Consider the following 66,606-nt stretch of genomic DNA (forward strand, 5'->3'; position numbering starts at 1 on the left):
AGCAATAAGGAGGCTCCTGCTACCTCAGGGGCCCGCTACTTTTGAGTTCCCGTTGGTTCTCGCAGAGTTTCCAGGGAGTTCTAGAGAGTTCCCGTGGGGTTCGGGCAATAAAGTAGCTCCTGTTTGAACCTACAAGTGGCTCGTGACCTCCCGGTTATTTTGTGCCCAGCCAGAATGCGGCACATATTCATGTCCCAAGAGGTTACATGTGTAGACCAAATGGATAATGGGAGATTTGGCTAAGCCTCCAAATAACCAACTTTTCCCAAATTCCCGCTCTCATCATTTATCTATCCTCTGGGAAGAGTGAGTAGGGGGCTGATGGTCTATGGACAATTCATTCCTCTGAAGATGTCAGAAGGCAGACATTTGCTCAATGAAGTTCAAAAACAGCCCCCGAGGTGACCGGGTGAAATGATTTTCCCATTTAAAGGGCATCTCAAGAAAGTTGATGGCACCCTCCAAAACAAGTACCAAGGTAAAAGAGATGGGAACTCGCCATGATCTACTCCCAGCACGGCACCCCAGATGCTTCAACAGATTGCTTGGTGTTTCCTGTTGGCCTGTCTTTCATTTTTTTTTAATATATTTTTTAGTTGCTGATGGACCTTTATTTATTTATTTACATGCATCGCTGAGAACCAAACCCAGTGCCTCCCACATGCAAGGCGAGAAGTGCTCTACCACTGAACCCTGGCCCCCAGCCCTTTGCTTCTATTTTTTGGGACAACAGAATCCACAGATTCATTGCATGGTTCATTTTGGTGACAAGAAGCATGGTTCACAGAAACTTGTGTTGCAACAAAGAACTCCAGTTTCTTCTATGAGAATAACTCAACTTCATTCCCTAGAATCAGTACTTTTCGGTTCACATCTCCAGAGGCTGGGATGGAGCCCGAGGACTCTTCTGCCATGGCATGATCTGCATCTCATGGCTTCTGAGGGTCCCTCCTCTCGCCCAGAGGAAGCTGCTCCCATCAAGCATCACCTTCGTCCCAATGCCAGCTCAGACCTTGTATGAATTCCCTTTCTCAGGGTCAGTCGCAGGAAGGGTCATCCACCACCACCACCACCACCACCACTCACCCCACTAGAGAGCGGCTCTTATTTGATGTTGATTGGAGACATTTTCTTTGTTTGGCCTCAAAGATTTGGTGGCATGGTCAACAGTAAGCCTGACATGGTACGTGTTGTATGCTTTGAAAAAAAAAAAATTAAAACTGTAGTCGTAAAAATCTTCTTGGGAAAGATTAGCTGGATAATTAGTTGTTGGGTTTGGGTGGAGAGTTTCAGGGTTTGTTTGGGATGAACAGAGATCTTTTTGAACACTAAACTTCAGAACTGAGTCCTGTTTGGGAAACATAATCTCCCACTGGAAGTACCAAGTCCACAGGTTCATACGTCAGTTTTTAAAAAGTTGAGTTTCAGAAAACACAGTTGTGTCCATCTGGCGTTGACCTTTAGCATCCTATGTGAACTCACTGTTGCAGCCTAGATTTGCTTAGGAAAGAAATCACATCATATAAAGTTAAAACATTAAGTACTTGGGCAAACTGGAATTAGATGGCACCAAGATTTTACAAAAGGCGCTAGAAAAACAAAATTCAGTGAGTAGCCTGTTGGATTCATAGTCCACAAGGAAACTGGTGAGAATAAATTCCGCCGTCTGGCTGGGCACAAAATAACCGAGCCGCCACAAAGCCTTGTAGGTTCAAACAGCAACTCTTTATTCCTGAACTCTCCCGGGCATTCTACACACACTTCCCGGGAATACACTCCCTCCACCAGGCTCTGCGTGCTCAGAACCCCACCCCCAAGAACTCAATAGGAACTCCAAAGTAGTGGGTGCCCGAGGCAGCAGGATCCGCCCTAATCCTGGAGCCGCCCTATTCCCGGAGCCACCCTATTCCCGGAGCAGGGTCACCTTTCAACCATTCCCTCTAGCAAAATGCCAGGCGTCATTCTGACTAAACTGTGGCTCTCAACAAATAAATACATGCCCAACTTGGGGAGTCCTCTCACTGTGAAGCCAGAGTTCCCTGTGGTTAATTCCTAAACAGTCAGAAGAAAGTTCTGAGCAGCTCAGGAAAAAAAAAAATTGTGAGGTCCCCACTCCCTGGATTCCTTTTACCCAATGTCACATTCTTCCTCTCCCAGGGTCACAATTCTCACCAGTGAACAAACACATAGCTACACCTGCTTTAAGGTACTGACCGCTCATCTCTCTCTCTCTCTCTCTCTCTTTTTTTTTTTTTTTTTTGCGGCCACCACTTGTAATAACAAGCATGTGAATTTGCCAACACCAGCCAATTCCCTAACAATGGGTCATCCAATAATTCCATTTTGCCACTGGCTTGTAGAGATGTTGTAAGTTTTGGGCTCAAAATTGCAGCATTTCGCCCAATTGGGATGCAGGTTACAAGGCCCAAGGTATTGACTGTAATTTTCATCAACTCCCTATAAACTGCAAATTCCCATTTTGTTTCCTTCAGAAACAATTAATTGAACAGGTTTTTCCCATCAGTTGTCAGATCAGAATATCTGCTAACCAAACATGGCTTCGATCTACCTCCCTCACGCCTGCCTCATGAAGTTCAACCCCCTCAGCCTGAGCCAACACACACTCTGTTCCTTGTCCCTTCCAAGTACACACTGGCTTCACGGTAAAGGATTCTCTGGTCTTATATTTGAGTTTTTTTCATGGTTCTGGAGATTTAACCCAGGGGCCTTTCAGCACTGAGCTGTCCCCCCTGGCCACACAGATGAAGAATGGGGTCTCTGAGGGACAGGACTTCAGTTCAAAGTCCTGCTGGGCTGTCTTATGTCAGGGACTTAATTTTTTTTTTTTACTTTGGTTAATGACAGGCTAGCAAAAGGGATAACTGTGGGAGTCATGACTGAATAAAGGAACCATTTTACAATATGTAAATGACTGCTCACAGCCAAGAACCAAGAATCAGGTGTCTCGTAAGAAGGCTCTGGTTTGTAAAAGATGGTGGAATGAGGTGGACATCATACCCTAAGTACATGTGTGAAGACGCGAATGGTAGGAATATTCTTTGTGTACATAAGAGATATGAAAACTTGTGCTCTGTATGTGTTCTATGAATTGTAACGCATTCTGCTCTCATGTATAACAAATTAGAATAATTTTTTCTTAAAAAAGCTCAGGTTTGTTAAATAAATAAATAAAGTCCCCCGTGTGGGATTCCTGATTAGCCAATGAGCATGAATTTTGAAGTCATTATCAAAAGCAGAAGATCAAGTGCCTTAAAGAAGTCACGAACAACAGAATGTCATGCGGGCTCCTAGAAATGTCATGCTTCTGCCATTTGGGGGTCCCTAATTTTGGACAGCTAAATGTCCATCTGCAGCCTGAAAATGAACAGATGTGAAATACTTTACTTGTACCCCTGGACACCAAGCTGTCTCAGAGCGGTTAGGAAGCCTCAAACAGCATCCGCCCTGGGCCTTAGGGCTCACACCAAGGTGTCTAAGGAAGGCACAGCCCTTCAAGTTCTCCTACAAACACAGGAGACATACTGTGACAAGTAGCCTAATTGTCAAAAGACTTAACCACGCACTCCTGCCTCTGGGGGGTGGCTGCCACTTGTGAGTTACTTACTATAAGGTTGGGAAACACACTCAGGTCAACAGACAACTTCCTCATCAAGTGCTGGTCCTCATCACCAGAAGGACAGATGTCAGCTGGCCACAGGGAGGGCAGGGAGAGTCCAGGCTATCCAAATGTCAACAGAGAGAAACCAGGTCTGCCTTCCATCAAGCGACCTGTTGCCAGCAGATGGGATAAGAGGCCAGAACCTGCTCAGAGAGCTGGGGGCTTCAGCAAGTTGGATTTGCTTGACACTGGGCCAGACGGGACCGCTTCACTGATAGAAGCCAGTCCAGCAACAACAGCCGGTGGACAGTGGGATACCCCGAAATCATGGATCAGACTTGAATAGCTGAGGCTTTGCTACTAAAAACATCAGCCCAAATTACTTTCTCTGACAACAGTTCTGACTGACCAAAGAAAAGAATATTATTTTTATATGTGGGGCTGAGGATCGAACCCAGTGCCTCAAGCATGCTAGGCAAGTGCTTTGCCACTGAGCCCCAGCCTCAGTCCCAGCCCCAGCCCCAGTCCCAGCCTCAACTCCAGCCCCAGCCCCAGCCCCAGCCTCAGACTCAACTCCAGCCCCAGCCCCAGCCTCAACTCCAGCCTCAGCACCAGCCTCAGCCTCAGCCTCAGCCCCAGCCCCAGCCTCAACTCCAGCCCCAGCCCCAGCCTCAGCCTCAGCCCCAGCCCCAGCCCCAGCCTCAGCCCCAGACTCAACCCCAGCCTCAGCACCAGCCTCAGCCCCAGCCCCAGCCCCAGGCCCAGGCTCAACCCCAGCCTCAGCCCCAGCCCCAGCCCCAGCCTCAACCCCAGCCTCAGTCCCAGCCTCAACTCCAGCCTCAGCACCAGCCTCAGCCTCAGCCCCAGCCTCAACCCCAGCCTCAGCGCCAGCCCCAGCCCCAGCCCCAGGCTCAACCCGAGCCTCAGCCCCAGCCTCAACTCCAGCCTCAGCACCAGCCTCAGCCTCAGCCTCAGCCCCAGCCCCAGCCTCAACTCCAGCCTCAGCACCAGCCTCAGCCTGAGCCTCAGCCTGAGCCTCAGCCCCAGCCCCAGCCTCAACTCCAGCCCCAGCCCCAGCCTCAACTCCAGCCCCAGCCCCAGAATCAACTCCAGCCTCAGCACCAGCCTCAGCCTCAGCCCCAGCCTCAGCCCCAGCCTCAACTCCAGCCTCAGCCCCAGCCCCAGCCCCAGCCCCAGCCTCAACTCCAGCCTCAGCACCAGCCTCAGCCCCAGCCCCAGCCCCAGGCTCAACCCCAGCGTCAGCCCCAGCCTCAACTCCAGCCTCAGCACCAGCCTCAGCCTAAGCCTCAGCCCCAGCCCCAGCCTCAACTCCAGCCTCAGCCCTAGCCTCAACTCCAGTCTCAGCACCAGCCTCAGCCTCAGCCTCAGCCCCAGCCCCAGCCTCAACTCCAGCCCCAGCCCCAGCCTCAGCCTCAGCCCCAGCCCCAGCCCCAGCCTCAGCCCCAGCCTCAACCCCAGCCTCAGCACCAGCCTCAGCCCCAGCCCCAGCCCCAGCCTCAACTCCAGCCTCAGCACCAGCCTCAGCCCCAGTCCCAGCCCCAGCCCCAGGCTCAACCCCAGCTTCAACCACAGCCCCAGGCTCAACCCCAGCCTCAGTCCCAGCCTCAACTCCAGCCTCAGCACCAGCCTCAGCCTCAGCCCCAGCCTCAACCCCAGCCTCAGCCTCAGCGCCAGCCCCAGCCCCAGCCCCAGGCTCAACCCCAGCCTCAGCACCAGCCTCAGCCTCAGCCTCAGCCCCAGCCCCAGCCTCAACTCCAGCCTCAGCACCAGCCTCAGCCTGAGCCTCAGCCTGAGCCTCAGCCCCAGCCCCAGCCTCAACTCCAGCCCCAGCCCCAGCCCCAGCCTCAACTCCAGCCCCAGCCCCAGAATCAACTCCAGCCTCAGCACCAGCCTCAGCCTCAGCCCCAGCCTCAGCCCCAGCCTCAACTTCAGCCTCAGCCCCAGCCCCAGCCCCAGCCCCAGCCTCAACTCCAGCCTCAGCACCAGCCTCAGCCCCAGCCCCAGCCCCAGGCTCAACCCCAGCATCAGCCCCAGCCTCAACTCCAGCCTCAGCACCAGCCTCAGCCTCAGCCCCAGCCCCAGCCTCAACTCCAGCCTCAGCCCTAGCCTCAACTCCAGCCTCAGCACCAGCCTCAGCCTCAGCCTCAGTCCCAGCCTCAGCCCCAGCCTCAGTCCCAGCCCGCCTCATTCTCCTTTTGACCTTTGAAGATTCCCTAGCTTGCTGTTCATAAGATATAAATATTTAACCTAACATTAACATGTTTATACTAGATTATATTAACATTCTCTGATTTAATGAAATGTAAGATACTGAATGGCCTGAAAAAAAGTATTAATTTGTAATGTGGAAATAACTGCATCCATATGAATTTTATAAGGCTCGTTGTATTTTATTCTTTCAATTTTTTAAGAGAGAATTTTTTTAATATTTATTTTTCAGTTTTCAGTGGACACAACGTCTTTATTTTATTTTTATGTGGTGCTGACCAGCGGCCGGCACGTGCCAGGCAAGCACGTTACCACTTGAGCCACATCCAAGGAGAATGTAAAACTACTGTGCCCACGCCTGGGTGGCTTATGACAAAATTATCCTTGGCACTGAGACAGGCAAGCTTTCTCTCTCCAAAGTGGGAGATCAACACTGGGAGTAGAATATAGTAATCCAGGAGCTCAGCCAAGACTCATCAAGCCTGCGTGTCACCAGGGTTGAGAGAGGTGACAGTGCCCCCTTGTGGTGATACCCACACATTCAGTGCCCTGAGACAGTCACACAGCAGGAGCACTATTTACATACCACTTCTAATACATCCACCTTTAAAAAATGTTAATTATTCTTCTTCACTTTTAGTGTACATTCATATTAAAGCACAAATTTGATAGGTATACCCATGCCTTAGACACAATGATTTTTGCTTTTATACTTTTTATTTTATGCATATTTGAGTGTGACAGTCTTCAAACTTTTTTTTACAAAACTGAATTGCCTAATGGCTGGCTGCCTGATCTACTGATTAAGTAAATGTGTTCTGGTTCTTGGAGAGTACGAGGGTGTGAGACATCTTGCTAGGTGCTGAAGACACGTAACCTCAAGGAACTTAAAATTTAATGAGGCATCAAATCAACAAAGGCATATTATGATAGAAGAACGTGGGTAAAAAGGGATGTACCAAAATCCTTATAACCAGAAATAATCACATTTAATACATACGACAATGTATTGCTGAGTGCAACAGCCAGGGCAGTCAGCCATTCACATACCCCCATTTAATTTTTACCCTTTATAGTAGGATAAAAATTATTATTACCATCCCCACTGGACCGACCAGGAAACTGAGGCTCACAGAAGTCATGTGACTTGTCCAAGACCACAGTGCTCTTACAGGGCAGGGTTAGAAATTCAAACCCAGATCTGTCTGCCTGCAGAGCCCACACCACCAACCAACCACAGGGCAAACTTGGGGTTCATCTCAGGAACTTCAATTCTCCCAAGTCTTACCACATTCCCAGGCCACAGACCCCTCCCTTTCATTTTTGACACTCACCTCTCAGATCACTGTCTCCTTTAGGTGTAATGGAGAGACCAGAATCGCGGCCCCGCTCTGTCTCCATATCCTCTGAAATTGAGTTTATATTTCCTTTGAGTTTTATAGTATTATTTCCTTAATTTAGGTCTTTGGCCCATTTGGAGCTCATGTATATGGAATGGAACTGGGCTCCAAGTTAATTATTTGCATGTAGAGATCTGATATTCCAGCACCACGTGTTCGGAAACTATACATTCAAATTAGTTTACGAATGGGTTTATTGGTTCTATTCCATCATCCCACATTTCTGTCCTTCTGCCAGTACCATCCTCTCTTGATTACTGTGGATTTATGGCAAGTTTGGAATACAGAAGAAGCATGAGTCCTGCAAGTTTGCTTTTTTTTTTTTTTCCATTCAAGATTGCTTGGGGGCCCTTGTGATTGATTCCTTGTGAATTTCAGAATCAGACTGTCAATTTCCATAAAGAAACAGGTGGAGATCCTGATAGTGACTGCGCTGGAATTTTAAATCAATATGTAAATGATTGGCGTCTTGACTTCCAAATCCAGGAACATTCGATTTCTCATCTTTTCTCAGATCTTTAATTTTTAAAATATGTCAGTGTAATTTTCATCATGTAATTTTTTCACTTGTTTGGGGAAATTTACTCCTGAACATCTTATTATATTTTCAGATGGACCTCTATGTTGAACCTCTCATGGGCTCAAGAGATTCTCCCAAAATAACCTCCCAAATACCTGAGACACAGCATGTGCTGCAATGAGCAGGTAATCTTTTTGTTGTTTTGAAATTATTGGAAAAAAACAATTCTATTTCAGAAAACACTTGGACATTCTCGCTAGAAATACAGACTAATAGAGACATCATGAAAAACAATATGAGGGCTTGGGTTGTGGCTCAATGGTAGAGTGCTTGCCTAGCATGTGTGAGGCCCTGGGTTCAAATCTCAGCACCACATAGAGATAAATTAATAAATAAAATAAAATAAAGTTTATTGGGCTTGGGCTGGGGTTCAGTGGTAGAGCACTCGCCTAGCATGCATGAGGCACTGGGTTTGATCCTCAGCACCACATAAAACTAAAATAAAGATATTGTGTCCACCTAAACTAAAAAAAGAAAAAATATATTGAAAAAAATAAATAAAGGTATATCAACAATTTTAAAATATTTTTTTTTTAAAAATATGGGGTTTTTCAAGAAATTAAAACTAGAAATACCATATGACTCAGATATTTTTCTGAGCATATACCTGGATTAGCCAGGGTCCTTAAGAAAAACAGAATTGATAGAATGCATAAATGTGTATGTGCTCTTCCCCCTGCCTCCTGACTCCCCTCTAGAAACACACTCAAGACACACCAGAGGTGGTCTATACCAACTTTCTAGGCACACCTCACTGCGCTCAGGCTGACCACCCACAGTGACCATGACCACCATGAAAGGAAATGAAATCCACTTTTAGGGCTATCTGCACTCCCAAGTTCACTGTGGCCCTCTCCACAATCGCCATTTCTTGAAAACAACGTGAATGTCCATTAAAAAAAAAAAACACCCTGCATATAAAACAATGAATACATATTGCATATATAACATATATATGTAAATTATAGATATATATTATTTATATAGTTATTATATAAATATATACATATTTGTATACATACAAATATATAAACATTCATGCATTCAATTCCATCTATCTTCCTTAACATTCCAGGATTTTATTTTTGTTCATGTCTGGGTGATACACCACGATGAATATATAATACGCTTTCTGACAAATATATTAATTATTTACTCGGCTCTACCACTGATTTTTTTCCCCTGTGTATGTATTGCTAAACTCACTGTTACACAACTTAAATTCCTACACCCAAAGAAACAACAAAAAAATATAGGAAACTGTTCTTCAGCCCAATTTTATCAAACTGAAAAGAAGCAATCCAAAACTTGGAAAAAAAAAAGAGAGAGAGATTATGTGTCTTTTACTTTATTAGTCAACGAGATAACAACATGTTGATTCTCTTTGTACCTGTCACACACTCAACTGATCTGGAGTGTCCAGTAGGTCATGTGACATTACCCAGGCTGTCATGGCGTTCTGCCAGGGGACCCCCAGAGGGCCCCTGACATGCACATTCTCTGCAAGCAAGCTGCATTTGAGGAGTTGGTGTGGACTTGGGTGGTCGAATGCAAGTGAGGTGGAAGGGGTGAGGTGTTTGTGGGTGGGCAGATAGGGTGGGAGACTTGCTGACCAAGTCCTGCCCGTGATCACCTTTGAAAAGTACGCCCACTGCACACTTTACATTCTCGTGTGTCTTCTGTGACAAAGGTAAAGCTCTCAAAAAGAAGTATGGGATTTAGGGATGTTATTAGATCTTCTAAAAAGAAGCCATGTGTTCTAGATTTCAATATATATTATTTATAGGTAGTTATTATATAAATATATACATATTTGTACACATACAAATATATAAACATTCATGCATTCAGGTTTCCACAACTTTCTAAAAATTATTCCTAAGTATTCTGCTTTTGATATGATTGTCACTAAGATTGTTTTTAATTTCATTTTGAGTCTTTATTTTCTCATGTACAGAAACCACTGACGGATCTCGAATCTTGTTACTTTTCTGAGCTCACTTGCAGCTTCTAATAGCTTATGAATAAATTCCTACCTTGAAAATATCCACTTCAGAGATACTTCTATCTCATGCCTCATTTGGGAAAAAAAAAAACACATAGAGGAGACAGTAAGAGAGAGAGAAGCAATTTCCAATGCCCCTTTACCTTGACCAAGGCAAAAATATTGGTGAGATCCTCAGCCAACCGTAGTCCCTACGAGTCACAAACCCAGACAACAAGCTGTCACAAACACACGGCCCCAAAGGATGACAGACACACGAGGCAGCAAACCTATCTGCTCTCAATCTAATAGGAGGTAGAACTGAGGAAGTAACCCAATCTCCAAATTGAGGAAGTAACCCAATCTCCAAAAATAAATCAACTCCCAAAACTACAAGAAGCACCATCAGGAAATTGATGTGAGCATGACCCCCCCCCATGTAGATCAGGGTGGTTCAATGCAAATATGTGTTTAGTTCAGAATGTTTGTTAAGGTGTGAATGATGGCAGGTGGTCTAAGGCCAAGGGGGGAAGGTTCTTTAGGGCCTAACACCCAGTTCACATTCCAAAGAGGCTTGGAACTTTAGACTGAAGACACCCTGTGACCAGGGCACTGCAGCTTCTCACAAGGTAGTGGTGTTGGGGCTGGGTGGTGGCTCAGCGGCAGAGCACCTGCCTACCACGTGTGAGGTACTGGGTTTGATTCTCAGCACTGCATGTAAATAAATTTAATTGCAGGAAAAAAAATTCACTTTGCCACTGGGGGGGGGGAATCATACATAGAATTGCTTGAGCCTGTCCTTGCTCACCGAATTTGCCAGAATTTCAGAAAAGGCAGCCCCCCAAGGACAATAAAAGGCATCCTATGCAAGACAGGGGATGGGACCCAAAACAGTGGGGGTAAAGACAGAGCTGCACAAGACACTGCCTCAAATACTGAGAAAATTCAGAGATCAGCAAACCTAAGATGCTCAGTGGACAGAGTCGGACACAGAAGCAGAGCAGGGGACAAAGCCCTGTTCAGGTAGCAGGAATGAGCTCTGCCTTTAACCAGGTTCTGGGAAACTCTCCCAGGTGCAGGTCGACCAGATCACCCCTGTTACTGTGACCTCCATCCTGTGAGCGGACCCTGCTGACCCCATCACCGGGTGTATGGGCTCTGGCATTTACCTGCAATCTCTGGGGTTCAGAAGCACTCCAGGTTTGGATTCTGTGACTTCCTCTTTCCAAGATTGCACCATGTAAATCTCCAGGGCTTTGCCTCTGTGAATCCTACTTTGTCCTCTGCCCAGTGGTGCACACCTGTCATCCCAGCCGCTCGGGACGCTGAGGCAGGAGGATCGTGAGACCAAGCCAGCCTCAGCCATGGTGAGGCCCTAAGCAACTCAGCGAGGCCCTGTCTCTCAATAAAGTACAAAATACAGCTGGGGATGGGGCTCAGGGGTCAAGAGCCCCTGAGTTCAATCCCTGGTACCAAAAAATGGAAAAACTAAAAAATCCTACTACTGTCATTTTGAGTCACTGTGTGTCCCATGTTCGAAGGTCAGATCTGGAGTGGGAGATGTTTTTAGTTCACAATCAAGTGCTTATAGTGCAGAATACTCAAAGTACTGTCCATATATTTGGGGGAGGGTGGGGAACACGTCCCAACAGAGTACAACACAGATGAGAAGTTTCAAAAAAGATTTCACAGAGGAAGACACATTCAAATAACAAATAAATATGTAAATGAATACACATGTGAGTATTGAGCTATAATGTTTAAGGAAGGTAAAATCCAAGCCAGCAGAGACTGCTGTATACTCACCAGGAAGGGGAAAAAAATCTGTGTCTCAGACAGACAGACAGACAGACACACACACACACAAGAAGACTAATGGCCACCAAGATGTGAGTGGTGGGGATAGCTAGGCCTGGGGTGGCTAGCTCAAAGGCAGAGCCACTCCAGGGCATGGCATGGTGCTACCTATCCAGGCTCATTTTATGGACCACGAATTCCTCCCGAGACAGAGTGGGAGAGATGCTATGGGGTCTCTACCTGCAACACCACTGCCGCCTGACAACTGGGAAAGACCCCCCCAGTGCAGCGCAGGGCCCTTCTGTCCACACCAGACCCGAACTGGCCCCAGGACCACCTCAGACAAGGCCAGGAGGCCCCGGTCCATCAGTGCCAAGGACCTGGGTGAGAAGTGAAGGGTCAGGCGAGCTGGGCAGGAGGGGACAAGGAGCGTGGGGAGGGGCTGAGGAGGAAGACATGTGAGGGCCAGGGGGTGAGCAGAGGGACACAGAGGAAGAGAAGGTCACCCAGCAGGCAGGAGACTGAATCTGGGTACCAGCAGGAGCACCCTTCCCACGAGCTTAGGGTGCTCCTAAGTTCCTCAGAACAAAACTCGTTTGTAAACGGAATTTTTTATAGAATTTGTTCTTCAAGCATCCAAAATCTGGGTCATATATGGGTGTTTGTTTGTGTGTGTGTGTGTGAGAGAGAGAGAGATGAATGATTATTGATAAAGTTGTGACCTTCCAATTTCACCTTGGTCCTTTGGATCGCCATGTCTCAATCGTTTACACCAAACAAACCTTATTTCTTAGATATGGGGTCTATCTGTTCTCACTCGAGGGGATCACGAAAGTCTAATCCGGTTATGCCAGAGAATACAGGAGAAGAGGATGCACAAGAGGAACCAGCGTCCTACAGGGGTATGAGAAACAAACCATAGGTGTCCTAGTGTCCCTGTCAAAGTATCTCAGCTAACTACTTCACATGTCTTGCTTTGTTGAGAAATGACAGGTTTCTAGTAACATATGTACTTTGAATGGTGGTTTTTTTTTTGGCGGGGGAGGGCTGGGTTGGTTGGTTTGTTTGTTTCTTTCTTTTTATGTGGTGCTGAGAATCAAACCCAGGTCCTCACATGTACAAGGCAAGCGCTCAGTCACTGAGCCACAAACCCAGCCCTTTGGCTGGGATATTTTTCTGTTTTTACTTGGGCTTTGCCATTGAATCTCTCAGGGTCCCTCTTCGTGGCTGCCATGGGAGATTGCTGAGCTCCCCATCAGTCTGCACCTTGGCATTGGTATAGGTACCCTTTTCTGTCCTATTTATGCCTGTTTGACACATAATCTCAGTTTTGTGAAAGAAACTGCATGTTTCAGGAAACCTATTCACGAAGCTCCTCTATTAGCTTTGAGTCACATAATTGTTGTTTGGCCAGAACCAGCCAGCGTGGAAACTCAGCAGATAGCGTACTGTTGAGCAGAGTGAAACCATGCACCTCAGCTCTATGTGGAGGAAGGTCTGAGTTGTGTGGTCCTCTTCACCTGGATTAACAGTGTGTCCCTTTGTGTTTCAGCATCTTGGGACACCTCTGAATGCACGAAGGTAATTAAAGCTCTACATTGATGCTGAATGGTTCCCTTTGCAGTGAGGAGGTGCACACTCTTTATGTCCTCTCTTCTTTCCAAGCACGTTGAGCCCCCGTCACAGTAAAGGAGCCCGACCCATGTCCAGAACCAGGGAAGGCAGAAGCAGAGACAGTCAGATCAGGAAAGTTTGCACTACAACGTTCCAGGGGATCTCTGTGTGAAAACAACTGAAATGCTAGCAGCCTTCCCACGTGTAAGGTCATTGTCCCAAGGAGGTGGGAGGATGTGCCCCCAATATCTGGCAGTCATCTCAGCACATGATCTCTCCTCCGTCTTCCTGGGAACATCCCTCCATTCTGAACTGCTTCCCCTCCATTTCATACTGGGGCTTTCTCATGGATCTCTGATGCTGTTTCCATTCTCCCTGTTTCCAGCCTTTGGGGAGATCTAGCTACTGTGCAAATGTCACCTGAGCCTCTGCTCAGAATGTGAAAGGCCTGCCTTCTCAAACTTCCTAGAAATCTTTCCTAACAGGAGCTGTTCCTCACTGAGTCCTTATGCCTGTCCCTCCTTCCCTGTGCTCTGCATCAGTCCTCACCATCCCTCTATCCTGAGACAATGCAGACCCATTTTACACCTTCCTCTGTGTGGGCCTGCAGCTTTCATGTTCTCACCGTCTACTGCTTCCTGGCTACTCTCCTCTGTCTGCACCTCCTTCCAGAAAAACCACTGTCTCTGGTACCTTTTCTCTGCCTGCTCGGGTCCTGGTGCTGCTCACTGCCAGACACACAGGTTCCCCATCACCCTTCCAACCCGAGTCTCATGGGTATAGACTCATCTGCATCAGTTTCTCTCATATTTTAGGATGCACAGCTGAAGTCCCTTGATAGGCACTGCCATGATCCTGTTGTTGTGTTTCTTTGTGTGTGTGTGTGTCAGTGTGTGTGCGTGCTGTTTTCATGAACTGATCCACTGTGGTGGTCTTCTCCAAGGACAGCTACTGCCTAGCACTCCCCTCACCCATGGAGAGAAGAGCAGGCTTTTCAGCACCAGTGCAGAGAGCAGCCTTGTGGTCAGACCAGCTCAGGCAGCATTTTTGATCCTGGGTTTCTTCTTAGAAAGACACACCAAGGCCCAACTTAGAATGCAGCTTCCTCTCCTCTCCCTCCTTTGGTCAGAGGCAGATCTGCTCTGGTGTTGGCCTGCAGGTTATGGGCTTTGTTTGTTTGTGGTACACAGCTTTCTGAATCCATAAGCCCTTCTGAGTGTCCAGTGTGAAATTTGAATAACACCCCTCTTCCACTCTCCTTGCTGAGAAGCTCTTGACCCACTTCTTGGGGCTCCATGCAATGGCGCAGCTTAGAATGCAGCTTGCTCTAGACCATGGTTTTCCCACACTCAGCCCTTCCTTCATGTGGAAGTTCAGGTTTGTTTCTGAACAAATCACATTGACCTTGAGCAGATGAATCTTGGAGATGTGCTGTGCATTGAACCTGGTGTCCTGTTGTGTGTTGATGATTTGGATCAGGAACAGTACTCCATGAAGAAGTCATTGTTGGTTGGGTGCAGATGGACAGGCACATCTTATCCACAGCTGCTTGTAAGTCAGAGGCTGAAGAATGGCTGTGTTCAGTCCAGTCAGCAGAGGACCCCGGTTGCCAACTAAAATGGCCAAGGGATAGAACTAAGTGTAGAGTAGTTGACAAGATTGCACAAGTGCCTGGTCCAACCCAAGGTGCAAACACAAGGAAAGGAAAACCGTGGAACATGGAAACCAGGAGTTCCTCACCTGACATTCAACTGACTTGGAAAGCGTATTTGGGAACATTTAGTTGTATTGGTGTTACAGTTACCGCTTTCTACTTAGATCGACATTCACTTACCTAACTCAGTCCTAAGGACTGTGAGTAAATGTATTCACTTGTCAGCAGAGACCCATTCTGATGTGACCTCAGAGAAAGAGCATGAGAGTTCTGATGACACTCAACATAGCCAGCCACAGGTATGTCAACATGCAAATCGTTTATTCCTGGTTTCCTCTTGTTTTCCTTGTTGAAGAATAAAGGAGGCCAGGTGAAAATACTTTTAAAGTAGTCTTTAGGGGTTTAGGCATCATAATTTATGGCTTAACATGTAACAACAATTTGAAAATAGCATTAGAAATCATGTCTACTTAGAGCTAAACTTTATTTAGTGATGGAGGCAAATGTTTCTAAATGCCGCTTGTTCTCCCACATGAGAAAGGTGTTTGAATGGGAAAACATTGAGGTGAAACACACTGAGGAATAAGTACCCAGACCATGAATGGTGTAAATGTGATGGCCGCTGAATGCATACATGCAGAAGAGTGATCATCAGCAAAGGCTCAACATTCTGTAGCAAATCACTTGTCATTCGCTCCAAGTGGAATGATTTTTATTCTGTGATAGCCTTTCCATTTCGATTCTCATGCATGCAGAAAATCGGCCAATATGTTGACTATTTTGATCAAAACACCTTTACTGTGTGTTAAATGTATTTGGATGCAGCATGGGGGAATGATGGAATTTGGAGATACTGTCTTACCATGTTTTCTCACATTGCCAGCATTTCCAAGGTGAATTTTAGGTAGCATACATCTAGATGTATGTCACTTGGCCTGCACATGTGGGTCCTTAGCAGGGATCTGATCCTAGTGTCAGATCCCCAAATGAACATCTAAGTCACATATTTCCAAATGAAAACTTTGTCAGTGCAGCATTTACAATATGTAATCTCACATAATAACAAGCGTATTCCTTAAAACTCTTTTCATGTAAGACTTGAAAACCTTCTTACATTTGATGGGGAATGTGAAGGAGAACGACTAACAATGACTTTGTTCCTCCTCTTCTTTGGGGTATGTATACCTCTGTTAGTGTGATGTCAGGGGATGCCTTTCCTGTGACCTCCGTCCTGCTTTTACCCAATTCAGAGCCATTAAAGAGAAGAGTTCAGGTTTATCTGGATCGTAAATGCAATGTTGCCCTGTGGAAAGGATGACTGTTCAGTCTGGACGCATCTGCATTTTAATTAGACCAAAAATTGGGTAATGCCTAAAAGAGTGGTCATGAAATCTTCATGCAACTCACTGGGGTCATTCATTTTGCAGATATTTTCTGAGGCTCATCGGCAGATGCAGCTTTCTCACTCATCTGGTGAGAAACAACATAGAGCAAAGGAGGAAACAGATGGACATGACCGTGGTAAGAAGGACATAGTCCACACAGTTCTGGGGATGGAATATCAATTTCTAACATGAGCGCTGGTTACTCTAGTCTTGGAGAAATGAACCCAGTAAACAAGTAGAATTGAGAAAGCCAGAAAGATAATTAGTTCATTCTCTCAAGGCCCCAAATCCTGCCCCAGTTATAGTGGGGTGTCCCTCTTAGTTTCTCTAAAGACACGCACAGATCACAGGGGAGTTGGAAGTCATGCAGTGGAGAGGGCAAGGGTGATAAACACTGAGAAGGGCAGAGAGAGAGAGAGAGAGAGAGAGAGAGAGAGAGAGAGAGAGAGAACACAGTGAGTAAATGAAGGAAAAGAAGCCGTGGAGGCAGAGAAATTTCAGTCATGTGCCAGATGGAAAAGACCAGTGTATTTAAAGTGTGGAAAGAACATGGGAGTTTGCAGTTATGCACGTGCCTCAAGGTGTGAATACGTTTTCTCACCACTCACTCCTGTCTTAGTTGTCATTAAAAAGGAACTCACATGTGGAGAACTGATCATGAAGAAGGACAGGTCTTTTTTTAGTTTGGTTTGGTTTTGAAACTGAAATGTTCTTGAAACCATGTGTGATGTTGTATGTTTACATAAAAGAATATCATAGGGGCTGGAGATGTGGCTCAAGTGGTAGTGCGCTCGCCTGGCATGCGTGCGGCCCGGGTTCGATCCTCAGCACCACATACCAACAAAGATGTTGTGTCCGCCGAGAACTAAAAAATAAATATTAAAAATTCTCTCTCTCTCTCTCTCTCTCTCTCTCTCTCTAAAAAAAAAAAAGAATATCATAGTTTCTTGCTGCTTACCTGGGACAATGCACAGAGGGCAGAGATAGCGGGATGGGGAATGGAATGGTGTGCAGATGCCCAAATCCATGGGTTTCTAACCCCTACTTTGGAGAAACTGGACAGGAGAAGGGGGAAGAAACATTGAGAAAGGCAGAGAGAGAGACAGTGAGTAAGTGAAGGAGAAAGGACTCTTCTCACCCCCAGGTTGGGGACCACCATCTGGAGGAAACCTGACTGTTCTTGGAAGGCACATGAGGCAGGAAATGAGCAGCAGACTAAGTAGAGACCCAGACTCTCCAAGTCTAATAGATCCTCTGTTGGGGACCCTGTAGGAAATGCACATTCTGACTGAGCTGGTCTGTGCATCTGCGCTCCTTAGGGTGGAGCTGATGCCAGTCACCAGGATCTGCAGGCCATGCTGTAGAGGGGTCAGGAAGGATTTCCCTTTAGCACAGCTAGCTGCAGAGCCACTGGAGCATGAGTGTGATCGAGGGATTGCATACATCTTTTTTTCTTTCTGATCTTGTCTTTGCAAGGGGGAGGGACTCAAGTACAGGATTTATATTTCTTAGGTCTCCTCACTAAATTGGGGAATAAGGAGGAGTGGGGACAACCCATAGACAGAATGTCAGTTGGAGAAAATCAAGACCACAGGTTGAGATGTTCTTTTAAAAAGTCCCAGGACAGAGAAATGGGGAATGAATGAAGTTATCTGTGTAATCTTGGAGGGAATGATGGGGAAACTGAGAGCAGGCAATTGAGGTGCTATCAGTATATGTAGCTTCCAAAATATGTGAGACTCTGTTACCCGTCCATCATCTGAACCAGGAGGGGCTGGTAGAGTTGGGACAAATTGCAGACTATGACCATCTCCTCTCAGTTCCTACCAGACATGCTGCTGGCTGTGGGTCCAATGGAGTTATTCTAAGAAGCAAAATGACATTTCAGAATCTTTGGTTGTTTTTAAAGACACACACACTCACCTCCCTCCCCCCGACTCTTTCTCTCTCTTTCTCTTTTCTCTCTTCCTGGTTCCTAAAAATGAAAGCATGGGCCTGGGGATTCTTGAATTTCACTGTTAGTCTTCCTTCGAAAAGTAATTCTAATTTTTTATAAAGCCAGGCCTTTCACAAATACACTTAAGAAATGAGCAACTTACAGAGAACAAAACTCACTTGTATGTAGAAATTTTTATAGACTTATTCTTCAAACACAAACTCTGAGTCATATATGGTGTGTGAGAGAGTGTGTTTGTCTGTAGGTGTGTTAGCGTGTGTATTGAATGATTGCTGATATATGATATAGCTGTGACCTTCCATTTCACATTGGCCCTTTGGATCACCATGTCTCAGTTGTTTACACTGGTCAAACTTTATTTCTTAGATGTGGGATCTATCTGTTCTCACGCGAGAGGATCACGAAAGTCTAGTCCGGTTACACCAGAGAATACAGGAGAAGAGGATGCACAAGAGGAACCAATGTCCCACAGGGGTATGAGAAACTATAGGTGTCCTAGCGATTCCTGTCAAAATATGTATCTCAGCTCACTACTTCACATGTCTTGCTTTGTGGAGAAATGAACCTGACCTTCCCCTGGAGTCTGGATACAGCTTTGGCCTTCCTGAACCAAAATGGAAGGATAGGGCTGGGGATGTAGTTCAAGAGGTAGCGCGCTCGCCTGGCATGCGTGCGGCCCAGGTTCGATCCTCAGCACCACATACCAACAAAGATGTTGTGTCCGCCGAGAACTAAAAAATAAATATTAAAAATTCTCTTTCTCTCTCTCTCTAACTCTCTCTCTCTCTCTCTCTCTCTCTCTCTCTCTCTCTCTTTAAAAAAATGGAAGGAAAAATGGAGGAAATGTTATAATCCTAGGAATCAAACCCTTCCCACAGGTTTCTAGTGAGATAAGTAATTTGGCTGTTTTTTTTTTTTTCTGTTTTTACTTGGGCCTTGCCATTGAATCTCTCAGGGCCCCTCTTGGCGGCTGCCATGGGAGATCACTGAGCTCCCCATCAATCTGCACCTTGGCATTGGCATAGGTCCCCTTTCTGTTTTATTTATGATCATCGGACACATGACCTTAATTTTGTGAAACAAAGTGCATGTTCCAGGAAACCTATTCACAAAGCTCCTTTAGTAGCTTTCAGTCACGTGACTGTTGTTGGCCAGAACCAGCCAGCGTGGAAACCCAGCAGGTAGCATGCTGTTGAGCAAAGCAAAACCATGCACCTCAGCTCTATGTGCAGACTCCAGGAAGGTATGAGTTGTGTTGTGCTCTTCACTTGTGTTGACAGTGTGTCCCTTTGTGTTTCAGCATCTTGGGATGCCTCTTCTTGCACGAAGGTAATTAAAGCTCTACATTGATGCTGAATGGTTCCCTTTGCAGTGGGGAGGTGCACACCCTTTATGTCCTCTCTTCTTTCCAAGCACGCTGAGCCCCCCGTCACAGTAAAGGAGCCTGACCCATGTCCAGAACCAGGGAAGGCAGAAGCAGAGACAGTCAGATCAGGTAAGTTGCACTACAACATTCCAGGGGACACTGTGTGAAAACAACTGAAATGCTAGCAGCCTTCCCACGTGTAAGGTCATTGTCCCAAGGAGGTGGGAGGATGTGACCCAATGTCTGGCAGTCATCTCAGCACATGATCTCTCCTCCGTCTTCCTGGGAACATCCCTCCATTCTGAACTGCTTCCGCTCCATTTCATACTGGGGCTTTCTCATGGATCTCTGATGCTGTTTCCATTCTCGCTGTTTCCAGCCTATGGGGAGATCTAGCTACTGTGCAAATGTCACCTGAGCCTCTGCTCAGAATGTGAAAGGCCTGCCTTCTCAAACTTCCTAGAAATCTTTCCTAACAGGAGCTGTGCCTCACTGAGTCCTTATGCCTGTCCCTCCTTCCCTGTACTCTGCATCAGTCCTCACCATCCCTCTATCCTGAGACAATGCAGACCCATTTTACACCTTCCTCTGTGTGGTCCTGCAACGTTTCATCTCTCACCGTCCCCTGCTTCCTGGCTACTTGCCTCTGGCTTCTCTCCTCTCTCTGCACCTCTTTCCAGAAAAACCACTGTCTCTGGGACCTTTTCTCTGCCTGCTTGGGTCCTGGTGCCACTCACTGCCAGACACACAGGTTTCCCATCGCCCTTCCAACCCAAGTCTCATGGGTATAGTCCAATCTGCACCAGTTTCTCTCATGTTTCAGGAGGCATAGCTGAAGTCCCTTGATAGGCACTGCCACCGCCATGATCCTGTTGTTGTGTTTCTGTGTGTGTGTGTGTGTGTGTGTGTCAGTGTGTGTGCATGCTCTTTTCATGAACTGATCCACTGTGGTGGTCTTCTCCAAAAACAGCTACTGCCTAGCACTCCCCTCACCCATGGAGAGAAGAGCAGGCTTTTCAGCACCACAGCAGAGAGCAGCCTTGTGGTCAGACCAGCTCAGGCAGCATTTTTGATCCTGGGTTTCTTCTTAGCAACACACACCAAGGCCCAACTTAGAATGCAGCTTCCTCTCCTCTCCCTCCCTTGGTCTGAGAAAGATCTGCTCTGGTGTTGGCCTTCAGGTTGTGGGCTGTCTTTGTTTGTGGTACACAGCTTTCTGAATCCATAAGCCCTTCTGAGTGTCCAGTGTGAAATTTGAATGAACCCCTCTTCCACTCACCTTGCTGAGAACCTCTTCATCCACTTCTTGGGCCTCCATGCAATGGCGCAGCTTAGAATGCAGCCATCGTTTTCCCACATTCAGCCCTTCTTTCATGTGGAAGTTCAAGTTTGTTTCTGAACAAATCACATTGACCTTGAGCAGATGAATCTTGGAGATGTGCTGTGCATTGAACCTGGTGTCCTGTTGTGTGTTGATGATTTGGATCAGGAACAGTACTCCATGAAGAAGTCATTGTTGGTTGGGTGCAGATGGACAGGCACATCTTATCCACAGCTGCTTGTAAGTCAGAGGCTGAAGAATGGCTGTGTTCAGTCCAGTCAGCAGAGGACCCCGGTGGCCAACTAAAATGGCCAAGGGATAGAACTAAGTGTAGAGTAGTTGACAAGATTGCACAAGTGCCTGGTCCAACCCAAGGTGCAAAGACAAGGAAAGGATAACCGTGCAACATGAAAACCAGGAGTTCCTCACCTGACATTCAACTGACTTGGAAAGCGTATTTGGGAACATTTAGTTGTATTGGTGTTACAGTTACCGCTTTCTACTTAGATCGACATTCACTTACCTAACTCAGTCCTAAGGACTGTGAGTAAATGTATTCACTTGTCAGCAGAGACCCATTCTGATGTGACCTCAGAGGAAGAGCATGAGAGTTCTGGTGACACTCAACATAGCCAGCCACTGGTATGTCAACATGCAACTCTTTTATTCCTGGTTTCCTCTTGTTTTCCTTGTTGAAGAATAAAGGAGGCCAGGTGAAAATACTTTTGAAGTAGTCTTCTTCTAAAAATCCCCTTAAGTGGTTAGAATCTGAAAATAGCACTAGAAATCATGTCAACTTAGAGCTAAACTTTATTTTGTGATGGAGGTAAAAGGTGTCTAAATGCCACTGGTCCTTCCACGTGAGGAAGCGCCTTGAAAAGGAAAAACATTGAGATGAAACATGAGACTGAGGAATAAGGACCTGTACCATGAATGGTGTAAGTGTGATGGCCACTGGATACATTCCTACCGAAGGGTGATGGTTGCCAAACACTAAACAACCTGGTGAAAATCACTTGTCATTTGCTCCACGTTGAATGATTTTTATTCTGTGGTGACCTTTCCATTTAGTTTCTCATGCATGCAGAAAATCGGTCCATATGTTGAGTATTTGATCAAAATGTCTTTAGTGTGTGTTAAAGAAATATATTTGGATGCAGCAAGAGGGGAATGATGGAATTTGGAGATGCCATCTCACCATGTTTTCTGACATTGCCAGCATTCCCAGGGCAATATTAGGTAGCATGCATCTAGATGTATGTCACGTGGCCTGCACGTGTGGGTCCTTGGGCAGGGGTCTGATCCAAGTGTCAGATCCCCAACTGAACACCTAAGTCTCATATTTTAAAATGAAAACTTTGTCAGTCTAGCATTTATAATGTGAAATCCCATGTAATATCAAGAGTATTCCTCAAAAATCCTTTTAAATAAGAGTTGAAAAACACTCTTACATGTGAAGGGCAATGGGAAGGAGAAAGAGTTACAATGAATTTTGTTCCTCCCCTTCTTTGGGGTGTGTACACCTCTGTTAGTGTGATGTCAGGGGATGCCTTTTCTGTGAACTCTGCCCTGCTTTTAACAAATCCAGAGCCATAGGAAGAATAGAGTTCAGGTTTGTCTGGATCACAAATGCTAGGTTGCCCTGTGGAAAGGATGACTGTTCAGTCTGGACTTGTCTACATTTTAGACCAAAAATTGGGTGGTGTCTAAACGAATGGTCACGAAATCTTCATACAACTCATTGGGGTCATTCATTTTGCAGATATTCTCTGAGGCTCATCCGCAGATGCAGGTTTCTCTCTCATCTGGTGAGAAACAACATAGAGCAAAAGACAAAGCAGACGGACATGATCGTGGTAAGAACAACACACTCTAAACAGTTCTGGGGGTGGAATATCGATTTCTAACATGAGCGCTGGTTACTCTAATACTTGGAGAAATGAACCTAGTAAACAGGTAGAATTGAGAAAGCCAGAAAGATAATGAGTTGTCTCTCTTAAGATCCAGAGTCCAGCCACAGGTTACACTGAGGGTGTCCCTCTTAGTTTCTCTACAAGACACACACAGTCACAGGGGAGTTGGAAATCATGCAGTGCAGAAGGGAAAGGGTGATAAACACTGAGAAGGGCAGAGAGAGAGAGAACACAGCGAGTAAATGAAAAGAAGCCATGGAGGCAGAGAGATTTCAGACACGTGCCAGATGGAAAAGACCAGGGTAATCAGTGTTTTGAGGCAATATGGGAGTTTCCATTATGAACATTACCTGTGTATGAATGCATTTTGTGTTTTTTGGTCTCGATTGTTTTATCTTATATCATCTCTCTGAATTTATTATTTATAATGGTTTTCATGTGTCTGTCTTCTCCATTAGACTTTAAGCTGAAGAAGGGTCTGGTCTCTTCTGCTTCTTCTGCAGAAACAGCAAAACATGTCACATGTTGTCGGGACACATTGGTATGAATAATGTATGTGAAATATACAGCATTCATATATGAAAATCACTCACATATTGTGCTTCTACTTTCTTTTCTTTGTTACAGATTCTGTTATTTTGTTGAAAACCCAGAAAGATGTTCTGCGATTTCAAAGAAAAATAAAACCTAAAAACCATCACTGTTTACAGTGTTCACTACATTTAAAAAGAAATGCACAACTAGAAAATGAGAATTTTGAGGTGAAAAAGGGGCTATCAGAGTTTCAGCAGGAAAATGCAGAACTGAAACAACAACTCCATGATTTGAGGTATCATATCCTAGATTCAAAGTAGGGGTGGAACCCTTTCCTTTATTCCAGTTGAAATAAGAAGGAAAAATCTTTGTCTGTTGGCATTTTGCAAGGGAGAAAATTTGAATAAAATTCAAATTTCTTACAAACTAGATAACATATTGTTAAATGTGATTACTTCTCAAAATTAAATGCATATTCTTCCCTGTCACAATTTTAATGGCTATATGGAAACCCTTCTGCTAGAACTCTATTTATTTAACTAACAGAATTTGGTGTTATTTGTTTATATTTTTAACTATTTTATTACAATTAATGTTTCAAGAAATAGTATTTAGAAAAAATCATTTTACACTCAAGGTGCCATGGTACATGCCTATAATTCCAGCAGCCTGGGAGGCAGAGGAAGGAGGATCAAAAGTTCAAAGCCAGCCTCAGCAACTTAGCAAGGTCGTAAGCAAATCAGTGTGACCCTGTCTGAAAATTAAAAAAAGAAAAAGATTTGGGATGTCGCTTCTGTGGGTTCAATTCCTGGTGCCAAAGGTGGGGGTGAGAACAAAAGAAAAGGAGAGAAAAAATTAGATTCTACATTTGTTTACTTTTTTAAAAAATTTAATATAGAAAGTAGGGAAATTTTAAAAAGATATTTGATCAGGATTTCAAAATTGCTCAAGAAAGTTTGTATTCCACCAATGAGGTTTTCTACACTGCCGTAAAACATGTTTTTATACATTTGTAGTTTTTCTTCTCATGCCTGGGATCAAATCCAGGGTTTTGTGTGACTAGTGTGATGTGCTAGTGCTGAGCTAGACCCTCAGGTACAGTTTTTACATTAACATTCATTAAAAATAAATGTAGTTAAATTTACTCTCATTTATAAATCACATTTGTTCAGATTTCTATATTGAAAGAACTTTTTTTTATTCTTAAGTGTTCATGATAGTGGAGTACATATTGACATAAAGTCATTCTTGTTATGGCTAATATTTCATTGTGTATATTTTCTTTATCCATTCATCTGTTGAAGGACATTAATCTTTATAATTGGATTAAATATTAGGTTCTCTCTTGTTCCAAAGGGGATTTTAACTTGTTTGTAAAATACATAATGACCAACAAGGTAAGTTGAAAATGTTGCTATAAAAGAAACAGAAATAAGTGTAATAACAGGTATTAGATTTCTTATCCCAGTTTTGGGTTACAGTAATACAAAACATATGTTTAAAGAAGAATTTCTAAATACACTGCTATACTGTAAGTCAATTGTAGGTATACCTGACATATTTTATGACATATAAAGATGAAATCATATTATTACCATACTCATAAGTCTTTAAAACTTATTTGACTTGAAATTATCTTTTTAACTGGGGAGGATCTTTGATAGTGCAAAAAAAGATCATTTTGAACTGGTCAGCTTACCAAATTATTTCAAAATTCCTTTTCTGTAGTATCTAAAATGATTACTAGTAACAAAAACTTACCAAATAATAAAATAGTCTTCTATTATGCCTTTCAGTTATGTATGTTTTAGACAAGAATGAAGGAGAAATTAAAAATGTGAAGCTAGAAAAGAAAAGCTTCAGAGAATATAGAATTTTTATTAGGATTTTAAATTAGCATACAAAGAGTCAGAACATAAAAAGACTTTTTTTCATTTCTGGCAAAAATTAATTTAAAGATAACCATATTTAACTCCAGGTATGCCTTGAAGGAAGAGGCAAAGAGAAGAAATGATGAACTTTTACATGAAAAAAATAAGGACAAGTTAAAAGAAAAAGAAGCAGAATATAACAAAGAAGATAAAGTGAGAAAGCAAGCTGAAATCTCTGTCGATACATTGGGTATGAAATTGAGGACTGCAAGAAATCATTTTGATCAGGTAAATGACCCTTCAGTAGAGTTTCAAATTCTTTATCTCCTCTGTATGATTTATAAAATCCCTTTAACTTACTGTATGTGGCCATGTTTCACTTAATGGTGGCAATGTGGTCTGAGGAATGTGCTGTTGGGCAGATTCACCCACATGTAGTCATCATGTGTGTGTACTTCCACACACTTCAGACATCGCCCACAATGCCAGGAAATACAGACTTCCAGGTCATCCGTCGATAAGCAATCTGTGGTCTCCCAAAGCATTTGTATGTGGTGTAGGAACTGCTCTTTGGGTTTAAAACACAGTGTTATCTGACTCTAAAATTAAATGATGGCATCTATGGCAAAATCAGTTACTGCAAATCTTAGCATCTGTTTACTGAAAGAAGAAGTTGACTTTGATCACTGATATAAATGCCAATTTAGGGCTTTTTATGTTAAGATACAGAATAAATAGCTATAAAACTACTTAAATACATTTTTAAAGTCTTTCACAGTTACATCTCTACCTATATTTAAGAAATGTTTTCACTCTGACATTTATCTGTCATTTGTGCAGTTGAAATGTAAGTCATTTATGCATAAATAAATAAAAGAGTAAACCTACTCTTGAGGTTTTATTTTTTTTTGAAGGTACCACTCTTTAATTAAGTGTTTAGACTTTCCACTACATGCTGATATGTGGTCAAAACCTTGCTGAAGTGAACTTGCAGATTTTAGCAGAACAAAATGAAACCTACAGACAACTTTCATGATTACAGAATGCCAGAATTTACAATATGGAATTTCAGTAAAACATCTTTGCAAACAAAAAGAGATGGATATGTGCCAAAAGGATACGTTTCCTGAGTTATTTTTCTCTATTGTTTTCAAGTGTGTGTGTGTGTGTGTGTGTGTAACATTTTAAACAGTAATTATCATGGAAAAGTATACAGGGTTTTAAATCCATATATACATAACCATAATGTACATATTTTGGGGGTGAGGGTGGCATTTTTTGTCCCATTGAATTCAGTAATGTTCTTAAGTCAACTCTATTTCTCTGCAGCAGTACCATGATGGCTTTGAGAGTAGCCTCATCAAGAGAAAGGCCTTTTAATATTTTCCACAGGAATAGATGATTTCTCTATGATATCAAAACCCTTACTTCTAATAGTAGATGTTTTACTTTTGGGTAGTGACTTCACTCGCTTGGTGTGTTAATGTGTGTTATTGCTCCCACTGTTAAGTAAGGAGGAAAAGTGTGGCCAGTGAGGACCATGATTTTGTATATCATTTCCTCATTCTTGAGAAGAGAAACACTTTGCTCCAAGTAATTTCTTATTTCAGTGCAAAACACCTTTGGAAACAATGGCATACCATAATATGCTCTTAGAATAAGTTACTGGTAAGTATTTGTTCCTGATCAATAAAGTTAGTTTATTTCCCCTTTCTTATATTGACTTATGTATCAAACCTCACTGAGATGAAACAAATGCTGCTGAGTAGCAATCTCAGGATTTTCTGAGCAGAGCCTTGCACATTTTGCCTTATTTGTCATTTGTATTTTGAAACACAAGCCTTCTTTGGTGTTTATCCATTCACAGGAAAGAAATAACTGGCTTGGTGGATGGGCACTAGGAGCAGAGGCAAAATACTTGGAGAAAAATCTTGCAACTTGCCTATGTCTTTAGCCTCACCCTCCTTTTCAGAATTGTGATACATTGTTCATTGGTATACATACATGTGGTTAGTGCTATTCCTGGATATATCATTTATCAGTAGATGGCAATTCTCATACTTTGCTCCAAAATGTTAGAAATATAATAAGGGAGAAATACTTTCAGGAAAAGAACTTGGGGATCTCTTGTGTGTCTGAGTACATGTAGAGCTAAGGCTGGTACTAGGCTGGTCAAATGCTTGAGCTGTCAGACTGAAAACTTATTCTTCTTAAAGTTAAATGTTCTTTTATTTGCCAGTGAAGCTACCCCAACAGGTAGGTACATAATAAAATATTTGCAATTTTTAACTGTTTAAAGTGTAGAGAATAAAATTCTATAAGTTATATCAACATAAAAAACAGTGAATTATTATTTTTTGTTTTAGGTATGCATGACAGTAGAGGTGTTTTGACATATTATACATACATGGCATATAATTTATTCTAACTAGGATCCCATTCCTGTGGTTGAAAATGATGTGGAGTTTGGCTGGTCGTGTATTCATATGTGAACATTGAAAAGTGATGTCAGGTTCACTGTATCATCTTTCTCATCCCCTCCCAGCCTGTTCTTCTCTTTTATCTAATTCAATGAACTTCTGTTCTTCCCTCCTCCACCCCTATCTGTGTTAGCATCCACAGATTAAGGAGAATATTAAGCTTTGGATTTGGGGGACTGGCTTACTTCACTTAGCAGGATAGTCTCCAGTTTCATCCATTTACTGGCAAATGCCATAGTTTTATTATTCTTCATTGCTGACTCCATTGTGTATATATGACACATTTTCTTTATCCATGTGTTAAAATGCACCTAGGTTGGTTCCATAGCTTACCTTTTGTGAATAGCTGCTGTAAGTATTGATGTGGCCGTGTCACTGTAGTATCCTTTGGGTTTACACCAAGGAGCAGAATAACTGGGTCAAATGATGGTTTCATCCACGTTTTCTGAGGAATCTCTATGCTGCTTTCCTGTGCAGTCCTATCAGCAATGTTTGAGTGAAACTCTTTCCCACATCCTCACCAACATTTTTTGTTAACTTGCATTCTTTTTTTATTATTGATTTTTAAAAAATAAATGACAGTGGAATGCATTACAATTCTTATTACACATATACAGCACATTTTTTTATATCTCTGGTTGTATGTAAAGTATGTTGGCACCAATTTGTGTCTTCATACATGTACTTTGGATGATGATGATGATGTCCACATTCCACCATCCTTGCCAACCCCCTGCCCCCGCCCTTTCCCTTCCACCCCTCTGCCCTATCTAGAACTCATGTATTCCTCCCATGATCCCCCTCCCTACCCCACTGTGAGACAGCCTCCTTAGATCAGAAAACATTCAGCATCTGTTTTTTGGGGATTGGCTAACTTCATTTAGCATTATCTTCTCCAGTACCATCCATTTACCTGCAAATGCCATGATTTTATTCTCTTTTATTGCTGAGTAAAATTCATTATGTATATATGCCACATTTTACTTGCACCATTGGCTTTCTGACTGGAGTGAAATTGCAATCTCAGTATAGTTTTAATTTGCACTTCTCTAATTGCTAGATATGTTGAACTTCTTTTCATTTATTTGTTTACTGTGTTCATGTCTTTTTCTTTGAAGTGCCTGCTCAGTTCTTTGGTCCATTTATTGATTGGATTATTTGTTCTGTTTTGTGGTTTTGGGTGTTAAGTTTTTTTGAGTTGTTTGTTTTGGAGATTAATGCTCTATCTGAGGTGTCACTGACAAACACCCCCCCCCAGTCCTCTGTAGGCTCTCTGTTCACATTCTAATAGGCCTAGGGTCTCTTGCCTAATGTCTAGGTCCTTGATCCACTTTGTGTTTTGTGTGGGGTGAGAAATAGAGGTTAAATTTCTCATACTAAATATGGGTTTTCAGTTTTCCTAGCACTATTTGTTGAAGAACTTATCTTTTCTCATTTGCATGTTTATTATGTCTTTTCTAGAATGAGATTATATATGTGGTTCTGTCTCTCTGTCTTCTGTTCTGCAAAGTTTTTTTTTTTAACATTGGCAAACTGTTCAGTTACTCTATTCTATCAGTCTGCTGTAATTCAGAATTTTTCAATCCTTACTTTTTTTTTTTTTTTTTTTTTTGGAACTGGAGTGCTGAACCACTGAGATGCATCCCCAGCCATTTATTTTTTAATGAATGAGTCATGGTCTCGCTAAATTGCTGAGGCTGGCTTTGAACCTGTGATCCTCCTGGTTCCTCCTGACCCACTAGTATTATAGGCATGTGCCATTGCACCTGGCAATTCTGACATTCTTTAAATTGAAATTTCCTTTTACTCTCATAGATCCATTTTCTTGGATTAACTTTTTGAACTTTTGGGAATTTATGTTTCTATAAGCTCAGAAGTTTACATCTAATTTTTCTTCAGTGGAGTATCTATTGAAACCCTTTCACCATATAAATATACAGGTTATTCTTTAATTTTAGAGGAAATTATAAAATGTCATTTTATTGAATTGTAGCAAAATGTCTCTCTTTGCTTTTACTTAGATTCCTACTAGAGATGAGTCAGACAACAAGCCATTGCATAAATATCACAAGACAAAGGATGAAATCTCTATGAGGAGCCTGGGAATGGACCCAATAAAATATCAGAACCAGGAAAAGAAGTGCCTTAAGAATACTGAAATTTTAACAGAAAAGGTTGTTGACCTTCCAAAGACAGTCAAACTGAATGAGAAAACACTTACAAAAACATTCCAGGATAATGAACAGTTGTATATTTGGAAAGCTGAGAGTACACTGCGAAACTGCACACTGGAGAGTGAAAAATAGAGCACAGAAAGACCAGAAACAAAAGTCAAATCGCATCCTTCCAGACCTAGTGCTGCTCCACACCATCATGGTGAAAGTCCAACTCCAAAAATAAATCTAGATCTTGCTTTCCAGAGAGCCAGAGATAAAGACTTTAGTTCACAGGAAGAAAAGAATATTGATGTAATTAACCTAGAAGTTAGTAGTGAGATTCCTTCCCAAAAGGCTCCAAAGTCTGAAATACAAACTAGTGACCTAGAAAACGAGCTGCATAAGACAAGAGGTACTCTCAGAGTCATGACTTTGGCTACACAACAGGTAAACAGACACCTGAAACAAAGACAGTGCCAACTGAAGGGGATGGAACACGGGCATCAAAATGAACAGAGAAAAAGGAATGCACACCTCCGAAAGCAGGAAGCTTCTAGAGAGCAGGTGTCTAAACTACAGAGTGAAACTACATTGCTTAAAGACCTTTGAATGACTATCAGAACAAAGCTAATGATAAAAAGGATGAAATTATTAATATCCAAACCCAATTTCAGGATATTATAAAAAGAATTCAAGCTCAGAATGACAAACATTATCTCATGCTGGAAAATGAATATATGGAATTAACCAGTGAAACTAATCATTTAAAAGAACAATTGGATCAATATGGAAAGGAGAAAGAAGTAGTAAGTATAAAGGGTCTTGGAAGGAATACTTGAACTGATATTTGCTTATGGCTAAATGTTGAATCTTGATGAATATAAAAATTCATATATTATAAATGTGTTTTCTGTTATCAACACAGAAGTACAACCTGAGTTCCAGCAAATATAACTTACACCTCATTCCCAGCACAAATAAATGATCTGTGTTTGAACTGATACATCTTCCAATTCCCTGCTCTAATTCTTACATGCTATGTGTATATTTTAAAGTAACTTAGGTAGTCATATGCCAAATAAACACACAAAAAACTTAGATAAAATGGATTTTAATATTTGAAAAGGAGGAAATTTTCAAACTTGGACATGACAGATTCCTCAATTTAAGAAATTGTGTTTCTTATAAAGATTTGAGAGACTGAGACACAGACTTAGTAGATGTATATGATGGCATTAGTAATACTGTCTCAATAATGCTGAAACAATGTCTAATTTTGGTGCTGTTAATTGAATCCAGAGCTCTGCCCATGCTAAAACACACACTCTACCAATGAGCTACATCCCATCACGGAATAACAATTTTAATGTCTTCATGTTGCCATACTTTAAAACCACAATGAAGCAGATAAATGGAAATGCTCATACCTAGTTTCAACTGAGTTAATTACTTTGACAGTTCATTCCATATTTTCCAGCTGAACTGAAATGTAGGTGCTGTGTTTTTTAATAGATTTTCTTCACTATATTTTTATATCTTTCTAGTTGGTAAGTTTATTTTTAGTCATGCCAATCAACTTAAATCTGAAAATAACTGTCCTGATATTTTTTCCTTTATTCATGACCTCTCCACCTCTTTAAAAAAGCGTGTTTGTCATTATCATAGGTTGGGACAAATGTGATGAACTGCAGCAAAAACAGTGGATTTAATCTGTAATTTATTGCATATATCCATGATAAAACTTGCTCATAGTTTTCTTCATTTCAAGGCCCAATTGCTTATCTGAAATAGCCTTTCAGTACAAAGATAATCATAGCCATCTACAGTTCATTAATTTGGCACTGAACCCCCATTTCCAGACTAATGAGGCGGCAGGATTTATGTAGAGCAGGAGTGGTGTGAGGGCCAGTGAGATTTCTAGGAGCTGAGGACAGGCACTGAGGTGGAGAGCAGGTTACCCAGGGTCTCTCTTATTCCTCATGGAAGTATATTGGAATTATTTCAGCAAAGGTTTGAAGATGTGAGGATTTGGGGGTTAATTTGAGCCTCTAATAAGAGGGGTACCTCTGTAGAATTCACCACCACCAGTGAGACTTGCATAACCATTTCTGATTGAGAATTCAGTGGGTTGTTGAGCATTGCAACCTTATCGAGGGCAGTACATAGAAAGGGCTTGACCGTTGCTAAAGAATGTGACAGTGATTAGGCAGGAGTATAGAACCTTCTGTTTCTTTCAGGGAATTCAGAAATAAATAGGAGTGTACACACATGTGAAAAATGGGATGAATATGTGTATGTAGTGATTGTTTTCAGAGTAAACATTATTATAAAATATTCTTAATATATTTTAAAGTGAGCTGAGTAACAAAATCATTAACAGAAATATCTCATCAGGTAGTTGTGAGGCATCTTGAAAAACAACCGGCTGGTATCCTGAAATTACAATCTGCTTCACCAGAAGATTTACCACGTTTTCACACAAATTTAAAAGACAAAAGACGAGATTTAAAGAAGACACTAAGACAAATGACAAGTCAAGTATGTACAAAAGTGAACATATCAACTGTAAATCTACACCTGCTTAAGTAATAAAAATGTTCCAGTACACTCATTTCAATGAATAGCTTTCTTTGTATTTTCATTATAATTGATTTTATATTTTGTGATCTTTACACTTTTTATTGTGGAATTTTTCTGTTACAATGTCATACATCTTTCATTGAAATATCTACCCTGAGGAAAGCTGAGACTTTTTTTATAAACCCAGCACCTTTTAATGCTATCTCGACTTCCATGGTGATTCAAGGAAAATTAAACCAGAGGTACCATTTAATAGAATGTTTCAAGGAATTGTGTCATTTATTACCTTCATTTTTGTTCATGTATACACAATCTACATGTAATTATTAAATGAATTTTTTTAAAGTGTACAAAAAAAGCTTTTATGCTTTTCTGAAAATACATGTATGGTGTAGGTTATTTTTTAATTATTGGAAAACCTAGGCTTTTCTCTTATTTTTTCTTTCATTTTAGATACGTTATGAAAGCATATAAATATTTGTAATATGTCTGGTACTGATACGAAGCTATACAATGAAAAAATGTTATCTAGGTTCTTTCAGTAGATTTCTTAAAAGAAATTTTTTATGATATATGTAATACACATGCCATCTAATCCACCCATTTAACATGTAAACTTCAGTGTTTTCTTTGTATATTAGCAGAGTTATGTAATCACTTACAGTCAATTTTAAAACATTTTCATGTTCTTGAAAAGAAGCCTGGAACCCTTTAGCTGTCAGTGGTCTAATCCCTCCATCTTCCCAAGCCCTAGAAAACCAATATATTTTTTAATAATTCATAATTGTAAACAATAGTAATTTATATATATTTTAAGTTTTTGTTCCTTTTAGATATACATGACAGTAGACTGTATTTCAACATACACATACATGGAGTATAACTTCATATTCTCATGTTTGTACATAATGTGGCGTTACACTGGTCGTGGATTCGTATATAAATAGGAAAGTTGTGTCAGATTCATTTGACTGTCTTTCCTATTACCATTCTCACTCCCATCCCTTTTGTCTAACCCAATGAACTTCTATTCTTTCCTCCCCACCCCTTACTGTGTGTTAGCATCCACTTATGAGACAGTACTTTCAACCTTTGAATTGGCTTATTTCACTTAGTATGATAGTCTCCAGATTCATTCATTTACTACTGGCAAATGCTATAATTTCATTCTTCACAGCTGAGGAATATTCCATTTTGTATATATAACACATTTTCTTTATCCATTCATCTGTCGGAGGACACCTATATTGGTTCCATAGCTTAGCCATTGTGAACTGAGCTGCTATAAACATTGATATTGCTGTGTCATGATAGCATGCTGATTTTAAGTCCTTTGGGTATATACCAAGGAGCAGAAAAACTTGGATCGAATGGTTCCCTTCCAAATTTTCTGAGGACTCTCCATACTGCTTTCCAGAGTGATTGCACAAATTTGCAGTCACAGCAGCAATGTGAGAGTGAACCTTTTCCCCACACACTCGCCAAGATTTATCATTATTTGTAACATTCTTGATAATTGCCATTCTGACCAGAGAGAGAAGGAATCTCAGTGCAGTTTTATTTGCATTTCTCAAATTGTTAGAGATGTTGAACCTTTTTTATTTCATATATTTGTGGACCATTTGCCAATGTTCTTCTGTGAAGTGTCTGTCAGTTCCTTTGTCCATTTATTGATTGGATTATTTGGGGTTTTTTTGTTGTTTTTTAAATATTTTAAATTATTTGTATATCCTGCAGATTAATGCCCTATCTGAGGTGCATGTGGAAAAGACTTTCTCCAATCTGTAGGCTCTGTTCATATTCTTAATGGTTTTCTTAGCTGTGAAGAAGATTTTTAGTTTGATACCAACCCATTTATGGATCCTTTTAAGAACTCTTTTGTAGTTTGTAGATGGACACAATATCTTTATTTTTATTTGAGGATCAAACCCAGTGGCTCTCGATGCTAGGCAAGCACTCTACCACTGAACTATCAGCCCCCATTTACTGATTCCTGATTTTACTTCTTGCACATTGGGAATTTTGTTGAGGAAACTGGTTTATAGTTTTAACTCTAAAATTACTCCATAATGGATAGTTCATACAAGTAGATTTATACAACACCAGGTCTTTTTTTAACCAGTATCTTTGACTTAGAATAGTGTTTTCAGGGATCCTCTGTGTTGTAGCAAGCATCACTATTTTATTTCTTTCTGTTGCCCAGTAGAATTCTATTTTATGACTATGTCACTTAGCCAATCATCAGTGAACCCTAAAATGCTTCCACTTCTTGACTACACCAGTACTACATGGCTGGGAACATGTATTTACAAGTTAACATGTGGACACATTCTTATTCCCCTGCCTCTTGGTAGTCTTCGAAAATTGTGCTGATTTCATCATCTCTCTGTCTTGCTCATACTGTGCTTTCTGTCTTGTCCATTTTTGCTCATTTGGTCTCTTTTACTCAGAGCTCACATAAAAATAAATTTTTCTTGCACTTTCTGACTTTTCTGTCACCAACATTGTTTGCATGGTGATTATCTTGTAGAAATATAAACCCACTCAAGGTGTCAGTAATATCTGATATTCACACCTATTCTAGAACAAATGGAAAATATATTTGCCTAACAGTTTTTTTCACAAAGTTACTACTTTATATCATACCAATAAGTTTTGTTAATAGGTTGACCTGTCAAGACTTTTATTCTAACTATATTTCATTGATTAAATACAAAATTAAATTTATTTAATCCAATAGTGAGTTTATCTGTGGAATGCTCACACTTTTGTCAGCATGGGGAAAAAAATCTAGGTTTCCCCCAACATTGTGTAGCCAGGATAGGGATTTATAGATCTGTAATCCTCAACCAACTGAGAAGCTAATATATCCTATTATAGAAATTTAATCTACTCCTCACAATGCTGGTATAGATTGTTTTGTTGCAATTGAACTTAAGTAAAATTTGTTGAGTTTGTGTCAAATATTTTCAGCATCTTATTTTGATAGTGTGTTTTTTGTTCATGCAGATAAATGATCTTACTACAAAGATGGACAGTGCATCTTCAAAACATTTACGTCTGGAAGCAAACTACCAGTGTTTTTTGCAGAACTTGTTTTCTCTAAAAAGTATCCAAGATAGATTTGAAACAATAGACAAGAATCAGAAGAAGCTGGAAGAAGATGTAGTAAACTTCCCAAGACACACACAGGGCACTCGAGTGGAAGGAGGCACTGAACAACCAGCAAGATGCGATTTAGACGAGAAGCAAAACCAAGTACTTCTGGTTTTACAGGCTATCTTATCATTTATCTGTAATGTGCTGTAACTCACTTCCCTGTAAATTGTATTTTGGATATATTCGTTATATGTGTATCCTCTATCATTGAGCAAAGTTGTTTTGAGTAATGATTGTCATCTGATACTCGTTTGATATTTAATAATAGTGGGCATAAATAAGACTACAAGGAGAAAAAGAAAAAATGTGATGCAGAAACATAACATACTTGAATTGTTAGGTTAAATTTTTCAGTTTTTATATTGAACTGATTCTATTATTCTTTAAATTATCAGATGATCTGAGTACTAACATGAGAATGATTCCTGGCTGTGATCACAGTTGGATGGTACATAGCTTGCCTCGCCTGTGCCAGGCCCTGGGTTATATCTGCAATAGAGAGGAGGAGGGGGAGATGGGAGGAGGGGTGGGCAGGGGATGAGGAGGTAAGGTGGAGAGGAAGAACTCAATTATTTTTAGTTCAGGTTTAATGTAATTGGCACTGATGAGTAAAGTTTAAAGTCTAGTATCTTCTACACATGTAAAATTGCTGTCTGAATTTTTGACTCAGAACTAAACAAAATAAATATATAATAATTATTTGGGTTATAAATTGTTTTAAAGATATATTCTTTTAATTTTCTTTAGACCCAGGCAGCAGCTCCGGAAGTTTCAGAACAGTTAAGACAGACTGGTTTTGCTTCAATAAAAACTCAGATGGAGCTCAGAATTAGCAATCTGGAATCTGAACTGAAAACTAAGGAATACAACTGGAAAAATATAGACATTTCCATATAGATGAATCCAAGTTCCACAAGTACGTCAAAACCTAGACTGAAAGAGCAACTTAATCTCCTTAATTTGTCTCTACTGCATAACTTTGAGATGAGTAGCATGCAAAAGCTAACTAGACCATCTAATTTGTGGAAGTAATATTGGGAAATGAATGTACTTTTGAAATATTAGCCCAGGAAGTTTATCTTTCACCCACCTTTGCATTACATCTGGAAGCAAACTATCAAACTTTCTTCCCTTGGTGTTCTCCTGTATGTAATCTGGTTTATTAGACTCTTATAACTTCAGCCCTATGTGTGCAATATTGCTATCACTACACGCTGGGCACATTCTGGCACCTGGTAGATGAACTGCTTTTTAATTTTGATCTTTGATATTATCCTTAGATGGTACCTAGAGACAAAATGTCCTTTATACTTTTTCCTCTCAACATTGTCATACTTGTGAGAAAGGGAAAGATTATCACAGGGTTGAAGGGAAGTATAGCTTACAAAGTGGTTAAAAATATTCCCATAGTCAGTGTTGGGGCCTGTGAATGACAGAAGGAACAGACAGGATCCTCCTGAAGTCCTGGTAACACCAACCCAGCTATCTTGTTCTCCCCAGTGGTGGTTGCTCTGACTTGGCTCAGTGTCAAATGCTTAATCTATCCAGATGATGGGTAGAATGTATATATGGCAGCAGTAAATGCTTGAAAACATCTACAAGGAATGTTCTTTAAGTTCTTGAATTGGTTCACTGAATAATAAATCTTTGTAGCTTTACTATTATTTTCTAGTTGCCTATATTTAAGGGTTAGGATTTTGATCAGAATTGCATTAAATCCACATAATGCTTTTGGTTGTATGGTCATTTTGATAATTTTAATTCTGCCTATCCAAGAGCAAGGTAGATCTTTCCATCTTCTACGGTCATCTTTGATTTCCTTCTTTAGGGTTCTGTAGTTTTCATTGTGTAAATCTTTCACCTCTTTTATTAAGTTGATTCCCAAGTTTGTTTGTTTTTTCTTTCTTTCCTTTTTTTTTTTGGTTGTTCTTTTGAGGATGTTGTAAATGGGGTAGTGTTTCTCATTTCCTTCTCAGAGGACTTGTCACTGATATACAGAAATGCCTTTGATTTATGGGTGTTGATTTTATATCCTGCTACTTCGCTGAATTCATTTTTTAATTCTAGGAGATTTTTGGTGAAATGTTATGAGCCTTCTAGGTATAGAATCATATTGTCTGCAAATAGTGATAATTTGAGTTCTTCTTTTCCTCTATGTATCCCTTTAATTTCTTTCATTGGTCTAATTGCTCTGGCTAGAGATTCAAGAACTATGTTGAATAGAAGTGGTGAAAGAGAGCATCCCTGTCTTGTTCCAGTTTTTAGAGGAAATGCCTTCAGTTTTTCTCCATTTAGGGCTTAGCATAGATGGCCTTTAAAATATTGAGGTATGTTTCTGTTCAGCAAGAAATTAAAATACTCAAATCAACTGGATTCTTGTCAAGTTATTCAAAGCCTTCTCTCTTCTCACTTGCTATATTGTCACTGCACTCTAACTTCTAGTGACACTGGACCACTGCTGATTCTACAAGTGTTCTTCCTCTTCTCATTGTCTGCATGTACCTCTTCTCTTCTCTCTCTCACACACAATTTCTCCTCATCCTTCAGGTGTCAACTCATGTATAACCTCTAATAAAGGACCTCCAAAACTGACACAAATTTGGGAAAGAAGTCCCTTCTCAGTGTCCCCATAGGGTCCTGTTTTATACCTGTCATAATGCCAAGGAATCTGTATGTCAACTGCCTGCTTGCCTGCTTTTTAATCTATAATACATGACTGTTGAGGGGTGTCCATTATCATCTCCATATTGTCATCCTAGTGCTTGCCAGAGTACCCTAGCATATGGTGTAAGTTTACGAATAAGGGGTGGGAAGCCCAGATCTCTGATAGTCATGATAACTATAGGTAACACTATGGGCATATTGATTTTCATTGTAATTTTGTATTATGGATATACATATCTATTTTTCATTCTTGTGAACAATAAGAAGTTCTCAACTTTTTAACTGATTGATGCTTATAAAATATTTGAGACAAAAATGTAATTCTTTTTCTCTCCACTTGCTACAGAATTTGAATCTTGATCCACTGGAGCTTCTGCTTTAAGAATTACTAATAAACCAAGACAAGATCTATTTTTGGAAACATCACAAGGATATACAGAGATTTTTAAGAAAAAATATGATATGAAAGCTAATATTGTGTTTTTCAGACTCTTGATATAATACTTGAATTGTTTGATGAAATGTATGATGTTAAAAACTATGGAAGTGGATGTGTGTATCATATACATGATGAAATTCTCAAAATAAGAAACTTTATGTACATCTACAAGAAAATTTGAAGTGCAAATGCAAACCAGTTTTTATTGAGATATGTGTTTTCAAACTGTCTAAATGCTAGCATTTAAGCTTCATTCGAACTACCAAATGATCAACACTAATTTGGTGGATCCTAAATGTCACATTAATGATGAATTATTTATATTATATATATCACTGAATGTGGATCTAGAGATTTAGACAATGCTATTTTGATATGCTGGTTATGTTGATTGAGTGTGTTTCCAGGGAGAAATACATTCATTAATGTGTTACTGTGTTAGAATTATTATAGTACCATCACACATACAGTCTTTGTAAAATTTTTGTAATTTTAATACAAAGCACTGACTTATCAGAAACAGCATTTGCTTAATGATTTTTGGCTTTTCTCTTTGATTATACAATTTTGGAAACTAATACTGAAGTTGCAGATTCTGGTATAAAGTACTCTTGCCCACTGAAGAATTTTAAAGTGAATTGCTAACATGTGTCATCATTCATGATTTTTTAATATTTTCTACAAGTCAGAACATGCTAGATAACTACAATACAACACTCATAATAAAACTGATATGATTAACAAGTATGCTGTTACTTGGTGATGTTTTAAAAATTCATTTTTTCTTTCAAAAATGTTCTATTTTTACAATTTTGGATTTATAGAAGATTTGTAACAGTAGGGAAAAGAATCCCTAGAAAATATTCCCCCCAAATTACTATTTCATTAACTTGTTTTATCTATTTTCCTCTTTCTAGATAAATATAGGTACATAACAGTTTCTATCTCTGAATCATTTGCAAGATGCTCACAATGCATTTCTGAGTTTCTGACAAGGAGATTGGGTTCATGTGATCTTGTTAAATCCATTTCCTGGAAAGTGTGGTAGGATACATCTCCACTTCTAGTGACTCAGGAGGCTGACGCAGAGGGATGGCAATTTGGAGACCAGCCTCAGTAATTTAGAAAGACCCTGTCTCAAAATAACTGGGAGCCAGATGTGCTGGAACACGCCTGTCATCCCACTGACTTGGGAAGCTGAAGCAGGAGAATTGCAGGTTCAAAGCAGCCTCAGCAAAAGCAAGGTGCTAAGCAACCCAGTGAGACATGGTGTCCAACTAAAATCCAAAATAGGGCTGGGGAGGTGGCTCAGTGGTTTAGGGCTCCTGAGCTTATTCCCCAGTACAACAAATAAACAAACACTGTGTTTCTGTAAGGGGTTCGCAAGTGGGCCTTCCTGCTCTGCAGTAGAGTCATGTGACTTCTTTTCACACAACTGGAGATGACTTTTTGGGGTATTGTGCTATATTTACTAAAGGAGATGAAGAATGTGTGTGTGTGTGTGTGTGTGTGTGTGTGTGTGTGTGTTGTGTGTGTGCACCCTCTGTTCGTGTGTGTGGTGAAAATTTACTTCCAAGATGTTGGTTCTCTATTCATCTCATTTCTTTTGCTGAGAAGAAGCTTTTTAATTTAGATCCATCCCATTTATGAATTTTTAATTTTAATTCTTGTCCTATATGAGCTTATTAAGGAAGTTGGGGCCTAATCCCACATGATGAAGACTAGGGACTACTTTTTCTTCTATTAGACTCAGCGTCTCTGGATTAATTCCTAGGCCCATGGTCCACTTTGAGTTGAGTTTTGTGCATGTTGAGAGATAGGGGTTTAATATCATTTTGCTGCATGTGGATTTCCAGTTTTCCCAGCACCATTTGTTGAAGAGGCTATCTTTGCTCCAATGCATGTTTTTGGCACTTTTGTCTGATATAAAATAACTCTGATTTTGTTGGTTGGTCTCTTGTGTTCTCTACTCTGTACCATTGGTCTACCAGTCTGTTTTGGTGCCAATACCATGCTGTTTTTGTTACTATGGCTCTGTAGTATAGTTTAAGGTCTGGTATAGTGATGCCACCTGCTTCACTCTTCCTGCTAAGGATTGCTTTAGCTATTCTGGGTCTCTTATTTTTCCAGACCTATTTCTATGAGGAATGTCATTGGGATTTTGATTGGAATTGCATTAAATCTGTATAGTGCTTTTGGTAGTATGGTCATTTTGACCATATTAATTATATCTATCCAGGAACAAAGGGGATCTTTTCATCTTCACAGGTCTTCTTTAATTTCTTTCTTTAGCATTCTATAGTTTCCATTGTAGAAGTATTTCACCTCTTTCATTAGGTTTATTCCCAAGTATTTTATTTTTTATTGAGGCTATTGTAAATGAAGTAGTTTTCCTCATTTCCCTTTTAGAGGACTTGTCACTGATATACAGAGTTGCTTTTGATGTCTGGGTGTTGATTTTATATCCTGCTACTTTGTTGAATTCATTTACTAGTTCTAGAAGTTTTCTGGTGGAATTTTTGGGGTCTTCTAAGTATAGAATCCTATTATAGGCAAATAGTGCTAATTTGAGTTCTTCTTTTCCACTCTGTGTCCCTTTAATTTCTTTATTGCTGCGGCCAGTGTTTCAAGAACTATGTAAAATAGAAGTGGTGAAAGAGGGCATCCCTGTCTGGTTCCAGTTTTTAGAGGAAATGTTTTCAATTTTTCTCCATTTAGAATGATGTTGGCCTGGGGCTTTAGCATAGATAACTTTTACAATGTTGAGACGTGTTCCTGTTCTCCCTAGTTTTTCTAGTGAAACCCCCATCCTCCCTCCCTCTCCCTCCTCTCTCTGTTTTCTCTCTCTCTCCCCCACCTTCCCCCCTTTCTTTCCTTCTGCTGCTTGTGCCAAACAGCCTTTAGGGTCCTTAGAGCCCCTTCTTGGCTGGTTGATGGAGGAGGTGCAGAAGGTGCCCGGCCTGTCTCCCCTGGGTGCCTGAATCCCCTGGGCACAGCCCGTGGGAACAGAGCTGACCCTTCATGGCTCTGCTGTTTGGACATACTGAAGGTTTTGTGTGTTTGTGTGTGTGTGTGTGTGTGTGTGTGTGTTTTCTTTAGATGGGGGCAAAGCTGTTCCAGAGCCCTGAGCTCCATTTTCTCCACCCACCCTGTTCCTCTTCTCCCTGCGGTGGCTTTGCTCAGTGCTGATTTGACCTCAGTTGACTGGCGAGACGCCTTGCTCCCCGAATCCTGGAGTATAACACCAGAGAAGCCACCTGGGCAAGGGCACAGTGGACAGTGGAAGGCTTCACCAAAGCACAGCAGAGAAGACTTCTCCCCGAAGGAAGAAGGGAACCTGAAAGGCGGAATCCATGGATCCCTCTTTTATAGCTAAGGTCTTCTTTCAGCTTTGCCACACTCCTGTCCTTTGCTTCCCTCTATCCTGCAGTGACAGAATGCAGGTGGGAAGGCCAAAAGATAGGGACAGGTGGGCTGGAGGAGTAATTGAGCACCTCCCTGTTTGCTGGGAGCTGCTTCATGAACAGTCCCTTAGGATGGGTTCCAGGCCTTAGGGACAGTAACATTTCAATATCCCCAAGTGCTGCTCTGGTTCCTGGACTCCTTTCTCCATAATGTTCTCCATTTTTTTTTTATCTTACTCTATATTAGGCTCCATTTGCCTAATTACCCTAGCTAACTACCTATCTGTAAATCTGGCTTCAGTGATTGAGTGGAGTGGGGGTGGTGGGGCACAGCCTGTCTCTGGCCAGGCAGGCAACTGCAGTTTGCAGTCCTCTGTCCCTAGGCCTGTCCTGCTCCTCCCATCCCCAGGGAGGTCTTGCTGGAGGCTGATGGAGGGGAGGGGAGGGGAGCTGGGAAGCTCTGGCCTCTCGCACCTGAACCACCACCAGCAAAGCTCATTCCCACCTGAGCTCAGTCTTGGTCTTCTCCTAGCCACTGTCCCTGCCATTCAGTGGGCTGGGGGAGGTGGACATGGACTCTTTTTGGCCTCTCTGATCTGTAATGACACCAGGCCACATGGCCTGGGAGCCAGACATCCATGCCAGATTCTCCGAGTCTCGGGGGGCTCACTTTGGATCTCTCAGTGGCATCTGCTCAATTCCTGAGCTGGTTTGGGCCTGGAATTTGCATTCTGAGCACCTGGTCTAAGTTCCTGCCAGTTTTGCATGGAGGTATTGGAGTCTAAGCTCCCTGGGTGACTGGTCACCATTCCAGTTCCCTTGGCTGAATAGCCTCTGGGTCTGCCTGAGACAGTCCGCACTGCCAATCCTGGGGTTTGCATGTCGAAATAGCCCAGCTCACAGCTCCTTTCTCACACACACACACACACACACACACACACACACACACACGCCACTCCCTGCTCCCAGGGGGAGTTCAGCTCCAAAACACAATACAACAAGCACCTGAGAAACAGGAACTTGGGCAGATTAACTTGAGCGCTGACAGCCCTTGGCTTCTCTGCTGCCCCAGCAGCCCTGGTTACTGCTGTTCACCCACAGAGACTTCGGGTCGCTAACAGACACCTACAGAAGAAAACCACAGCAGCACAGGCAGGAGACCAAGCAATGGGGACAGTCCCTCCAAGCTCAGCACAGTCAAAGACCCTAAGCTGCTTGAGATGAGAGTCCCAAGGCTGTTACCAAGCTTGCACCAGAAAGGAGTGGACACTCTGCCCTCAATAGAAGGCACCAACTCCATTGCCTTGATGTACCCAAAATAAACTTATGTATAAAAGTGAAATCCGTGCATTGCTCGGGGCTCAGACTTTGGGAACATCCTTTTGGGCTGTGCAACCACTAATCAAGTGTTGCTTCAGGGTCTTGGTGTCCAGACCCCCGTTTCCTGCCCTACTGCTCCTGCGCCATCAGGAGCCTGAGTCTCCTAGTCCACCCTCTCTCACTGTCTGCACAGTTCCCAGGAATGCCATTCCCAACAATTTCATCTGGATACTGCAGATGAGTACCTACATGTTGAGGTCCTGTGCCACTCACAGGGCCATGGGGCAGTGGGCCACAGCAGGACACCACACCCAAGGGAATTCTAACAGACCCGCAGAAATACTGGAGACTAAGACCAGCACCTCACCTTTTGAAAGGAGGGGAGTCAGGAGCTGCCACATAGGAACCCAGCGCCCCTTAGCCTTGAGTGACAAGAGTGTGGACATGTGGCCAGCCAGCCCTGGGCTGTGTGCGAGAAACATGAGCACTGAGCGCACAGGGTGGACTGAGGCCATGTGGCTCTTCTCTTTGGGGGGACCTCATTGTGGTCTTTTTGTTTGCTCTGCCGTGATCCCCACACAGCTCATGAGATGGGCGTGGCCTCCCCAGATGTTAGTCAACCTGCTGACAGCAGACATCAGGAGCTAGACCCAACCCCCTGACCCCTGACCCCTTGCCTCATTTGAATAGGTTTTCCCCAATAAAAGGGGTCAGCAGGTGATCTCCCTCTCTCCCTCCCTCCCTCCCTCTCTCTCTCTCTCTCTCTCTCCCTCCTCTCCTCTCCTCTCTCTTTTTCTCTCTCTCTCTTCCCCAACCCCTAAGGTCAGAGAAGCCATCACAGGACCCAAAGAAATTTCTCTGTCTCTGTGTGGTTATTTCGTGCAGCCCAGTTCACCTGGAGTGACCCTGAGTGTTTTGTCATGAGACTGGACAATTGGTGGCCTGTAGGGGCATTCCAGGGTGATTTGTAGAAATGTAGTGTAGTTGGAATTTCTCTCTAGAAGTTAATCTTGCTTCGAATTGCAGAGTATTGTGGGCTGAATTGTAGAAAGTAAGTGAATTAGGCAGAAAAAAAAATCTGTGACGTTAAACTTTTTTTTTCTTTTTTTAAAGAGAGAGAGAGAGAGAGAGAGAGAGAGAGAGAGAGAGAGAGAGAGAGAGAATTTTTTAATATTTATTTTTTAGTTCTCGGCGGACACAACATCTTTGTTGGTATGTGGTGCTGAGGATCGAACCCGGGCCGCACGCATGCCAGCGAGCGCGCTACCACTTGAGCCACTTCCCCAGCCCCGAAGTTAAACTTTTAAATGTTTGGGAATATTTTGTCTGTAGAAAGAAAAAAAATCATTTTTACAATTTTAGAGACCCTAAATAAATGCAAAGAGTTATTAAGATGACTAATGGGACATGTTGTTAAGTTCAGTCCTCTCCCATGGGCAAAGCGCTTCTGTGGACTCTCTTGGTTTGTTTTTCTGAATCTTTATATTTTGAAATAATATTAGGTAAAGGTTTTTTGGGTTCATGTACTAGAGTCTGAGCTTGGAGAGGGAGAAAAGGGGGGAAACTTGTGATGAGACTTGATACAAGGATTCTTTACCTGTTAGAGAAGTGAATTTTATTTTCTCTTGTTTTTGTGAAGACTCACAAGGTTTATCCTGAACCTCTTTGCTACATTCCTGTCCTATGGATCACAGTGGCTGTGACTCAGCTGCTGGGGACAATTTAGCTGCTGCTCCCTATGGGGTCTGTACTAGACCCCCAGCCAGCAGTGCTTTAACCCTTAAACAACCTGGCCTGGGTGCCAAGGGCAGACTGCCTTAAGATCTGGTAGGAACACTGGCGTCTGCTGTTAAAACTCACTTTTAAAGTCCCACGTGCTGCAAGGGAAGGTACAAAGACAGGAGAACACAGGCTACAAGTGCAGGTCACAGAGACAAGGCAGCCACTGCCCACCAGAGGATCCTGCCGCCTCCAGGAAACACAGACAATGGAATGCAACCAGCTAGGGTCACCATGGTAACGCCCCAAGCCTGGCCTGTTGACTGGCTTCCTGGTCCCGCCTCCCGCATGTTCACGGGCTTCTCATTGGTTCTTCCAATGTCACTCAAAATTTCCAGTTCTGCCTTCCAGCCACTAACCTGCACTTCCAGTTTCACCCAGACCTGCTGCTGTAACTACACAGAGCCTGCAGTTTAAGAATGCCCACCTATAAATGCTAAAGAAATATCTTTTTCAGGCAAAATCTAATTCCACAGGTTTCTAAGTTGCAGCCCTGAGCCTAACTTATTTTCAAAGCCAAATAACCTAATTTTTTTCTTTATGGCTGTATTATGAAGACACATTGCAGAGTTAATATGACAATTATAAGAAATACATATGCTTTCTATTTTGCTTTTAGTTCTGAAGGTTATAGGGACGCATTTACATCACAGGAACAAAGGCCGATAATATGCCTATGAAAATCAAGAAACCCTTATTCTAATTCCTGACTATATAATTGCAAGAAATGAGTAAATGTATACAAAGATCATATTTCAGCTACATCATGCCATGGCCCATATAAGCATGCACTCCTAGTTAAAAATAAATTGAAATTGATCCAAATATGTGAAGAACCACGTGGTTACATAAAGTTAATATGATTATAAGTTATGCTCTTATTATTATTTGTTTTGGTGGTGCTGGGGATTGAACCCAGGACCTTGTGCATATGAGGCAGGCACTCTACCAACTGAGCTATATCCCCAGCCCTACGCCCTTATTCTTTTTAATTTTTTTTTTTAGTTTTAGATGAACACAATATCTTTATTTTTTTATTTATTTTTTAAAGCTTGATTCTTATTAATATTTATTTTTTAGGTGTAGATGGACACAACATAATGCCTTTATTTTTATGTGGTGCTGAGGATCGAACCCAGTGCCTCATACATACCAGGTGAGCACTCTACCACTAATCCACAGCCCCGCCCTTATTACTAATATACATTATTTCTAGATGTTTATAAATAACCTGTAATTGTTAATCCATGAAATAATGAACATATCTATATGTTAAATTAATACAAATTTCTCTAATTTTTTTCTTCAACAGAAAACACATAATTTATATATTTCTTATACATGCATTTATCTGATGATCTGCCTTTTACTTAGATATTTGAGATAGATTTCACTATATATTTGCTTTCAAGACATAAAACAACCATTGAGTGATCTCTAACTCTCAAATTATTGTACAAAGTTTATAAGATGATAAACAACTGTAATTCTGTCTACAGAAATATCCAAGGACTTTAACTATATTTTCATTGAGATATTTCTTCTTATCAAGGTACAACCATTTATAGATTCTAAGGTTTTCAGAAATTGTTCCAAAGTACAACCAGGAAAAATTCTAAAAGAAAAAGAAGATGCTTCAACAGAGAGAAAAGGTCCTCAGAAGAAGAAAGAAATCATCTTTGAGTAAAACAAGATCTTTATATTCTAGATTTTAATGATAGAAAAATTTTCTTAATTAAGAAAATCTTTATATCATTATCTAGACAGATATAGAAAGTTAAAACAATTACAAATGACATTTTTTTAATGTACTGGACTGACTAGAAAAATTTTAACTGATTAATTTAATTAAAATCACTATTTCCCTGATTTTACTATGCTGATGTGAGCTAAAATTTTTGTCCATATTTTGACATGAAAAATGACATATTAAATTGTTTAAGTTTATTGGCACTTTTCCTAAGTGAATAAATTGTGCAAATGTCTTGCCCGTGCAACTTAAAGTGTCTAGAAATAATGGGCCTATTTTAGACTGGTCTCCCAGAATTGATAAAGATGATTATGCCAGGATGCCAGGACACCTGGAGGTTTATTGGTAATACCCTAACCCTCAGCGAGATGGCACCCAAAAGGATGACTTCTACCTTCAGGATATTTACACTCCTGACAGACCTAATAGACTCCTTAATGTGAGAAGTAAGAGATGATGAATATCTTGTAGGCTGTAAGAATACAGCGCATCTTATTATATCACTAGTTATTGCCAATTAATATTTCAGAGCTATAATATGCTGAAGTTCATGTTCAGGCTTTGAAACAGGTGCATGCCAATTAACCAAACCTAGGCAAGTTCCTGATCTCAGGATCCTTGAAGTCACTACCTGAAATATGCTTCCTTGCTTCTACAATACAGCCTTTGTGGCTAGGTTTTAAAACTTAAAACCTGGACTTTCTGATATTTGACTTACATTACTTCCAAGATCCTTTGTAGTCAGAGAAGGGCTGATGGAAGGATGGGAACTCAGTTAAAATTCTCTAGAAGCCACTGTAATAAGTATTATGAATGAGCCTGCTGCTCTATGGTTTGTGGAAAGGCCTAAATGCCCCGAGCAATGCACTGTGTTACTATAGCCAAATGCCATGTTTCCCACTAAAATTGGGAAAAAGATGAAGAATCTTCTGATGAGTGTTTGGCAGAGTAATAATAATAATAACCTGGATCTTCCAAGTTGATTGTGCTATTGAAATGAGATGTTTTCTACTAATTCCTTTTGTGTTTCACTAGTAGACCATGATGACCTCAGATCAAGAATCAGGGGACTGGGAAGATATAATTCCCCAGTTGCATTTGTTTATATTAAGAAAGCAGGAATATGTCAGGAGCTGCCACATAGGAACCCAGCACCCCTGAGCCCTTGGGTGAGGAGAGTGTGTGGACATGTGGCCAGCCAGCCCTGGGCTGGTGCATGAACTATGGGCACTGAGTGCACAGGGTGGACTGAGCCCATGTGGCTCCTCTCTTTGGGGGGACCTCATTCTGGTCTTTTTGTTTGCTCTGCCATGATCCCCACACAGCTCATGAGATGGGCGTGGCCTCCCCAGATGTCAGTCAACCTGCTGACAGCAGACATCAGGAGCTAGACCCAACCCCCTGAACCCTGACCCCTTGCCTCATTTGAATAGGTTTTCCCCAATAAAAGGGGCCAGCATATCTCTCTCTCTCTCTCTCTCTCTCTCTCTCTCTCTCTCTCTCTCTTCCCCTCCCTCTGAGGTGATGGGGCCTGTCTGGGGTCCATTCACCTGTCCACCCCCCCAGGGAGGCTTGGCCCCTCCTGCAGGACACCCCACACCCTGCCCTGGGATAGGGCCCTACTCTCCATGCATGGCCAGCCGGCCTCCTGTGGGAAGTCAGCAGACAGATGTCAGGTTCCTGTGTCCATCACGGTACCCAGCCTGCTCCTCTGCCCTCTGTCTCCTTCCTTCTCACGGGTGTCCCTGTGACCCCTTAACTCTTGCCGCAGTGACCTGGCCAGCTGGGTCCACACCAATCTAGAAGCTCCTAGTTTTGAGGGCAGCCTCCACACCCCTCCTTGGCGTTACTCAGGACTGAAGGGTCCCCTGAGCACCCCTTCCTTCACATCAGGAGAAGCTTCAGCAGCCACCATGACCCACGTCCTCAGAAACTGCCTTCCTCACACACTGGACATGAGCTCAGTCATGAGCCAACAGCGGAGCACCAAGTCCCAGAGCCGGAAGGAGTCACAGGCCTAGTGACCAATGGCCCTGCTACAACTAGGTAGTGACCATAAAAACCAGAGGGTCCAATGGACCTCTCACCAGGGCCTCTTCCTTCTCTTTTACTCACCTCTTGTCCTCTAGCAACATATCTGAAAATAAATAAATCAATAAAAATAAGTGACGGACATTCAAACAGATATTTATGGTCCCACAATTACCACCCAGGATCAGGCAGCCTGGGGATAGGAGGATTCCACATGCCTCTCCCTCTCCAGTCAGCTGGGCACCAAGTCCCAGAGTGGAAAAGAGGTGACATGGGTCTGGGGTTCCTTCATTTCCCCACATCCCAGGCGGACAGCCCCCCCCCCACACACAGGTACCCACATCCTCCACTGAGATCCATCTGGAGTCAGGGTCAGCTCTTGTACAGCTTTTCAGAAATTAGTCTAAAGATTCTGCATAAAAATTAAGACAGAACCACCATTTGATGCAATCATAATAATCCTGGGTATACAGCTAAAGAGATTGGACTTGGGGTGTCTAGCAGATGGCTACAGTCCCGGGAATCTGGTGCTAGTCACAGTAGCTAATTACAGCCAACCACAGGAACATTGGAAATGCAGAGCCCCTGAGAGGCTCCAGCCCCACACCTCCAACTACTCTCCAGGACCCAGGGCATGGGGTTCCCTAGGCCCTCCAGGCGTCAGACATGCAGGGTGGACACCTGTGTCATCGATTTCCTCTCATGGAAAATTCACGAAACAAAATCTTTAAAAACAGTCAGCCAGTACTTGGAAGAAAAAACAAATGGAAAAATGGTGCATCCGTTTGCAACTTGGTGGGAAACCGAGCTGATCATGTGGAGGGGGAATTTCTCATTGGCAAGGTGGACAGGGAGTTGGGAATGGAGGAATTCATTCATAGACCCATGCAGAGCCAGATGGCATGACTGGCATCTTCCGGGTTTGAAGCCTGCTTTCCAGACATTTAGAAAGCTCAGGAGGAAGGAGGAATGGGGATCCCTAGAGACCACAGCTATTCTCATGCAGGAACCCCACACAGAATTGGGATCCTTTCAGAATGATCACCCAATGTTCACCACACCATCTGTGGAGATGCTGGGCTGCGGGCATGTTGACTCCAGAGAGGACTTGGGGCAGGGGTACCTGAAATAACCAAAGCAGTGGTCAGGGAGGGTGTGCATGGTCCCAAATGCAGACCCACACCCCGCTGCCATGCAGAGTGCCCTAGGAGCTGAGCTGCCCCGAGGAGGGCTAATGGGTCACCCTCTGCAGTGGACGCTCAGTCCCTGTCCATTATCTCCAGTCTCTACCACAGTGAGTCCTTGCAATTAGTTCTAAACAATCTGCAGTGTCTCAAGATCTCCCCACCACCACACACCCTTTCCTAGCCATCACTTTAACATTTCATTTAACTTTTCTGCTTTCTGCTCTCATCAGGAGGCAGTTTGAGCTTTGAACTGGGAAACAACTCCCTAAATTAGCAGCAACTTCCAACACTGATAAAATGTGTCTCAAGTGTCATTTAATATTCTCGAACATTCACACATTAAAGATTAAAAAGAACCATGAAATCCCATTGCAATAACTTAACCCAGGGCATTTAAAATATTATGATGTTTCCAATATAAACTTCCTAATGGAGTTATGTATATTTTGGAGGTAGACCTTCAGAACTCACTCTAACCCTCCAATGCATCTCAGGACACAGATGATGCTCTAGTTTGCAGAGGTCTGGTCCCCTGACTTTAGGGAGAAGGCAGCCCTGCCAGGGGGAGGGAGTGCACTTCTTCACTACTCAGGTCAGAGACCAGGAGAGATGCTGTTGGAGAGAGCAGGGAGCTCCAACCAGGAGGCTTCTAGATGGTGACCACTATGTCTCACCTGATAACTGGGCACAGAGCCATTCCCACTTCAGATTCCAAAAGCAAACACAGGTGGGTGTCCCTGGAGGTCACATGCATTTAAATCTCCAAAAGAGTTTAAGCTGTATTTTATTTTATTTTTTAAACATTTAATCTTTAGTTGTAGGTGGACACAATACCTTTAATTTTTATGTGGTGCTGGGGATCGAACTTAGTGCCTTACGCAGGCTAGGCGAGTGCTGATCCTCTGAGCCACAACTGCAGCCCCTAACCTAAGCTCTATTTTAAACAAAAGAAATCTTATTTTGTAACTTGGACTGGGACCTAAGGGCCAAGCTGTGGTGTCTGTTTCTTCCTGTGGGGTGTGGGTCACTGTGAGAGATTTAGCACCCATCGTATGCATGCATGTCCACACATATTCTGTGTAATTCAACACTAATAAGAGGTTTGATTTTAAATTTAAATTAGGAGAGAAAAAAATCAGCATCTGTCAGGCACCTCTTGTGTGCCATAGAACCTCTACGTCCCAAGTGATTGAATCTTGGAACCCACTCTGCCTGGTGATTTACTTATCTATCGCTGGATAAAAATACTCAATTTATTGGCTCATGATGAAGCTGGTAACCAATTCAGACTGGTTCAGCTGGGGTCTAATGCTGCATGTAATTAGCTCATGGTTGATAAGGTTGCTGAATTTCAGTGAATGACCTGGCTGTCAATCTGAGCACTTTGATTCTCCTGCCCCCAAAAGTTCTCCCTCCCAAAGGCTCATGTGGGCTTGTTACCATGACAGGGTTATGAAAGCCAAAGCCAAAGCATTCAGGGCTTTTTGATCCTTGGAACCCAAATAACATATTTCCATGATCACAGCTTTATATAGACCATGGCAAATAAGGAAAGCCCAGACTCGAGGTTTTGGAAAAACATTTTGCATTTTGGGTTTTTTTTTTTTTTTGGTACTGAGGATTGAACTTAGGGTCACTCAACCACTGAGCCACATCCCCAGCCCTATTTTGTATTTTATTTAGAAACAGGGTCTTAAGCCAGCTGAGGCTGGCTTTGAACTTGCAATTCTCCTAACTCAGTCTCCTGAGCCACTGGGATTACAGGCATGTGCCACCGTGTCAAGCTAAACATTCTGCATTTTGACATGTGTCAGAGTAAAAGCAAACCATCAAGGTTGTGGGTAAAGTTGAGACTGAAGAATTGCCTGCATTTTGACAGTTGGTACCATTCTGCATTTTCTTATAAATGAGGCTTATAAAACTTTAAATTTTTTTTTTTAATTGTTGGACACAATACTTTTATTTCACTCATTTATTTTTATGTGGTGCTGAGGATGGAACCCAGGGTCTCGCATGTGTAAGGTGAGTGCTGTACCGCTGAGCCACCACCCCAGCCCCTTAAATAACTTTTTAACATAAAGGAATGTTTCCAAGCCCCATGAGTTTTAAAGACTTGTGCTGGGATTCAGGATCCACTCTGCCTGAATACAAACTCAAACTAATGATTTATCCTTTCTTCTTCTCTTAGGTCTCAAATAGTGACACTTATTCACAAAATCAGCTCTAGATCAACATCTACTGCTCTTTTCTCAGTGGGAAGAATATGCTCATGTGAATTTTTCTGGAGATTGGTGGGACACATTCAGACTTCAGGGCAAGGAATTAATCTGAATATGTTAATAGAGAATTATCTATAAACACACACAGACTCTCTCTCTCTCTCTCTCTCTCTCTCTCTCTCTGTGTGTGTGTGTGTCACACTTACACACACACACACACACGTACATATCCTTATATAAATTTCAATAAAATAAATACTGACAGAAACCAGTATGTGGGGATTACAAATAAAAAATAAAGAAAAAAGGAGAGTGCTGGGGCTATGGCTCAGAGGTAGAGCACTCACCTAGCATGTGTGAGGCACTGGGTTCTGTCCTCAGCACCAGGTAAAAATAAATAAAATAAAGGTCCATTGACATCTAAAACATATTTTTAAAAATTGAGAGAGAAGGAGGAGGAGGGAGGAGGAGGAGGAGGAGGAGGAGGGGGATGAGGAGGAGGAGGGGGAGGAGGAGGAGAAAAGAATTTTCTGAGAAAAATAAGTTCATAACCGTGAGGCATTAAGTAATATATGAGTGAGGTAATTCATTATGTCCCCTTCCAGAATCCACATTTATTCCCAACTACACTGATCCTTGAGACCCTGTTATGTACCCCTTTTGGCTCAGGAGAAAAATTGTCCCTGGCATTTAAATGGCCTGTCCCCCCAGGCCCTGAGGGTATTGCTGGCCTGCGTTAGGGGGTTACCAATAGGTAGTGCAGGACATTGTTCTGCATTTGCAGGACACAGTGGCGTCTACAAGTCCACCTGCAACGACATCGGGGTCTCTCCACGGATGCCTGCCCAGCAGCTGAAGTCCTGGATCCACGCAATGTCTGTGGCTGACCAGGGACCACAGCCCACAGGAGGCTCTCCCAGATCCCTGCCTGGCCTCTCCTCCCGTCCCCTTCACCACTGCGTGACGGAACTGCAGGCAAAATTTTAAGAACTTTGGTTAGTAGTGATTGAGGCTAGATATGAAAAGGAGACTTCTTTAATCGATCATTGTAATTTCCCAATACAGTTAGCTTAACCTAACAATTTAGAAAGGACCCTCAATCTCTTCCTAGAGGTCTTAAGTTATCTCTACATTTCAGAATATTATTCTTTAATGAGGTGCCTCTGAAAATATGATTAAGTTTACTTCCCAGGGTAGGGAGTAGTATACAAATCCTACCATATTTTTTATGGATCATAGGTCCAGTCAGAGAACTTACTTATCAATGAATTTCCAACAAAGTTTGTAGCTTTTATTGCTTAAAACCAAGGTATGACTTGACTTTGGAGAACATCAATTCTAATGAAATGCTTCTTCCAAATCTTACAACTATGCAACAAACAAAATATGCAGCAATCAGCAGTGTCTGGGAATCAATCAGATTCAGTCTCCAAGGAGAATTGTCAAAATTGGGTTCTAAGTCAGCCGTTTAATATATTTAGTGTTAAATCAGGATGTGAATTTATTCACCAAAATTAATCCTTGCCTTAAACAGCAAGAATCATTAGGCAATAAAGACCTTCCTTAAAGAAAATAAACTTAATATTTTATAGGTCTTTATCATGTCAAAAATATGGAAAAATTTTAGCTCACATCAGCATAGTAAAATCAGGCAAATAGTCTGAAATATCCTGGAATTAATCAGTTAAAATTTTTATAGTCAGTCCAGTACATTAAAAAATGTCATTTTTAATTGTTTTAACTTTCTATACCTGTCTAGATAATGATGCAAAGATTTTCCTATGTAGGAAAATTTTTCTATCATTAAAATCTAGAATATAAAGTTCTTGTTTTACCCAAAGATGATTTCTTTCTTCTTCTGAGGACCTCTAGTGTACTTCCTTTCTGTTGAAGCATCTTCTTTTTCTTTTAGAATTTTTCCTGGTTGTACTTTGGAACAATTTCTAAAAACCTTAGAATGTAAACAAATTATTGTACATTGATAAGAAGAAATATCTCAATGAAAATATAAAGTTATTGGATATTTCTGTTAACAGAATTTTGTTTATCATCTTATAAAGTTTCTACAATAATTTGAGAGTTCAAGATTACTCAATGGTTGTTTTATCTCTTGAAAGCAAATTTATAGTGAAATCTATTTATCTAAAATATCTGTAAGTAAAAGGCAGAGCATTAGATAAATGCATGTATAAGAAATATACAAATCGTGTTCTCTGTTGAGAAATAATTAGATAAATATATAGTAATTAAACATAGGCATGTTAATTATTTTATGGATTAATAACTATAGGTTATTTAAATATCTAGAAAAAATATATATTAAGAATGAGGGCATAACTTAAAGTTTTCTTAACTTTATGTATCCACGTGGTTCTTCAGGTATTTGGATCATTTCAATTTATTCTTAACTAGGAGTGCATGCTTATATGGGCCATGGCATGATGTAGCTGAAATACGATCTTTGTATATATACATTTACTCATTTCTTGTAATTTTATAGTCAGGAATAAGAATAAGGGTTTCTTGATTTTCATAGGAACATTGCCGCCTTTTGTTCCTGCGATGTAAATGCATCCCTATAACCTTCAGAACTAAAAGCAAAATAGAAAGCATATGTATTTCTTATAATTGTCATATTAACTCTGCAATGTGTCTTCATAATACAGCCATAAAGAAAAAAATTAGGTTATTTGGCTTTGAAAATAAGTTAGGCTCAGGGCTGCAACTTAGAAACCTGTGGAATTAGATTTTGCCTGAAAAAGATATTTCTTTAGTATTTATAGGTGGGCATTCTTAAACTGCAGGCTCTGTGTAGTTACAGCAGCAGGTCTGGGTGAAACTGGAAGTGCAGGTTAGTGGCTGGAAGGCAGAACTGGAAATTTTGAGTGACATTGGAAGAACCAATGAGAAGCCCGTGAACATGCGGGAGGCGGGACCGGGAAGCCAGTCAACAGGCCAGGCTTGGGGCGTTACCATGGTGACCCTAGCTGGTTGCATTCCATTGTCTGTGTTTCCTGGAGGCGGCAGGATCCTCTGGTGGGCAGTGGCTGCCTTGTCTCTGTGACCTGCACTTGTAGCCTGTGTTCTCCTGTCTTTGTACCTTCCCTTGCAGCACGTGGGACTTTAAAAGTGAGTTTTAACAGCAGACGCCAGTGTTCCTACCAGATCTTAAGGCAGTCTGCCCTTGGCACCCAGGCCAGGTTGTTTAAGGGTTAAATCACTGCTGGCTGGGGGTCTAGTACAGACCCCATAGGGAGCAGCAGCTAAATTGTCCCCAGCAGCTGAGTCACAGCCACTGTGATCCATAGGACAGGAATGTAGCAAAGAGGTTCAGGATAAACCTTGTGAGTCTTCACAAAAACAATAGAAAATAAAATTCACTTCTCTAACAGGTAAAGAATCCTTGTATCAAGTCTCATCACAAGTTTCCCCCCTTTTCTCCCTCTCCAAGCTCAGACTCTAGTACATGAACCCAAAAAACCTTTACCTAATATTATTTCAAAATATAAAGATTCACAAAAACAAACCAAGAGAGTCCACAGAAGCGCTTTGCCCATGGGAGAGGACTGAACTTAACAACATGTCCCATTAGTCATCTTAATAACTCTTTGCATTTATTTAGGGTCTCTAAAATTGTAAAAATGATTTTTTTTCTTTCTACAGACAAAATATTCCCAAACATTAAATAGTTTAACTTCGGGGCTGGGGAGGTGGCTCAAGTGGTAGTGCGCTCGCCTGGCATGCGTGCGGCCCGGGTTCGATCCTCAGCACCACATACCAACAAAGATGTTGTGTCTGCCGAGAACTAAAAAATAAATATTAAAAAATTCTCTCTCTCTCTCTCTCTCTCTCTCTCTCTCTCTCTCTCTCTCTCTCACTCTCTCTTTAAAAAAAAAAAAGTTTAACGTCACAGATTTTTTTTCTGCCTAATTCACTTACTTTCTACAATTCAGCCCACAATACTCTGCAATTCAAAGCAAGATTAACTTCTAGAGAGAAATTCCAACTACACTACATTTCTACAAATCACCCTGGAATGCCCCTACAGGCCACCAATTGTCCAGTCTCATACTAAAACACTCAGGGTCACTCCAGGTGAACTGGGCTGCACGAAATAACCACACAGAGACAGAGAAATGACTTTTTCTTTGGGTCCTGTGATGGCTTCTATGACCTTAGGGGTCGGGGAAGAGAGAGAAAAAAAGAGAGGAGAGGAGAGGAGAGGAGAGGAGGGGAGAGAGAGAGAGAGAGAGAGAGAGAGAGAGAGAGAGAGAGAGAGAGAGAGGAGGGAGGGGGGGAGATCACCTGCTGACCCCTTTTATTGGGAAAAACCTATTCAAATGAGGCAAGGGGTCAGGGGTCAGGGGGTTGGGTCTAGCTCCTGATGTCTGCTGTCAGCAGGTTGACTGACATCTGGGGAGGCCACGCCCATCTCATGAGCTGTGTGGGTACCATGGCAGAGCAAGCAAAAACATCAGAGGGAGCCCACCCTAAAGAGAAGGGCCACATGGGCTCAGTCCACCCTGTGCGCTCAGTGCTCATGTTTCTCGCACACAGCCCAGGGCTGGCTGGCCACATGTCCACACTCTTGTCACTCAAGGCTAAGGGGCGCTGGGTTCCTATGTGGCAGCTCCTGACTCCCCTCCCCTCAAAAGGTGAGGTGCTGGTCTTAGTCTCCATTATTTCTGCGGGTCTGTTAGAATTCCCTTGGGTGTGGTGTCCTGCTGTGGCCCACTGCCCCATGGCCCTGTGAGTGGCATAGGACCTCAACATGTAGGTACTCATCTGCAGTATCCAGATGAAATTGTTGGGAATGGCATTCCTGGGAACTGTGCAGACAGTGAGAGAGGGTGGACTAGGAGACTCAGGCTCCTGATGGCGCAGGAGCAGTAGGGCAGGAAATGGGGGTCTGGACACCAAGACCCTGAAGCAACACTTGATTAGTGGTTGCACAGCCCAGAAGGATGTTCCCAAAGTCTGAGCCCTGAGCAATGCACGGATTTCACTTTTATACATAAGCTTATTTTGGGTACATCAAGGCAATGGAGTTGGTGCCTTCTATTGAGGGCAGAGTGTCCACTCCTTTCTGGTGCAAGCTTGGTAACAGCCTTGGGACTCTCAGCTCAAGCAGCTTAGGGTCTTTGACTGTGCTGAGCTTGAAGGGACTGTCCCCATTGCTTGGTCTCCTGCCTGTGCTGCTGTGGTTTTCTTCTGTAGGTGTCTGTTAGCGACCCGAAGTCTCTGTGGGTGAACAGCAGTAACCAGGGCTGCTGGGGCAGCAGAGAAGCCAAGGGCTGTCAGCGCTCAAGTTAATCTGCCCAAGTTCCTGTTTCTCAGGTGCTTGTTGTATTGTGTTTTGGAGCTGAACTCCCCGTGGGAGCCGGGAGTGGGGTGAGTGTGTGTGTGTGTGTGTGTGTGTGTGTGTGTGTGTGAGCTGGGCTATTTTGACAGGCAAACCCCAGGATTGGCAGTGCAGACTGTCTCAGGCCGACCCAGAGGCTATTCAGCCAAGGGAACTGGAATGGTGACCAGTCACCCAGGGAGCTTAGACTCCAATACCTCCATGCAAAACTGGCAGGAACTTAGACCAGGTGCTCAGAATGCAAATTCCAGGCCCAAACCAGCTCAGGAATTGAGCAGATGCCACTGAGAGATCCAAAGTGAGCCCCCCGAGACTCGGAGAATCTGGCATGGATGTCTGGCTCCCAGGCCATGTGGCCTGGTGTCATTACAGATCAGAGAGGCCAAAAAGAGTCCATGTCCACCTCCCCCAGCCCACTGAATGGCAGGGACAGTGGCTAGGAGAAGACCAAGACTGAGCTCAGGTGGGAATGAGCTTTGCTGGTGGTGGTTCAGGTGCGAGAGGCCAGAGCTTCCCAGCTCCCCTCCCCTCCCCTCCATCAGCCTCCAGCAAGACCTCCCTGGGGATGGGAGGAGCAGGACAGGCCTAGGGACAGAGAGGTCAGGACTGCAAACTGCAGTTGCCTGCCTGGCCAGAGACAGGCTGTGCCCCACCACCCCCACTCCACTCAATCACTGAAGCCAGATTTACAGATAGGTAGTTAGCTAGGGTAATTAGGCAAATGGAGCCTAATATAGAGTAAGATAAAAAAAAAATGGAGAACATTATGGAGAAAGGAGTCCAGGAACCAGAGCAGCACTTGGGGATATTGAAATGTTACTGTCCCTAAGGCCTGGAACCCATCCTAAGGGACTGTTCATGAAGCAGCTCCCAGCAAACAGGGAGGTGCTCAATTACTCCTCCAGCCCACCTGTCCCTATCTTTTGGCCTTCCCACCTGCATTCTGTCACTGCAGGATAGAGGGAAGCAAAGGACAGGAGTGTGGCAAAGCTGAAAGAAGACCTTAGCTATAAAAGAGGGATCCATGGATTCCGCCTTTCAGGTTCCCTTCTTCCTTCGGGGAGAAGTCTTCTCTGCTGTGCTTTGGTGAAGCCTTCCACTGTCCACTGTGCCCTTGCCCAGGTGGCTTCTCTGGTGTTATACTCCAGGATTCGGGGAGCAAGGCGTCTCGCCAGTCAACTGAGGTCAAATCAGCACTGAGCAAAGCCACCGCAGGGAGAAGAGGAACAGGGTGGGTGGAGAAAATGGAGCTCAGGGCTCTGGAACAGCTTTGCCCCCATCTAAAGAAAACACACACACACACACACACACACACACAAACACACAAAACCTTCAGTATGTCCAAACAGCAGAGCCATGAAGGGTCAGCTCTGTTCCCACGGGTTGTGCCCAGGGGAGTCAGGCACCCAGGGGAGACAGGCCGGGCACCTTCTGCACCTCCTCCATCAACCAGCCAAGAAGGGGCTCTAAGGACCCTAAAGGCTGTTTGGCACAAGCAGCAGAAGGAAAGAAAGGGGGGAAGGTGGGGGAGAGAGAGAGAAAACAGAGAGAGGAGGGAGAGGGAGGGAGGATGGGGGTTTCACTAGAAAAACTAGGGAGAACAGGAATATGTCTCAACATTGTAAAAGTTATCTATGCTAAAGCCCCAGGCCAACATCATTCTAAATGGAGAAAAATTGAAAACATTTCCTCTAAAAACTGGAACCAGACAGGGATGCCCTCTTTCACCACTTCTATTTTACATAGTTCTTGAAACACTGGCCCCAGCAATAAAGAAATTAAAGGGACACAGAGTGGAAAAGAAGAACTCAAATTAGCACTATTTGCCTATGATAGGATTCTATACTTAGAAGACCCCAAAAATTCCACCAGAAAACTTCTAGAACTAGTAAATGAATTCAACAAAGTAGCAGGATATAAAATCAAAGACATCAAAAGCAACTCTGTATATCAGTGACAAGTCCTCTAAAAGGGAAATGAGGAAAACTAATTCATTTACAATAGCCTCAATAAAAAATAAAATACTTGGGAATAAACCTAATGAAAGAGGTGAAAGACTTCTACAATGAAAATTATAGAACACTAAAGAAAGAAATTAAAGAAGACCTGCGAAGATGAAAAGATCCCCTTTGTTCCTGGATAGATATAATTAATATGGTCAAAATGACCATACTACCAAAAGCACTATACAGATTTAATGCAATTCCAATCAAAATCCCAATGACATTCCTCATAGAAATAGGTCTGGAAAAATAAGAGACCCAGAATAGCTAAAGCAATCCTTAGCAGGAAGAGTGAAGCAGGTGGCATCACTATACCTGACCTTAAACTATACTACAGAGCCATAGTAACAAAAACAGCATGGTATTGGCACCAAAACAGACTGGTAGACCAATGGTACAGAGTAGAGAACACAAGAGACCAACCAACAAAATCAGAGTTATTTTATATCAGACAAAAGTGCCAAAAACATGCATTGGAGCAAAGATAGCCTCTTCAACAAATGGTGCTGGGAAAACTGGAAATCCACAAGCAGCAAAATGATATTAAACCCCTATCTCTCAACATGCACAAAACTCAACTCAAAGTGGACCATGGACCTAGGAATTAATCCAGAGACGCTGAGTCTAATAGAAGAAAAAGTAGGCCCTAGTCTTCATCATGTGGGATTAGGCCCCAACTTCCTTAATAAGCTCATATAGGACAAGAATTAAAATTAAAAATTCATAAATGGGATGGATCTAAATTAAAAAGCTTCTTCTCAGCAAAAGAAATGAGATGAATAGAGAACCAACATCTTGGAAGTAAATTTTCACCACACACACGAACAGAGGGTGCACACACACAACACACACACACACACACACACACACACACACACACACACACACACATTCTTCATCTCCTTTAGTAAATATAGCACAATACCCCAAAAAGTCATCTCCAGTTGTGTGAAAAGAAGTCACATGACTCTACTGCAGAGCAGGAAGGCCCAGGTGCGAACCCCTTACAGAAACACAGTGTTTGTTTATTTGTTGTACTGGGGAATAAACTCAGGAGCCCTAAACCACTGAGCCACCTCCCCAGCCCTATTTTGGATTTTAGTTGGACACCGTGTCTCACTGGGTTGCTTAGCACCTTGCTTTTGCTGAGGCTGCTTTGAACCTGCAATTCTCCTGATTCAGCTTCCCAAGTCAGTGGGATGACAGGCGTGTGCCAGCACATCTGGCTCCCAGTTATTTTGAGACAGGGTCTTTCTAAATTACTGAGGCTGGTCTCCAAATTGCCATCCCTCTGCGTCAGCCTCCTGAGTCACTAGAAGTGGAGATGTGTCCTACCACACTATCCAGGAAATGGATTTAACAAGATCACATGAACCCAATCTCCTTGTCAGAAACTCAGAAATGCATTGTGAGCATCTTGCAAATGATTCAGAGATAGAAACTGTTATGTACCTATATTTATCTAGAAAGAGGAAAATAGATAAAACAAGTTAATGAAATAGTAATTTGGGGGGAATATTTCCTAGGGATTCTTTGCACTACTGTTACAAATCTTCTATAAATCCAAAATTGTCAAAATAGAACATTTTTGAAAGAAAAAATGAATTTTTAAAACATCACCAAGTAACAGCATACTTGTTAATCATATCATTTTTATTATGAGTGTTGTATTGTAGTTATCTAGCATGTTCTGACTTGTAGAAAATATTAAAAAATCATGAATGATGACACATGTTAGCAATTCACTTTAAAATGCTTCAGTGGGCAAGAGTACTTTATACCAGAATCTGCAACTTCAGTATTAGTTTCCAAAATTGTATAATCAAAGAGAAAAGCCAAAAATCATTAAGCAAATGCTGTTTCTGATAAGTCAGTGCTTTGGATTAAAATTACAAAAATTTTACAAAGACTGTATGTGTGATGGTACTATAATAATTCTAACACAGTAACACATTAATGAATGTATTTCTCCCTGGAAACACACTCAATCAACATAACCAGCATATCAAAATAGCATTGTCTAAATCTCTAGATCCACATTCAGTGATATATATAATATAAATAATTCATCATTAATGTGACATTTAGGATCCACCAAATTAGTGTTGATCATTTGGTAGTTCGAATGAAGCTTAAATGCTAGCATTTAGACAGTTTGAAAACACATATCTCAATAAAAACTGGTTTGCATTTGCACTTCAAATTTTCTTGTAGATGTACATAAAGTTTCTTATTTTGAGAATTTCATCATGTATATGATACACACATCCACTTCCATAGTTTTTAACATCATACATTTCATCAAACAATCCAAGTATTATATCAAGAGTCTGAAAAACACAATATTAGCTTTCATATCATATTTTTTCTTAAAAATCTCTGTATATCCTTGTGATGTTTCCAAAAATAGATCTTGTCTTGGTTTATTAGTAATTCTTAAAGCAGAAGCTCCAGTGGATCAAGATTCAAATTCTGTAGCAAGTGGAGAGAAAAAGAATTACATTTTTGTCTCAAATATTTTATAAGCATCAATCAGTTAAAAAGTTGAGAACTTCTTATTGTTCACAAGAATGAAAAATAGATATGTATGTCCATAATACAAAATTACAATGAAAATCAATATGCCCATAGTATTACCTATAGTTATCATGACTATCAGAGATCTGGGCTCCCCACCCCTTATTCATAAACTTACACCATCTGCTAGGGTACTCTGGCAAGCACTAGGATGACAATATGGAGATGATAATGGACACCCCTCAACAGTCATGTATTATAGATTAAAAAGCAGGCAAGCAGGCAGTTGACATACAGATTCCTTGGCATTATGACAGGTATAAAACAGGACCCTATGGGGACACTGAGAAGGGACTTCTTTCCCAAATTTGTGTCAGTTTTGGAGGTCCTTTATTAGAGGTTATACATGAGTTGACACCTGAAGGATGAGGAGAAATTGTGTGAGAGAGAGAGAAGAGAAGAGGTACATGCAGACAATGAGAAGAGGAAGAACACTTGTAGAATCAGCAGTGGTCCAGTGTCACTAGAAGTTAGAGTGCAGTGACAATATAGCAAGTGAGAAGAGAGAAGGCTTTGAATAACTTGACAAGAATCCAGTTGATTTGAGTATTTTAATTTCTTGCTGATCAGGAACATACCTCAATATTTTAAAGGCCATCTATGCTAAGCCCTAAATGGAGAAAAACTGAAGGCATTCCCTCTAAAAACTGGAACAAGACAGGGATGCCCTCTTTCACCACTTCTATTCAACATAGTTCTTGAATCTCTAGCCAGAGCAATTAGACCAATGAAAGAAATTAAAGGGATACATAGAGGAAAAGAAGAACTCAAATTATCACTATTTGCAGACAATATGATTCTATACCTAGAAGGCCCATAACATTTCACCAAAAATCTCCTAGAATTAAAAAATGAATTCAGCGAAGTAGCAGGATATAAAATCAACACCCATAAATCAAAGGCATTTCTGTATATCAGTGACAAGTCCTCTGAGAAGGAAATGAGAAACACTACCCCATTTACAACATCCTCAAAAGAACAACCAAAAAAAAAGAAAGAAAAAACAAACAAACTTGGGAATCAACTTAATAAAAGAGGTGAAAGATTTACACAATGAAAACTACAGAACCCTAAAGAAGGAAATCAAAGAAGACCGTAGAAGATGGAGAGATCTACCTTGCTCTTGGATAGGCAGAATTAAAATTATCAAAATGACCATACAACCAAAAGCATTATGCGGATTTAATGCAATTCTGATCAAAATCCTAACCCTTAAATATAGGCAACTAGAAAATAATAGTAAAGCTACAAAGATTTATTATTCAGTGAACCAATTCAAGAACTTAAAGAACATTCCTTGTAGATGTTTTCAAGCATTTACTGCTGCCATATATACATTCTACCCATCATCTGGATAGATTAAGCATTTGGCACTGAGCCAAGTCAGAGCAACCACCACTGGGGAGAACAAGATAGCTGGGTTGGTGTTACCAGGACTTCAGGAGGATCCTGTCTGTTCCTTCTGTCATTCACAGGCCCCAACACTGACTATGGGAATATTTTTAACCACTTTGTAAGCTATACTTCCCTTCAACCCTGTGATGATCTTTCCCTTTCTCACAAGTATGACAATGTTGAGAGGAAAAAGTATAAAGAACATTTTGTCTCTAGGTACCATCTAAGGATAATATCAAAGATCAAAATTAAAAAGCAGTTCATCTACCAGGTGCCAGAATGTGCCCAGCGTGTAGTGATAGCAATATTGCACACATAGGGCTGAAGTTATAAGAGTCTAATAAACCAGATTACATACAGGAGAACACCAAGGGAAGAAAGTTTGATAGTTTGCTTCCAGATGTAATGCAAAGGTGGGTGAAAGATAAACTTCCTGGGCTAATATTTCAAAAGTACATTCATTTCCCAATATTACTTCCACAAATTAGATGGTCTAGTTAGCTTTTGCATGCTACTCATCTCAAAGTTATGCAGTAGAGACAAATTAAGGAGATTAAGTTGCTCTTTCAGTCTAGGTTTTGACGTACTTGTGGAACTTGGATTCATCTATATGGAAGTGTCTATATTTTTCCAGTTGTATTCCTTAGTTTTTAGTTCAGATTCCAGATTGCTAATTCTGAGCTCCATCTGAGTTTTTATTGAAGCAAAACCAGTCTGTCTTAACTGTTCTGAAACTTCCAGAGCTGCTGCCTGGGTCTAAAGAAAATTAAAAGAATATATCTTTAAAACAATTTATAACCCAAATAATTATTATATATTTATTTTGTTTAGTTCTGAGTCAAAAATTCAGACAGCAATTTTACATGTGTAGAAGATACTAGACTTTAACCTTTACTCATCAATGCCAATTACATTAAACCTGAACTAAAAATAATCGAGTTCTTCCTCTCCACCTTACCTCCTCATCCCCTGCCCACCCCTCCTCCCATCTCCCCCTCCTCCTCTCTATTGCAGATATAACCCAGGGCCTGGCACAGGCGAGGCAAGCTATGTATCATCCAACTGTGATCACAGCCAGGAATCATTCTCATGTTAGTACTCAGATCATCTGATAATTTAAAGAATGATAGAATCAGTTCAATATAAAAACTGAAAAATTTAACCTAACAATTCAAGTATGTTATGTTTCTGCATCACATTTTTTCTTTTTCTCCTTGTAGTCTTATTTATGCCCACTATTATTAAATATCAAACGACTATCAGATGACAATCATTACTCAAAACAACTTTGCTCAATGATAGAGGATACACATATAACGAATATATCCAAAATACAATTTACAGGGAAGTGAGTTACAGCACATTACAGATAAATGATAAGATAGCCTGTAAAACCAGAAGTACTTGGTTTTGCTTCTCGTCTAAATCGCATCTTGCTGGTTGTTCAGTGCCTCCTTCCACTCGAGTGCCCTGTGTGTGTCTTGGGAAGTTTACTACATCTTCTTCCAGCTTCTTCTGATTCTTGTCTATTGTTTCAAATCTATCTTGGACACTTTTTAGAGAAAACAAGTTCTGCAAAAAACACTGGTAGTTTGCTTCCAGACGTAAATGTTTTGAAGATGCACTGTCCATCTTTGTAGTAAGATCATTTATCTGCATGAATAAAAAACACACTATCAAAATAAGATGCTGAAAATATTTGACACAAACTCAACAAATTTTACTTAAGTTCAATTGCAACAAAACAATCTATACCAGCATTGTGAGGAGTAGATTAAATTTCTATAATAGGATATATTAGCTTCTCAGTTGGTTGAGGATTACAGATCTATAAATCCCTATCCTGGCTACACAATGTTGGGGGAAACCTAGATTTTTTTCCCCATGCTGACAAAAGTGTGAGCATTCCACAGATAAACTCACTATTGGATTAAGTAAATTTAATTTTGTATTTAATCAATGAAATATAGTTAGAATAAAAGTCTTGACAGGTCAACCTATTAACAAAACTTATTGGTATGATATAAAGTAGTAACTTTGTGAAAACAACTGTTAGGCAAATATATTTTCCATTTATTCTAGAATAGGTGTGAATATCAGATATTACTGTCACCTTGAGTGGGTTTATATTTCTACAAGATAATCACCATGCAAACAATGTTGGTGACAGAAAAGTCAGAAAGTGCAAGAAAAATTTATTTTTATGTGAGCTCTGAGTAAAAGAGACCAAATGAGCAAAAATGGACAAGACAGAAAGCACAGTATGAGCAAGACAGAGAGATGATGAAATCAGCACAATTTTCGAAGACTACCAAGAGGCAGGGGAATAAGAACATGTCCACATGTTAACTTGTAAATACATGTTCCCAGCCATGTAGTACTGGTGTAGTCAAGAAGTGGAAGCATTTTAGGGTTCACTGATGATTGGCTAAGTGACATAGTCATAAAATAGAATTCTACTGGGCAACAGAAAGAAATAAAATAGTGATGTTTGCTACAACCCAGAGGATCCCTGAAAACACTATTCTAAGTCAAAGATACTGGTTAAAAAAAGACCTGGTGTTGTATAAATCTACTTGTATGAACTATCCATTATGGAGTAATTTTAGAGTTAAAACTATAAACCAGTTTCCTCAACAAAATTCCCAATGTGCAAGAAGTAAAATCAGGAATCAGTAAATGGGGGCTGATAGTTCAGTGGTAGAGTGATTGCCTAGCACCGAAAGCCACTGGGTTTGATCCTCAAATAAAAATAAAGATATTGTGTCCATCTACAACTACAAAAGAGTTCTTAAAAGGATCCATAAATGGGTTGGTACCAAACTAAAAGTCTTCTTCACAGCTAAGAAAACCATTAAGAATATGAACAGAGCCTAC

The 66,606-nt window shown here is 41.7% G+C and overlaps 1 protein-coding gene and 3 long non-coding RNA genes across 4 annotated transcripts; all 4 read left to right on the forward strand.

Annotated features, from left to right (window-relative positions):
• Positions 1-12,407: 12,407 nt before the first annotated feature.
• On the forward strand, positions 12,408-23,366 carry LOC308640512 (uncharacterized protein; the record flags this gene model as incomplete). The annotated part of the gene is made up of 6 exons (XM_081312392.1): positions 12,408-12,511; positions 13,162-13,190; positions 19,633-19,714; positions 21,475-21,548; positions 22,669-22,762; positions 23,278-23,366. Exons 1-6 carry the CDS (start codon positions 12,457-12,459, stop codon positions 23,364-23,366), a joined length of 423 nt encoding a protein of 140 aa, XP_081168518.1. The 5' UTR covers positions 12,408-12,456.
• LOC308640510 lies at positions 15,099-18,693 on the forward strand. The gene is made up of 3 exons (XR_014020291.1): positions 15,099-15,176; positions 16,305-16,398; positions 18,586-18,693. It is a non-coding gene; the product is annotated as an uncharacterized lncRNA (long non-coding RNA).
• Positions 23,367-23,467: 101 nt separating the features above from the next.
• LOC308640511 lies at positions 23,468-29,999 on the forward strand. The gene is made up of 3 exons (XR_014020292.1): positions 23,468-23,648; positions 25,332-25,512; positions 29,726-29,999. It is a non-coding gene; the product is annotated as an uncharacterized lncRNA (long non-coding RNA).
• Positions 30,000-30,482: 483 nt separating this feature from the next.
• On the forward strand, positions 30,483-36,485 carry LOC308640509. The gene is made up of 4 exons (XR_014020290.1): positions 30,483-30,666; positions 32,255-32,398; positions 35,450-35,698; positions 36,347-36,485. It is a non-coding gene; the product is annotated as an uncharacterized lncRNA (long non-coding RNA).
• Positions 36,486-66,606: the final 30,121 nt, after the last annotated feature.

This window comes from Spermophilus citellus, assembly GCF_964194105.1.
Source record: "Spermophilus citellus genome assembly, contig: SCAFFOLD_241, whole genome shotgun sequence".
NCBI lineage: Eukaryota > Metazoa > Chordata > Mammalia > Rodentia > Sciuridae > Spermophilus > Spermophilus citellus.